This window comes from Durio zibethinus, chromosome 26, assembly GCF_047325235.1.
Source record: "Durio zibethinus cultivar Kanyao isolate XHJ-2024 chromosome 26, ASM4732523v1, whole genome shotgun sequence".
In the NCBI taxonomy this organism is placed as follows: Eukaryota; Viridiplantae; Streptophyta; class Magnoliopsida; order Malvales; family Malvaceae; genus Durio; species Durio zibethinus.
In genome coordinates this window covers 7,811,738-7,883,826 of record NC_143187.1, presented here as the reverse complement: position 1 = coordinate 7,883,826, position 72,089 = coordinate 7,811,738, and the positions used below count along the sequence as shown (strand labels likewise).

The window sequence follows — 72,089 nt, the reverse complement described above, 5'->3', positions numbered from 1 at the left end:
AATTTTAAATCATTAAAATAATAAAATTATTGTTTAAGAGGATGATTTGATTCTAAACTAAAAAATAAAAAAAAATTATCAATATAAAAAATAATTTTTAATATTATTTTTGACTATTTTATTCTCACAAAAATCATAATTAACATTACTTTAAGAAGCAAGTCATTAATTTTTTTTAAAATTTTTTTTAAATAAAATTTTTAATTACTTATTCTAAAAAATTTTTTATGTTATAAATTTATATTGATTAAAAAAATAAATTTATTTAATAGTTTTTTTAAAAATTATTTTTATCAAAATTGATTTATATTTTGTAATTTTTTATAATATAATATTTAATTATTTTATAAATTATTGATTCAATAAATATTAAATATTTTATTTTTTTAAAATTATTTTTGATATTTTATACTATATGATTTATTTTTTTATAATAGTACTAATTTAAAAATATTATATTAAATATGATAATTAGATCATTACAGTAATTTTAAAAATGGTATCAATAGCTACCTAAGAGTGTCTAAAAGTTTTTCTCCTTTTAGGTTCTATTTGTTTTGTAAAAAATAAATTTTACATTTTTTTATACTGGTTTGACAGAAAACAAGATGAAAATTCACTTAAGTTCAACTTAAATTTTTTTTGTCAAACACCTGAAAATAACTTGAAAACTTGAAAAAAAAGATTTTTTTTTAAGAAAAAACAATTTTCAAACCAACTCAAACATAAAACCAACCTTCTTTCAAACTAGATTTATTTTACAAGATGAGCCTTTGATAAAATTTATTAGATTAAGGCAGTATTATCATAATCTCATTTGATCGAGTAATTGAATCAATAATAAATTGTTAATAAGATTTTAAAATTTGAAAAAATAAATGAATATTAAATCGATCACGAATGGATCACAATTTGATCAATTCAAATTTGATCTATTTTATTATTTAAACTATTAATTATTCTTTGAAAATATTTTGTAAGAGATAAGATTTGAATTTAATCACTTTAAAGTTGCATTAACCTAATAACCATTAAATCAAATGTATTTATTTATCAAATGTTTGTCATATTTAATAATAAATAATGTATTTAAAGTATAATTAATGTCCCAATTAAATTGATTGAATCGAGAATGAACATCCAATCAGTTCAACCTTCAATCCGAACATTAAAACATTAGGTTTAGACTTAGCTTGAAATATTATTATATTTACAAATAACTATTTTGGTTAATTTTAAGTAAAAGTATATGGTTAGAAATATTAAAATATTAATAATATTGAAATAATTTTATATTTTAAATATTAAAATAATTTTTTAACATTTTTATAGTAACTATTCTATTTCTATTGAAATAAATCCTCATTATTTATAGTAAATCACTTTTTTGGATGATTTTCATATAACTTAAAATTTTTTTGTTAACCCTTTTGGACTTTTCTAGTTCACTCATGTTGCTACCTACTAAACAGAAAAGTGTCCAGCTCAGAAGAATTGATGTCAAATTTGAAGGACAAGATTTAAAGCATATGAATTATGAAATCGCTTGCTGGCCACAAAGTCCTGGAGTGGAGGACAGGGTCTCCACGTTTTACTTCAAAGTTCAAAAGTCTTGCTAAGTTCTCTCACCTTGGCCTAAGAGTGTAATAGAATTAAGTCGAAATGATATAATGAAAAGTTTAAATTTATACTTGATTTTTAATTTGTGATTTAATATTTAATTTAAATTCGATTAAATTTTATTTTTTTAGTTTGAATTCAATTTATAATCAAAATCGAATTGTTCAAATTTATTCGAATTGACTTATTTATCAATAAAAAATAAGTTTGATTTTATATTCAATTTTAAATTTGATTATTGGTGCTTGAATTTGAACTCAAATTAAGATTTTTTAATACAAATATTTTATATCAATTAAATCTAATATATTTTAAAATAATATCATAAAAATAAATAAATAACTCAATACAACAATCAATCCAACTTGAATATGCAAATGAAAGATAAAATGACAAAGTTCAAAGCAGTCGAAATTAATGAAATTGAAAGTTCATAAATTTTTATGAGGTAATTATTTAAGGTATTTTTAGACAAAAATGACTCTAATAATCCATAAAAAAAATGTAATAAGGTTATTGAAGGCGTTTATAGTCAAAAACACATTCAATAATACTTTCATAAATTTTTATAAGGTGATCACTTACGGTATTTTTGGTAAAAAAAGCCTTTAATAATCTCTTTTATTTTTGTATTAGGGATTCTTAAAGGTATTTTTTCTTAGAAAACGCCTTGAGTAATCTCTTACAAAAATAAAAATAAAGTTATTCAAGGTATTTCTAGTTAAAAATACCTTTAATAATCACATAGTAAAAAAATTTAATGGGATTATTAAAGACATTTTTTGTTAGATTTGCCTTCAATAACCTCATTTAATTTGTTGTGTAAGATTATTTAAGGCATTTTCTAATAAAAAATACATTCAATAATCCATAAAAAAATTATGAGAAGATTATTGAAGATGTTTTTGGCCAAAAACGCCTTGAATAATCTCATTCAATTTTTTTAATAGAATATTCAAGGCGTTTTTGGCTAATGCCTTAAATAATCCACTTAAAAAAATTGACGGAGATTATTCAAGGCATATTTGGCTAGAAAATACCTTTAATAACTCTATTCAATTTTTTTAAAGGATTATTCAAGATGTTTTTTACTCAAAACGCCTTAAATAATTCATATAAAAAATACGAAGGGATTATTCAAGGTATTTTTTGTCAAAAACACCTTGAATAATGTAATTCAATTTTTTAAGAGAATACTCAAGATATTTTTTTGTCAAAAATGCCTTGAATAATCCACTCATAAAAATTGACGGGGGTTATTTTCAAGGTATTTTTTGTTAGAAACATCTTGAATAACCCCGTTCAAGTTTTTGTAAGAGATTTTTCAAGGTATTTTTTGGATTAAAAATGTCTTGAATATTCTCTTACAAAAAATTGAATGGGGGTTATTCAAGGTATTTTTTGTCAAAAATCTCTTGATTAATTCCTTAGTAAAATAAAATTAGAATGGATTATTGAAGGCATTTTTTGTCAAAAACACCTTCAATAATCCCTTCATAAAAATTTTTTGTAAAAATTATTCAAAATGTTTTCAAGTTTAAAACGCTATGAATAATCCCCTTCAATTAAAAATTGAATTATTTAAGTTTCCATCATATATGTCAATGAGATTATAGTAATTATTTAGGATTTAATATATGTAGATTCTCTCCAATCAAACGAGTGAATCTAAACACAGGATGCCTTGAAAATAAATGAAAACCTCGAGTATCGTATTTTCTAAGGGATCACACTTTTTCTCAGAATCTATATTTCTGTGAACCAAACGTCTTTTAGGGTTTTTAAGTATGCATATATATATATATATTCAAGGGTAAAAAAGTAAATTAGTAATAAAATATTTTAAAAATATATTTTAAAAAAAGCTCGATTAGGATCGCGAATCACTCGAGTCAGATATTAAAATACTCGAATTTAGCTCGTTCAATAACTTGAGCTACTCAAGCTCGAGCTCGACTAAACAACAATCAAATTGAATATGAATTTATTTTTGAATCGAGTCTGAATAACTTGCAAGTACATATATCTCATTTACACCCCTAAGCCTAGTCCAATTTCATTGATTTTTACTTTTTTTTTAAATTTTCTTACACCATTTAATATGAAGGATAAAAATTAGCTATAACATTGCTTTATTTTTTTTCTCTTAGGAGATTGTCATCTCTTTGACAAATTTTGTAGTTTAAGGGACAGCTATATACATGTGTAAAAGATTTTAATAAATCAAAGTTTGTACCAAACTGATGAGAATTTATTTTGAATGCATGAAGTAACTGTTTGTGTCATGGTCCACAAACTGGTTTAAGCTTAAGGGTTCTTTTTGAATTGAATAGCAATTCAAGTTCTAATAGGATAAAGTCTGACAGCCAAGGGAACCGGGCTTAGAGGTGCACGAGAGGTCTAGGTCACGGGGAACAAGCCTAGAACAATGGTGTGGATAGTGATCAAGGCTTTAGAGACTCAGGGAAAATGTTTAGATTCGGTAAGATTAAGCTAAGCCCAAGAGCAAGTACTGGTGAACGATGTGTGAGCACCCAATCAGACCCAGGCATGAGCACTGATGACAGAGGTGCAGGCACATGGTCGGGCCCAGGTGCGAGCATGCTTGAACACAGACCTTAGATAATCAAAGTTGGTAACACCGAGTTAGGCTAGCCAAAGTATGGGTAAGGGCATAAGCCCAGGCGTGAACGATGTTGAGTATGAGCTTAGAATTGTTCATGATGAATTTTCACTCAGATTGGATCAAAGATGCTGAGAATATGCTGCAACATCAAATCTTTTAGAATCAAAGACTGTATCATATCTCTTAAAATTATTGAGATTTAAACTAATATAATCTCTAGAGTTTAGACATGTATCTTGGCACTAATTGTAAGAGGGACTCAGCTATAAATAAAAAGTCCCCTACCCTCATATGCATAAAGGGAAAAGACCAAAATCTTTGAGTAATAACATCCTTACTCTTGTCTTAAATCTTTCTATTTTCTTTTGTTAACTTTTCTTCAGGCACTTATTGTGGCCTTTCGTTTTACAATGTGCTAGGCAACCAAGCCCTGTAGTCTAAAGTGTCTGTGCATCATTTCTTGTGTTAGGTTGATTTGGGACACAAAAGAGTCCATCATCGTGTCTTAAAGTGGTGCGAGCTTGGAGCTTGAGTCTCGACTTATGATAAATGGTATCAAAGCCTAATTTGGAGAAGTTAGAAATAGGCCACATAGTCTGATATCAAGTGGCATCAAAGCTTAGTTCGAGAAAGGTAAGAGTAGGCCATAGAGTCTAATATCAAGTGGTATCAGAGCTTGATTCAAGAGAGTTAGAAGTAGGTGGTAGAACTAAATACCAGGGATATTAGAGCCTGTATTAGACAAGAAGTGATGACTAGAGCCTTGGTTTAGAGTGTGTAACATATCCCTGATCGTGATAAGAGGAGCCAAAGTTGCCATGAGAGCTAAAATTGGTTGGAGAGCAAGAGTTGGCAACAATGCAGGTTGGGGGACTTACGTGCAGGCATCATGTTGTGGGTGCAAGCATTGTGGTGAGTTATACAGGTATCTTACTGTGTGTGCAGACATCTTACTGTGTGTGAGGATATTTTACTATATGGTACAGATGATTTGTTACGTGTTACGGGTATCCTAAAAGGGCTATTATGCTCATATATTGGTAAAATGCTAATAGTGTGCTAGGTGCAAGCATGCTAAAATACAGAACAAGTGCTTGACAACTCGTTGCTGTGTGCTATAGTGTGCTAGGCGCATTATGCGAGTATGTTGGTTTACGGGGACCAAAATTGAATCGCTGGAGTGCCTATTAGAGTTGAAGTAATCCTTTGGTTTGTGTATTTATGGTCTAACAATTTGTGTGCTTTTAGATTCTGACAGCTAGGAAAAACTAAACAAAGGGCCAAAGTGCAATGCTCGAGGAGTGCCTACCTACAGATAAGTGAGGAAAGCTTTTTCAGATAACAAATCGATTTAGAGACATTAAAAGATCCTTAATAAGGTAATGGAGAAGCTCATGAAGCGTAATGAGGCATTGGAGTTCGTGGTGTCAACCTTGCAAGAGGAGCTAGCCAGGTTCAACATTGACCATACTGTATTACGAGCTGTCTGGCTATTAGTGTAGGCTTGAGACCTAGAATAAAAGTGCCTAAGCATTTCATTGATGAAGTAAAACCTTAGGTAAAGGCTAAGCAACAACAAATAGGCATGTAAGAGTCGAGTTAGGCCAGAGTTATTGCAAAATCACTGACTCAAGATGAGTGTACCAAGTCTCCAAGGTAAAAAAAAAAAGGTTAGAGTGGGCGAGACACTAGTGTTTATTCCTCAAGGAAAGAAAAGGCCATGGGGAAGCCCATATTTTGTAAGATTAATAGAGTCACCAGCAAAGACAAGGGGTCTTTGAGTTATTATTTTTGTACTGATCCATATCAGGTCATGAAATGCCTGAAGCTTTCGTCTATCAAATTGACAGATAGGCTGTCTGAATATGAGAATGGTGAGGTAAACAATGCCGAAAAGAGCCTAAAAAGGAACGATTGGGTGCTAGTCGAGATTGTCAAGGGGTTGGGATCTTTCGAAGAGTTGATAAGGGGAAACTAGTTGTAGACACCCATTTATGTTCGAAGTCTATTGAACCGATTTTTATTGCTATTATTTTTATTATTGATTTATATGTTATATCATATTATTATACTATAATATATCATGTTTTATTATTATTATTATTATTATTATTATTATTATTATTATTATTATTATTATTATTTTTTATTTTATTTTATTTATTTTCTCTTCAATTTTTTTTCCTAACTTGTGTAATTGAAACTGAAACTTAGAATTCAATGAAGTCAAAAGGAAGATTTTTGGGATCAATAAAAAAATCAACAAGAAACTTAGACTTAATTTTGGGTTTGGACAAAATCTAATCCTAGGATTCAAGCCTGAGATTGATTTTATCAATTTCTTAAAATCTATTTTAAGGCTGCCTATAAATTGAACTAACATTACAGAAGAACACACAAGAGGGATTTTATGATTATACAAGGAAAAGTTTGGTGGAAATCTAGTCATTATCTTGGAAATAGTTTTTGGGCAGAAAATAGGTTTATGAGATTTTGGTTTTTGAAAATTTTGGGTTTAGTTTGAAATTTTTGGGAAAGATTTGGGTTCTGAATTTTTATTCTAGAGTGCAGGGATTAGAATTCTAGGATTTTTGGGTAAGAGTTTAGGTTTTTTTTTCTAAAAAATTTGGGGTTTCCTAGTTTTTTTTGTTTTTTATTTTTTTTTTTGGGTTTTTAGGAAGAACATAAAGTTTTCGATTGAATTTTTTGATGAAAGTAGAAGTTTTCAGCGGGATTCTGACAAAATTCCAAAAATCAGTGAGTTTTTTCTAGTTTTCGGTTAAAGCTCTGGGCTTTTCTAGAGAAAGGTCAGAGCGTTTTTTGGTTTAGAGAGAGAGTGAGCAAAGGGGCTTCTAAAGGAGAAATGGGCAGATTAGCTTATATAATATTCCAAAACGATTGCATTTTGGAACACCAAGATCTATGCTTAGACTCGCTAGCCCGCGTGTTGACCTGCATGTTGACCCGACCTGAATCGCAGGTTTTTTTTCTTTTTTATTTTGTTTTTCGATTTTTTTTGATTTTTTTTATTTTTTGCTGGTTTTATTTTTTTAATTTATTTTAAGTAGTTTAGTATTTATTAAATATTTTGCAAAATAAAAATTTATTTTTGAAAAAATAAGAAAAATGGTAACAAAAGTAAAAAAAAAAAAATCTTTTTTAAATAAATTCATGAATCTCACCAAACTATTAGAGAATTTTTTAAATTTAAATATTATGGAATCCATTAAATTGTTGGAAAATTTTATAAATAAATTACAAAAAAATAAATAAATAAAAAATAAGAATAATTTTTATCTTTTAAACTGTTGGATGATTGCTTTCTAAATTAAGTCCTACCAAACAATTGGAAGACTTAATGAAATTTTGAAAAATTTTTTACAAATCTGTTTACAATAAATTTTCACTAAAATATTGAGAGATTTGCTTCAAAGTATGTCCTACCAAATTATTGAGAGATTTTACTAATTTTTTTAAAATAAAATAAATTAATGAATCCGACGACAGAGCCTCTTCAGAGTAGGAAACTAATCTTTATGAATACTCCTAAAGTGGGTGAACTATCTTAAATTGCTACAAACTATTGAAACAATTTTAAGACTAATTTTTAATATTAAATAATTTGATAAATTATAAATATGATCAAGGTTTGGATAATCTGAAATCAAACTGGTACCATCTTTTAGATGAGCATTGTAGGGGTGCTATAACCTTTTTCATATGTAATCGTATTCCTAAACCTAAACTCTAGTTTCATAGATCAGAATCTACCTAAGTCAATTTTGAGACTCCTCCTTAAATATGACAGATTCAATTAGGTGATCAATCGCACTTAAACAAAAAAGATTGATAATGACTCCTCTAATTCATGTCTAGCAGGAGGTCCATGAATCTATACGTTATGACAGCTTGACGACTCCACTAGAGACATTGAGAGTCAGGCTAGTAAATGATTTATTATTATCCAAGCCTTGATTAATAAATTCGAGATTATTTTCTTTTTTTTCTATTTTTTTCTTTATATTGTTTATATTATGTTTAGTTATTCACTTATATATATATATATCTATCATTCATTTGCATGTGCATAAGCTCTCCACCTGAGCTTTATCCTTAGGAGGGAGTAAAGTACCTATGCCTTCATGAGATTTCATGTTTTCGCATAGACTTACGAAACACTCCCACTCAAATTGAATCATTTTTGTTTGTAGCTTATAATGGGTGAGGATCGAAATGCTTTACTAGTCTGTGATGGGCTATGATGTAAAAAATAATTTGAAAACCTTTTAGAGGTAATCCAAATCGCATATAATTAACTTTCAGAGCCTAACCATAGATAGAGCCATATCTTTTCACCCTTTATAGTTAACCTAAAATTTAGGGTCATGTTGTTATTTTACTTATTTTATAGTGTTTATTTTTTATTTTTTATTAAGGTAATTAACCAATTTTCTTATCTTTTTATTTCTTTTCATATTGTGTGTATTCATAAACATACATGCAGCTTGTATATTATGCTTACTAACCCTTTTTTTGTCGTGTATACATGCATTCATGCATCACTACATTCATTCTCATGCATAATCTAAAAGTTTTATAAACATCATTCTAAATTTATACCATAATTGTGAGAAATTAAGGTTTAAAGATAGTTCAATACCAGTACTACACTGAGCTAGAGCCAAAAAAATAGAGTAAGATAATGCAAGTTGTCTCGAAAGGATAAAAAAAACCCATGAGATACTTAAAAAAAATTAAGCAAGATTTTAAAAGCTTTAAAAAAGATAAATAAAAGGAAAGTATAGAAAAAGACATCTTACATGATGATACTGAATCACTGTATCCTTCAGGTTTTGATCCACATCAGGCCTAAACTATTCTAAGCTTTTAGCAACAACAAATCACATTTTCAAATTACAATCAAGAAAATGTTTAGAGCTATACCAATCTTATTTTTGCTGAAAAGACAGATGAGCCCATCTAAATTTTTAAAATGGATAAGACTAAAGAAAAATGAAGTTATAGATGGTTGTGTCCCCAAAAGACTTTAAAACTAATTAAACTATGAGTATGATTGAGAAAAGATTACGAGCTATGAAAGACATTGATTTTTATGGCTCATGGATGTTATCAACCTTTGCTTAGTCTCAGATGTTGTAATCCTTATGAAATTTAAGATACCAAAATTTGATAACTATGATGGTACTAAGTACCTCATTACACATATCACAATATATTATCATAAAATGATAGCTCACGCAAGCAATGAGAAGCTGCTCATGAATGTATTTTAAGAGAGCCTGATCGGGTCTACTGTAAGATAGTATGTCTAGTTGGATAAGACTCGCATTAAGTTATAAAAAGATTTGACTCGATCTTTCATCAACCAATACTGTCACATCATAGACATAGCTTATGATCACCTCTCATTGTAAGAAATGGAGAAAAAAATTTGAATCTTTTAAGAAGTATGCCTAAAGGTGGTGAGATATCGCTACTCAAGTACAATCTCTCTTAACAGAAAAAGAAATGATGTGCTATTTGTAAGCACCCTAACGTCATCATACTATAAAAAAATGATAAGGAATGCGACTAAAAATTTTGTCGACATGAAGATTTCAACGAAGATCATAGAAAATGCAATAAAAAATGATAAACTGGAAGAAGAAAAATCATTTGTTACTAAAAAGATACCCAAAAAAAAGAAAAGTGAGACTCAAGCTATGAGTTTTGACAAGTAGCAATTCAGAAACTACTCTCAACCAATCTATCCCACATATCATTCTCTTGCAAATCATGCTTTTGCTGTACTCTACCAATCAACTCTATAACTTTTTTAATCATTTATACTTAGGTTTTCTGTTCGTCTAACTTTCCTAACATGTGGAGTACAAAAATCATAAAATCAAGAAAAACCTACATTGAACTTTATTCCTATGAGCTACATAAATTTGTACCAAGAGTTTTATAAAAACCATTTGATTGCTCCCATTCCTGCAAAACAACCTGAACCTTCTTATCCCAAATAGTATGACTTCATTGTTCATTGTGACTATCATTTTGGGGTGGCGAGCTATTCCACTAAAAATGATATTCTTTTGAAACATATGGTGTAAAGATTAATAAAAAAAAGGCTGATAAATTTTAATACTGGTAGAAACACGGCATCTAATATCAATGATAACCCATCACCTAATCATCTAGGGACATAATTTTGAGAGATTGATTAGAACTGCTTATTATCTTCAACTTTTTGAGAATGTGACTCTTTTTTTATATACTTGAATTTCATCTCATTTTTCATCATTTTAATAAAATGACATGTTTGGTACATTTTTATGATATTTTTTTGTGTGAATTACCATTATCTACATTGGCCCCTTCATACCTTTTCTCATACCCATTTTTTTTATTTTGAATAATGATGTTCCGACAATCATGATGATAATTTAGGATTCAATACCATTCATGATGGTTTGATTGCTAAGTTTGAAATTGTTGGGACTGCTAAATAAAATGACAAATTTAGAGAAAAATTTAAAAAATAATATAACACATGATCTTTGTAATTATTCATAAGTCTGCTCTTAGTCAGTGAATGTTCGTTACTGAAAGTATTCATGTTCAAAATGAAGAATGATAATTTTTTTCTATCATTAAAAAAATAAAAAAAGTAAAATTATCTTTTATAACCCCATTTGAGCCTATTGAAAATTCTTTTGGAAAATCCTAATCAAGGATCACCTTCACACTTGGGGGGACAAAGTCAAAAAGTTTGTAATTTCAGGGGCAAAGCCCTTTATGCTCAAATCTTCTTGAAAAAAGAAAAAAAAAGAAAATTTTTGGGGCAAAATGCCAATATGCTACATATGAAAAAATGATTCATGGTTTGATTACCCTACAAATACATTTAGGCCTGTTTTTATCATTTTCTTTGGCACCTTTCACTTTAGCCTACATTACATCCCTTAAAAGTTCATTTTGATCAAATATGAATACTCGATTTGAAGAATCATGAGTTGAATTAAAGAAGATTTGTTATTGGATTAAGCTTCAATTAAAGTATCATTGATGAATAAAGGAGAAAGAGAAATGAAAAGAAAAATGAGAAAAAATGTACAATAAAAAAAGTAAAAAAAAAAGAGAAAAAAAGAAGACTTAGACTGAAAACCCAAAAGAGTAGTTCAAGCAAAAATGAAAACTTAAAAAAATAACTTCATGTGAAGATCCCAAGAATAAGGATGATGATTGTTTCAAAGATTGAAGATATGTGTTTTTGAAGGATGATTCTAAATTTGAGTTCAAAATTGTCTGAACAATCATTATTTTAAATGTTAATATCCTATTTGAATAAATCATAACATTTTACCCTTGTTCATCCATGAGTTGTTCTTGACCCTATCTTTTATTTTCTCAATAATAAAGACCTATCTTTGTCATTTTAACAAATATTACCCTAAATGAACCAAGAAAATATATCATATTTATCACTGATTTGAATGATGGCAAGTAAATGAATGATATTTTTCATAAAGAGTTTTTCACTTTTTGAAAGAAATCCAAGATGAGATAATTAAAAGCAGCATGAGAAAATGATTTACAAATGTGCAAACAAGGTGACTCAGTGATGAATTCAGTAATAGATTGGTTGACATGGACTACGAGTTATGACCAAATGAAAAAAATGACATGGATTGGTTGACAGAATTTGTTTTAAAATGCTAATAAATTGATAAGAAATACACGAGATGGTGGAGTTTTGAAAATCTTACTACTATAATTAAAGTTTCATGGCATTGATCTAGTAGCATTTGCATCACATATGTTATGTTTACATTGACATCCAAGATAATATATGCATTTGCATTGTCACATTATCATTTATCACTCATCCGATCTTGACTCAATCTAGATCATTTTTTGATTAACGGTTTCATCCTGATCATTCATTTTTATCTCGACTAGGTCTTAGTCACTTCATTTCTTGACTTATGATTCACTCTCGATCATTCATTTCAATCTCGACTCGATCCAGATCATTTTTTTTACCTTTGTGAAACTTAGAATCTTGTAAATCTTTCTTTCTTGCAAATCTAAAAGTTCTTACATCTTTGTGAATCTAGAATCTCTGTGAAACTTAAAATTTTGTAAGTCTTTCATTCTTGTGAATTTAAAAACCTTTGCAAATATTAGATCTTTATGATTTTGTTAAACTTACAATATTGAGATCTTTTAACTTTTGTTATAGAATCTTACAAATTTTTGAATGTCCAAATTATGAATATTTGGATTTATAGTGAAATTTTGAGCTTTATTTTTCCTGACTCATGGCATTGTTCTGGTCATTCATCTTCAACCTCGACTCGGTCTTGATCATTTTTAGACTGGTGGCGTCATCCTAGTCTAGATCATTTTCTTGACTCATGGCATTATTCCAATCATTCATTTTTTACCCCAACTTAGTCTTGGTCGCTTTCAAACTTATGGTATCATCCTGATCATTCATCTTTGACCTTGTCTCGATCTTGATCGCTTTTAGACTCGTGCATCATCCCAGTCATTCATCTTCGACTTCAACTCGATCTTAGTCACTTTTGGACTCATGATATCGTTCGATCATTTATCTTCGATCTTGACTTGGTCATGGTCACTTTTAGACTCGTAGCATCATCCTAGTCATCCGATCTTGGCTCAGTCTAGATCATTCATCTTCGACCTCGATTCAATCGTGGTCACTTTCAAACTCGTGGCATCATCCCGATCATTCAATCTTGGCTTAGTCCAGATCATTTTTTTGACTTGTGACATCATCTCGATCATTTGTTTTTCACCTCGACTTGATTATGGTCTCTTTCAAACTCGTAACATTATCTCGATCATTCGATCTTGGCTCGGTTTAGATCATTTTTTTAACTTGCGACATTATCCTAGTAATTCATCTTCGACCTTGACTTGATCTTAGTCGCTTTCAGACTCGTGACCTTATCTCAGTCATTTGATCTTGACTCAATTCTAATCATTTTTTTTTTTTTACTTATGGCTCAGTCTTAGTCATTTTTGCTTATTAAGTTGACTTTTAGAATAGAGTGGGTCTCTAGGTCTTTGCATCATCCTTGTCTAACAAGAATGTGCAAAGAGGGACAGCTATAGATACCCATTTTTATCCAAAGTTTATTGAATCAATTTTTATTGATATTATTTTTATTATCATTATTATTTTTATTATTGATTTATATGTTATATCATATTATTAATTATTATTATTATTATTATTATTATTATTATTATTATTATTATTATGGAATCCACCAAGCTATTAGAAAATTTCATAAACAAATTACCAAAAGAAAGAAATACATAAAAAATAAGAATAATTTTTATCCTTTAAACTATTAGAGGATTGCTTTCCAAATTAAGTTTTACCAAACAATTAGGAGACTTAATGAAATTCTCAAAAAAATTTTACAAATATGTTTACAATAAAATCTCACCAAAATATTAGGAGATTTGTTTCAAAGTAAATCATACCAAACTATTATGAGAGTTTAATAATTTTTTTGAAATAAAATAAAATAATAAATCTGACGACAAAATCTTTTCAGAGTGGGAAACTAGTTTTTATGAATACTCATGAGGTGAGAGAATTATCTTAAATTGCTACCAAACTATCGGGATAGTTTTAAGACTAATTTTTAATATTAAATAATTTGATAAATTACAAATATGATCAAGGCTTGAATAATCTGAAATTAAATTGGTAACATCCTTTGGATGGACACTGTGGTGGTGCTATAACTTTTCTCACACGTAATCGTACTCCATAACCTAAACTTTAGTTTCGTAGATTAGAATATACTATTTAAAGATACCTAAGTCAATATTGAGACTCCTATTTAAATATGATAGATTCAATCTGGTGGTCAATCGTACACAAATAAAAAAGATTGGTGGTAACTCTTCTAATCTATGTCTAGCGATAGGTTTACGAATTTATACGTTATGACACTAGTAGTAGTAAAGTGCCACAGCATGAGTCTTACAGTGCAGCCAGATTTCTCACAAAAGAATGTGTTGTTGGTAATTCAGAAGAAGCACATGAAGTATCGACAGCATGGGCAGAAAAGACCATTGTAGCAGAGTGTTGAGAAATTTTGGATCAAGAGCAGTGGAAGCCTCCAAAGTACATGTTCGGGTATGGGACCGAAATGTTGAAAAACTATTTCGTGGGACAAGAGTTAGAATTAACGTGCAAGGCAAGCGTATTATCCCCCTAACAACGAAAGTGTTGCTAGAATAAGTGTAGGAGAATGTCACGATCTACAAACTAGTCCAAGCTCAGTGGTTCTTTCTGAATCGAGTCACAGTTCAAGTTCTAATGGGACAGAATCTAACAGCCAAAGGGACCAAGCTCTTAGGTGCACTGAAGGTTCAAGTCACAAGAAACAGGCCCAAAATAATGATGCAAGCAGTGATCAAAGCTCCAAAGGCTCAAGGAAGGCATTCAAGTTCGACAATGTCGAGCCAAGCTGAAGAACGGGCACTGGTGAGCGATATACGGGCACCTAGTCAGACTCAGGTGAGAGCACTGATAACCGAGGTGCGAGCACTGATAACCGAGGTGCGAGCACATGGTTGGGCCTAGAAATGGGTACGTTTGAACACAAACTTAAGATAATCAAAGTTGGTAACATTAAGTCGAGCCCAAGTGTGGGCACGAGTACAAGCTTAGGTGCAGGCGGTGTTGAGCACAGGTTTGGAATTAGCGAAGATAGATTCTTCCTTAGATTGGATCAAAAATGCTAATAATACACTGAGCATCATATCCCTTAGAATCAAGGAATGTATCATATCTTTTCGAATCATAAAATTTAAACTATTGTAATCCTGAGAGTTTAGGCACGTATATTGACACTAATTGTAAAAGTGACTCAACTATAAATAAAGAGTCTCTTACCCTCATGTACACAAGGGGAAGAGACTAGAATCATTGAGTAATAATATCCTTACTTTTGCCTTAAACCTTTTCTATTGTTTTTTTGTTAGCCTTTCTTCAAGCACTTATTGTGCCCTTTTGTTTTGTAGTGTACTGAGTGACTAAGCCCCACATTCTAGAGTGTTCATGCACCATTTCTTGTGTTAGCTTATCTGAGATGTGAACGAGTTCATTTTCATATCCTAAAGTTACGTGAGGTTGGAGCTTAAATCTGAACCTGTGATACTTGTATGCCTTAACAATGATAACATTTAAGTACATGGATCTCACGAGTTAATTATATTCGTATTGAATTATTCTTTACATATATGCAATTAAAACAAAAGGTTTTGCCTTAATCAGAGTCCTAAATATATAAAAAAATTATATGATTTATTGATAAAATATTAAAATTTTATTTTGAATAATAAAAATTAATCTCAAGTATATTAAAAAGCCAGGCTTTAAAAACATTTTTTAAAAAGTTATTACATTAGATAATATCCTTCTATCAATACATTAGAACTTATTACAGTTTCGTAGAAAATACGATTAAAAATATAGCAAAATTATTATTGTCAGATTTGTCATTTAATTCATTATCCTAAGTAAATATCGATGTTTTCCTCTATAAAAATTTGACATGAAAATTTGAATGGTGGAAATGCATTTAACTTCATTATTGGTTGTGGAAAAAGTCATGGAAACTATAAGGGTTTGTTAGAAATAATGGATGGTATATATGAATATGGAGATCACGTTGGGGGGCGGGTCCTTTGCCTTTATAAAATGAAGCCAATAGAAATTCTGAGAACTATATGACTCTGGAAAACCATATATAACCACCAAACGTGCCCTTCCCTTTCTTTTACGGTTATTGGGCGATACTGTTCCTAAGTATTAGTGACAATTGGATTCAATGGTTCCTTGTCATTAAAGGTAAGACAATATAGCCTCGTAATAAAATTTTTATTTAAAAAAAAAATCAATTGTTGAATAGTGTAATTATTACACGACGAAAGATCTTCAAAGTGTGGTTTTATAGTTCTTGAATTAAGTACAAAAATCAATAAAATCGAAGTTTTTTAACGTATCCAAAGATATTTCTTTTAAGTTGTGGGCTTTGTTTGTTTTACGACAAATAATTTCTATATTTTTAGATATTTATTTGATAAAAAATTAATTGATCAATAAAAAATAATTTTTTATTAATGTAAAATGAGATTATTTTTTTAAAAAAACTGTTTATGAATATATTTTAAAAAAAACTGTTTATGAATATAATTATTTATTAATATTTTTTAGTATAATTTTACTTATAAATAATATTATATAAATAATATACTATTTAATATAATATATTAATAAATAATATTAACAAATAACGTTAACAAATAATATTATAATATATGAATAAAAAATATAAAAAATAATAAATAGTTTTATTTTAAGTTCTTTTATATTAACATAATATTTTAATATTAAATATTATTATTAAAATATAATTATTTTTTAATATTAATAATTTTAACAATAAATTATTTTAATATATTTTAATAATAAATAATTTTTAATATTTTAATAATTATTTGAATATTATTTGAAAAAAAATTAATTTCTCAAAAAATAATCAAAAATATTTTTCATTAATTTATTCAAACATAAAAAAAAATTTTAAAAATATAAATATTTTTTAAAAATTATTTTTTTCAAACAATAAGATAGGTAAAACTTGGCTGCCGTAACTTCATTGTCAAGCAAACAAAAGTCTCATCCCATGTCGGCTACCTCAGCTGTAGTGTCGAGTTCATACGTTAGTCAAAACTCAGCCGCATTTCGATGGAAAAGTTGAACCAAAATTTTGAATAAATTTGCGCCACAAATACAATAGTTTTATGTTATATATATATTTATAACAGAAAACTTGGCTGCCAGAGATTTTTTGAGTGTAACTTCATTGTCAATCAAACAAAAGTCTCATCCCGTGTCGACTACCTTAGCCTTAGTGTCGAGTTCATGCATTGGTCAAATACTCAGCCTCATTTCGATGGAAAAGTCGAACCAAAATTTTGAATAAATTTGCGCCACAAATTTTGAATATATATATATATATATATGTATTACTTCAGAAACACGTGGACATCAATATAAAAACTCATGTGCGTGGCAAATAAAAGTAAAAAATTTTGTTGTTGAAATTTACGCCATGTAAATGCTCATATTTATACTCTATAATTAAAAAAATTTCCTGAAAATTAGTATTTTATCTTTTTAATTGTTTGATCATTATTTGACACATATTCAAAAGCACAATAATTTCTCTTCCCCCATAATCAATTAAAATTATTATAATATTTTTAATTATAATTATGAAAATATTTTTTATTATAATTAATCAAAGTTAATATAATATCTTCTTGTTATAGTTATGAAAATGTTTTTCCTACTATACTTTGATCAATTATAACTTCTTAAAAATTTTATATTATCCCTTCAATTATTTGATAATTGTTTGACACATCCAAAAGTACAATAATACCCCTAATCTCATAATCCATAAAATTCTTATAATACTCTTCTTATAATAATTTTAGAAATACCTCATCTACTATAATTGACTAAAACTATTATAATGACTCACCAATCATAATTATAGAATGACAAGTGATATTTTATTTGAAATTTACTATAATATCTTATTAAATTACATATTTATACTTTGATATAAAATTAATTACATATTAAATTACTAAATATCTTTGCAAATATTTCATGAAAATTACATAAAATTTAACTATATATTAAATTACTATAATAAAATAAATCTATATAATATAGTAAAAGTAATCTCACAGAAAAATTACTATAATACCCCTCTATTTATTTGATTAGTAGCTAGCACATGTTCAAATTTACTATAATAGTTATCCTTCTATAATTAGTCAAAATTATTATAATACTTTTTTATATAATTACGACAATAACCCTTATAATATAATTGATTAAAATTACTATAATATTTTTTTTTATCATAATTATGAAAATATCTTCCTACCACAATTCTCCATAATTACTATAATATCCCTTCTACTATAATTATAAAAATGTTACTCTTATCATAATTAGTCAAAATTATTATAATGTCTTACTAAATTACATATTAAATTTTAACAAAATATAAAATTAACTACATTTGAAATTACTAAAGTACTCTTACCATTACTTTAGGAAACTTTGACATGTGGTGTTTGATAAAAATTACTATAATATTCCTATTAAATTACATATTTTTTTATTTACATAAAATTTAATTACATATTAAATTACTATAAATCTATACAATATATTGAAAGTAATCTCATAAAATTACTTTAAAAATATATTTATTATTTTAACAAATAATAAATATATTGAAAATAAATTTTGATAAAAAAATTATAAGCTCCATCGTCATAGGGGCAAAAATCTAGTTGGTGTAATATATTTGTTTGAATTTTAAAGATATAATTGAAAGAATGAATGAATTTATAATATTTTTAAAAAATTATGAATCTAAAATTTAAATTTTAAAAAATTTATGAAAGAATGAATTTTTCTCAAAATTCTTTCTTTTTCTTCTTCTTCTCAGGATTTAATTGGTGCGAATCTAAGAGTTTTAATTAAGGGTTTGACTGATTCAATTTACGTAGTTTTCTATAATGGGGGTTGTAATGTATTTATCAACATGCATCATCGTTACTAAAACAGTTTTCTTTTTCTTGAAAGATCATTACTAAAACAGTTGAGATTATTATGTCAGCTTCTTGGGTAACTTTGCTAACAAAATGGGCAAGGGATAATGATGATTCGGAAATTGTTGTATATACTCAGTAGTCAAAATCTTTATCTTTCTTTCTTATATTTGTTTAAGCGCCGTTTCGTGAACGCTAGCTTCTTTTTGTTACATATTTCTAGGATTTTAATTGTTCAAACTTTAATTTTGTCTTTATTTATTTTTTATTTTTTGTAAAAAAAAGCAAAAAGCTCACCAAATAAAGTCTTATTGAATTTTCATTTGATAGATTTGGTCTCGTGAGAATTATGGTGGAACTTTGATGTGAATTAATCATATATAATCTTAACTCAAAATATATAAATATATAGATAGATAGATTTTGTTTTAAATATTTTAATTGAATAAATTTGATTTCAATTTAAAATTGAAAATTATAATTAAACTACATTAAAGTTTCACAATAATTCTCACATAACTTAATTCTTTGTATCAAAAGTTCAAAGCTCTAGTTTCTTCACTATGTTTTGTTGTTTTTTGCACAACTTTCTTCGCATGCCGACTTGTCATACATTAATTTTGTGGGTTCTATTTAAAATTTATTTATTTTTTCTTGATCAATAGAAACAAATTTGTTAAAGTCATGCATGTCGATTGAAATAGAATTTTCTTTCATTTTTAAAAGAATCTCGGAACCATATTTCAGTCAATTCAAAGCTTGATATATTTTGAGATATAGGCATTTAAGGAGGGACCCTTCCACTTATTTGGAGGGCCAAGTCAGTTGAAAATTTTCCATGACATTAGGATCATGTGATTGATTAAGAAAATAGTGGAAAATTAATTAAATTATTTGATTTCTGCAAAAGTATAATTATAATATTTATAAAGAACTATAATAAACTAAAACTTTTTTTTTAAATTATTTCTAGTAAAATAAGCTTTGCTGATCTGCCTACCAGATTCTAAGTTGAAATATATGCAATTCCCCCAATCAAATCTATCACGAAAAATAATTTAAAATTCATAAGAGTTCCACTTGCAATTATACTAGTTTTCAAAGTGGGATTGCTTGAACTTGAGCCAAGTCCACATGTTTCATAAATCTTCTTGTTTGCTGCCAGGCCAAGAGGTTGTTGGCAAGCCTCTCCACTTGTTAAAAAAATCTAACAGCAAATATAATGGCTTACAATTTCACCTAACAAATTTTCTATGCCGGTATACACGGATCAACATTTCCCATTATTGCTGAATATATCACACTTCACACCATCCCCAACTTTCAAAGTCAATTGTTTCCAAGTAATTGACAATGCAATTTATCTTGTTCATGTATGTGCAATTTTCCAATTAACATAAAGTTGCATTAATGATTTAAAAATTATTATATGCTTTTTCATGTTCAAAGAACGTTGTTTTCATGAGTTCGATGGATTTAAAATTAAAAATTATAACATGAGAAAATATGATTTCAAGACATGTTGTAAATGTTATTTTATTTTAGGCTTATTTTGCCATCACCATATATAATATGCAATGGAATGAATCATATAATCATAGTTTGCAATGAAACCTGTACTTAATTTTACTTTGCATTAATGAAATCAAATCGCTAAACGAATAGTAAAATTATCTTTTTTATATATTATTTTTGGCATGAAATAATAGATAAGAGACTTGATCTATTTTAAAAACTGAGTGAGATATAACTTAAAATCCTAATTGTGTTATCATATATGTTGGGGTAATCTCTCACTTATCAAATTATAGAGAATGTTATCATAAGTTGTAATTCTTCAAATTGTACTGTTTACTCAACCAATTTTTTTGTTTTCATTAACATATTTTGAAACTCATGCAATTATCAACTCCTTATAAGTTAAAGAACACATTTTTTAAAAGATTTAAGCAAACTTGTAAAATCATATTTACACAAGTTTCATATTGAATTGATTTTCTTTCATATCTTTTCACTTATTTTGAAAATATTTCAACAAGAAATTAAGTTAATGGGTACTAATTCTTTCATTCCCAGTATAAAAAATAGTTTCATAAATGGCATTAATAAAATATATTAGACATTAGGAAGAAAAAGAGGCAAATAAAAATAATGACCATAAATTTATAATTAATATTTTAATTGTCAAAAATTGAATACTGATTATCAAAATTTAATAATCTAAACCAACAAAATGTTGAATTCATTTTATTTTATTTTATGTTAAAAAAATAAATATTCCGTTTGAGATAATAATGAAAATTGAACTAAATATAATATTCTACAAATGCTATCCTTACATCTCATCCATATTCCAACTCTATTTTTTAATTTTTCATTTATTTATTACATCAATAACAAAATACTTACTTTAAACAGACAAATTAGTACCCTTTCTTATTAATATTATCATATGATTATGAGGACTAATTTTTAGATCTTTTTTTTTTAAATGCTTATCTAATTCTCTCTCTTACGGCATCTCGTCACCAATTCTCATAAACTTACAAAATATAAAAACAAAACTTGAAACAGCAATGATTTTCCTTTGTTAGATTATTTGTAAGAGTGAGAGTAGGTTTTACATAAAGTGATGGATGATGCAGTACGTATTAATGGAAGCTTCACTTTCTCGTTGTTTTAATCATAAGGGAATCTTTTTGATCAATCATTCAAGAATTAAGAAGATAAATATATGTCATTTTATTTTATTTTTTTTTCTCAAAAATTGTTTTACTAACTCCTATGTGCCTAATCTTATTACTATATATAAAGGGATCATTCCTCGCATTTATTTTATTTTATTTTTTTTTTGGCAGGCCGATCAGCCTTTTTTTTTTTTTTCAACTAGGAACTATAATATATAATGATATAATAAAAAATAATAAAATATTATCATAAATGACCCATCCAACCTGACCATTTTTGTTGGACCTGATAAATTTTGAATTACAAACAGGTTATGGTTTAGTTAAGAAAAAGGTAGGAGGAACAATTTAATCAGTGACAAAAATGAGTAAAAGTTGGTGAAATTATGTGATTAAAATTTTAGACCATAATTGAATGGACTAAAATGAAAATAGTAAGTCACGTTGTAATTTACGATAAATAATATATATTCGATCTTCAACTTGTACAATTTTTTATTATTATTTTTTAAAATTTAGGCTTCCACCTAAAAGAAAATACTATGATCATCAATAACAATTTCTTTAGGTGAAATTATAAATAATTTTTTATTATTAAACAATATCAATCGATTTATATGAAATTTTTTTAGGTGAAATTCATAAAATTTTTAATTAAAAATGATTAAATTGAAATAAAAAATTTAAATCGATTGATAGTATTTAATGTAAAAGTTATTAATATGTAAAAAAAATTATTAAAAAAATTATTTATAATTTAAATTTGATCGAATTTATTCAATAAAAATTTTGTTAATATTTTTACTAAAAATATCTATATAAAATATATATTAAAATTTATTAATTTTTTTAAATTTTACACAATATATATAACAAACCTTTTAATTTATCAATTTTAATTTTAATTTAATTATTTTAATTGATAATTTCACGAACTTTATCTAAAGAATTTTATATAAATCTTTCTAAAGGTATCATGGGTTCAAGTTATTATAGTAGTATTTTTTTAATTATTACAAGGAAAAATAAAAACTGTTTGCTAGAGAAAGAGTAGCAATTGGACGTAGGAGGCAGCTAGGATTAATGGCACATTTATTACCGTCAATGTCATGTCACTGATATCAGATATGAGAACTAGCCCAGTATTTAAATTCACATGCTTGTTTCTAATTTGGCTGCAAAATCGTCTCCGATCTTTTTGTATCCTTGGCTTGAATTTTCAGCATTAATCCCATTTAGCTTAGCTTGCTAGAAATGGCAGAAGTTCAGTTAGAACTCGAAATCACTGGTAAGTTGGCTGGTTTTCTAGAATGCTTACAAAAAGTCGATAACATGACAGATAGCTTGTATTAGTTCTTCTGTTGTACTAAAAAATGATCTACGGGCTGGTGTTTCTGGGTTAATCCTAGTTTTATAAACTTTGTAGCAGATGTTTGTGCTTTCTTTGGATATTGGAATAAAATTTTCGATTATCCAAATGAAAAGCAAGTCAATGGTAACGTGTTTCTCTGCACTTCTCTTCTCAAGTCAATGGTAACATGTTTCTCTGCACTTCTCTTCTCTTCTCCCAAGAAAAATGTGCAACTGAGAGAGTTGGGTAATTGCAGACATTTGATATTGTTCATTGCTCTCCTTGACCAAACATTTTCTACTGAAATGGTAAGATCAAATCTTCAACTACCTCGAAACATGTCTTCCCTCCAAACAACTCCAAGTTTGTTTCTATCCATGGAATATAGGATTCATGTTTTCAGTTGCCACCGTATATAATTTCTGTTTTCTACAATTATGTGTAAGCTGCAGGCATGACTGTAATGTGACTCTGATAAAGAAGTAATAATCGTTTTACATTTTGCAGATCAAGAAGCTAATAAAGAAAATTCAACCGAGCAAACAAATGGTATCAACCACATGAGAGGATCTCGATCTAAGAACTACAGATGGTGGCTCCGGATAGTTCTCTACACAATCTTTCTCCTCTGTGGCCAGTCTGTAGCTACAATTCTCGGAAGACTTTACTTCGACAAAGGTGGAAGTAGCAAGTGGCTTGCAACACTTGCCCAACTTGGTGGTTTCCCAATTCTAATTCCTTGCTACTTCATTTTTCTACGCAAATCTTCCATTGCTAACAACATTATCGACTCAAATCCACCATCTTTCCTGAAACTGTTAACATTGGTCTATGTACCCCTCGGGCTACTTGTAGCTGGAAGCTCCTTTCTTTATTCAGTTGGCTTACAGTACCTTCCTGTATCTACAGTTACTCTAATTACAGCATCCCAGCTGGCCTTTAATGCTTTATTCTCTTATTTCCTTAATTCACAAAAGTTCACTCCATGCATCATCAATTCTCTAGTTCTCCTTATTATTTCCTCTGTTCTCCTAGTAGCAAATAATCATACTGAAAAGCCTGCTGGCGTCTCTAAAGGACAGTATGCAGCCGGGTTCATATGCACCATTGGTGGAGCTGCAGTGTACGGCTTGGCGCTTGCTTCACAGCAGCTCGCCTTCAGAAAGCTACTAAAGAGGGAAACATTTAAAGTTATCCTTGATGTTATAGTATTTCAGTCACTGGTTGCATCATGCACTATAGCGGTGGGACTATTTGCTAGCGGAGATTGGAAGGGATTGAAGAGGGAAATGGAGGGATATGCTCTAGGGAAGATTTCCTATGTCATGACTGTGGTTTGGACTGCTATAAGTTGGCAGGTTTTTGCTATTGGTACGGTAGGATTAATTTTTGAGGTGTCTTCCCTCTACAGCATTGCCATAGGTACAGTTGGTTTGCCTATTGTTCCAGTACTTGCTGTGTTCGTTTTCCATGATAAAATGGACGGAATAAAGGGAATGTCCCTGGTGCTGGCTATTTGGGGCTTCATTTCCTATGTTTATCAGCACTATCTTGACCATCAAAAGTCGAAGATCGAAAACAGAATAGCCACTGAAATTTCTGAAGATTGCACCCTCGGAGAGGTTATTCATTCAGATAACAGAGCCTAGCTTCTATGAATGAATGGTAAGATTGCTCACTCAACTGCCTCTATGTTTTTTCTCTAGAAGCCTCTGTTAATTAAAGGTTATAGCTGGGCAAACAAATTCCTATCAAGTTAATCAATCCTCTAGGATAATCTGTTGGTTAATAATTGTGATGGAGATTGGAGCTTAGGTTCACAATTTCCAGCTGTTAGAAGGCCTGAATGCTTGCTTGATACACGTTGCTGAGGGGGTTACAGCATATTGTATCTGCCATAGCCTTCCAGCAGAACAGTATGTATGAAGTATCATGCTTCTTTTGTATCTGCCATCCAAATGTGTAAATTATGGAAAAAGCAAAGTTTAATTCCTTTCACCTAATATCTCCTTCCTGTATTTTTATTTTATTTTATTTTCCTTTTCCGAAGGGTCAAGGTTTTCTTTTGCTATATGCTAACATCTTGCAACACACACATATGTGTGTGTGTGTATATATATATATATATATATATATATAATATTTCAATCATACGCTCGAATCCAACACGTAAATAGTCCATGAATATATTGAAATTTAAGTTTTGTTCAGATTTTCTTCGCATAACAAATTGAATCACTAAATATGCACTAATTTATTGTGTTAGATATACGTTTATATTAAAAAAAAAAAGCTCCTTGCTGGATTAGTAAAATGAAGGCGGTAAGGGCTGATAATCTCAATATTGAATTTTGTCCATTTACTTTAATTTAATTTAATTTTGTCGCTAAATTTGGATTTTTTATTTAATTTGGCCACTAAACTTTGATGAATAAAATAGGTGAAACCTGATCTTCAAGAAAAAAAAAAACGTAATCAAAGTAGACAAATGAAGATTACGCTATCACAGAAAATTATTGATGAATTGTTGTGAATGACCGAAGCTGAAGGAAGTGCGCACTTGGTTGAATTTTCATATCAGCCGAAAGAAAAATTTTCTTGTAAGATTCGGATTTGAAACTTCCAAATAATAAGTTTTGAACTCCAAACGTTGAGCCGTCGCCCCTGTAATTAAAAGAATGTTTAACTCCTCTTTCCTGAGGCTGAAATCATCATAATATGACTATAATAATGCATGTGCATTATCTTAAGGGAATCTCACCTAGGGCCATCTTATCGGGAACCAATTCCTTGGGCTTATTAGCTAGCCCAAAGGGAAAAGAAAAGAGATACGGTGCTGTTTTCTGCTTTGATCTTTAGGCTCTGCGGGTGCAACAAGGGATGGTATTAAACCAACGGAAAGCAGACCGTGAGGCTTCATTTCGATACAAACGGAGCCTCAATGCGCCGTAACTGGGTCTCCAATTGCGCCACACACCCCATTTTGTGAGCAAAGACAGCACGGTGGAGACCATTCTGATTTCTAACTGTGCTGCACCTTCAGTGGAGGATGGGTCCAGTGAAAAATTGAGTGAGGTCCTTTTGGGTTGATTCCCCATTTTTGTTCGAAAAGGCAAGCCATGCATTTACATGGCTCATTGTCATTCGAGTACAAGTCTATATCATCTCTTCCACTCTTCTTTCCTCATAACTTGATCTTGAAGAATATTCATTGTCTTTGACATGGGAGAAGCTGAGCTACTGCAACACTCGATCCCAGGTTAGCCAGCGTTATAAGTGTCATTTCTTCCTTCCTTTTTTTTCCTTTTTGTCTGAGATATGACTTCTTATTCGCTTCTTTAGTTCTACACCTGAACTAGGCTACAGGAAGTGAGTAGTGACTATAACTTTTGATTCCCTCTCAGTAAGTACAAATAGCAAAGAAATCCATCTCTAGGAGTTACTATTACTGTAAATATAAACCTAAAGATGTCCTAAGAACATGATCAAGTTGCAATAGCAAACTACATCATTTGTTACTCAGAATTCCAGAAACTTTTCTGGAATACATACAATTTATCTGCAAGAGCTTACTGCTTTGGGTGCTCTGACATCTGATCTGTTACAAAAAGAAAAATATAGAAACTTCTGCTATCCAAAATAAAGATCTGACAGCCTAAAAGCTAAAAAGCATGACAAAATATGAGAACTTACAAAGCACCCACGTACTCTTTTAGCACAAAAAGAGAAAGAACCAAATAACATATTACAGATTCGAGTGTTTAGCTAAAATCAAGTTCATCACAAGTACGGATCAATGCTCCCTAAGTCGATACTTTCTTTGTTTTTTACCAGTTCAGGAGACTGGAGGCGAAATCGGAGGAACATATGGAGCTTTCAAATCAATCGATAGAGCCTAGACCCAAAAACTATAAGCGATGGCTACGTATAGGTTTGTATACACTCTTTGTGGTTTCTGGTCAGTCAATTACTACAATGTTGGGAAGACTGTACTTTGACAAAGGTGGAAAGAGCCAATGGTTGGCAACACTTATGCAACTGGCAGGCTTCCCAATTATCATTCTTTACTATTTCTTCACTAAAAATTCAACTGCAACGAGTACTAACGCAAGACCACCATCAACCCTGATTCTTGCATCAGTTTATGTCTGCCTTGGCCTGCTTGTAGCTATATACTGCTTGCTGTTCTCAACTGGATTGCGATACCTTCCAGTGTCTACATATTCCCTCATTTCTGTATCCCAGTTAGCTTTCAATGCTTTCTTCTCCTATTTTCTCAATTCACAAAAGTTAACTCCTTTCATAGTCAATTCTCTGATCCTTCTCACCATCTCTTCCATCCTCCTGGTGTCTCATGAAGACTCTTCAACTCCCAAGGGAGTCTCGAGACGAAAGCATGTAATCGGATTCATATGCACCATTCTTGCATCTGCGGTGAATGGATTTGAACTCTCTTTGGCACAGTTCTGCTTTCGGAAGGTCATAAAAAGGGATGCATTTTCAGCAGTCATGGATATGATAGTCTATCAGTCAATAGTAGCAGCAAGTGCAATACTGGTGGGACTTTTTGTTAGTGGAGAATGGAAAGGTCTAAAGGGAGAAATGGAAGAATTTGAACTAGGAAAGTTATCATATATCATGGTTTTAGTTTGGATATGTGTATTCTGGCAAGGTTTTGCTATTGGAAGCACAGCACTGATTTTTGAGGTGTCTTCTTTATTCGCCAACTCCGTAACTGTTTTCGCGTTGCCTGTGGTTCCGATTCTTGCTGTTATCTTTTTTCGTGACAAAATGGATTGTATAAAGGTAGTTGCCATGTTTTTGGCTCTCTGGGGCTTTCTTTCATATGCCTACCAGCATTATCTAGATAGCCATGAGTCTGAAAGTGAACAGAAAAACATAGATGTCAATAATCAAGCTTTAAGAGCTTCCTCTGGTTGAAGACATGAGCTTCATGGCGTATCAAAGATTTGTAGCAAAGAAAACAATGATACTAATTTACTGCCATTTCTTAGCAGAGTGTAAGATATCAAGATGTACCGAATAAAATAAAATGGTCAAATCAATCCACTAATTGCATGATCTTGACTGATGCCTTTGATAATGCTTATGATTTTCCTGTTGTCTGAAGCTGTAAATATTGCAAATAATGTAGTAATTATTGATTGCAAACTAATTGACCTTGATAAAGCCATGCCTGGATCAGCCATATTCTTCAAAATTGCCTGTAATTCCAGTAATATCAGTCACCGCGGACCCATCAAATTCAAACATGCACATGATTCATGTCTGCACAAATCCTATGGACATATACCCATCATCATCATCATCATCAGCCACATCCAATTTGTGTCGTTACAAACAATCGTGCTTCATATGGATGGAAGGATTCTTTTCTTTCAGGGCAATGAAGAGAACTTGCATTGCCATCCACAATTAGCTGGTATATATATTTACATTCTTTTTTCGTTATAAACTCTCCTCCCTCTCTCCTCCTTCCTCCCTGCCTGGCTGGCTGCTTTTGAAACTTCCTCGACTTTGATGTGGGAAAACCTCAAGAACTGCTACTCCACATCATTGGTAAGTCAGCTCGCTACAACACAGATGAAGATCAGGGAAGCAAACTACAAAATTTATTTTATGGTTTTATCATTTTTTTTCTCTTTTCTGTACTATTTTTTAGTAAGACATTTTTCTTATTCATTTTCTTTGTCAAATTGCAGCAACTAAGCCATGTCTCTGGTATCATCTCTAGCCCTATTGTTTTAGGTCCCAAAATCAAAGCCATAATCTCCTGCCCTTATAATTCATCGTAGATAATTTGTACATGGTCACGCAGAAATAAAACCATTTTCTTATTATTATCCATCAAAGTTAAATGCTTAATTTGCAGATCATCAAAATTTTTTCTTGGCCTTTTGTTTTCCAATCAAGATTAAACAGCCAAATTAAAACCTAAAAAATTTGCACTATCCCAAATTTAATTGCTCTTTACAGTTTAACTGTTTTTTATACCTCCTCAATTTCCACTTCACAATCATGAATATAAAACCATGGCTCCTCTTTCACTTTTAAGCTAGGAGGGAAACTCAGTGGCAGAGATTCTTATTCTTTGTAGTGTAATACAGCACATTGAGTTTGTAGAAGATTCCAAATTAAAGAAAAAAAAAAAACCTCATTTGACAAATCAGTTAAGATTCCTTGGATTTGGCAACTTCTCGTACTATTATATTAGAAAGGACTTTAGGCTAGCACGTTTCACCCCAGGTGATACTCTCTCTCTGGGCTGTAATGCCATATCAGCATTCCAGTTATGTATTTCTTTATTTTTTTATTCATATCGATAAAACTGAGGTGCCTGTATAACTTCAATTTAATGCAGATGATGTGGCGACTAAACTTCTTTGTGGCATTTTGCTGCATTGTTCTCAACAATGATTATATGCTTTACTACATCTGCCCAATGCACACCTTCTTCACCCTAATGGTGTATGGAGCTCTTGGCATTTTCAACAAGTATAATGAGATACCATCAGTGATGGCTGTGAAAATTCTTGCATGCTTTCTAATTGCTTATATTTATATGGGAAATTCCTTGAGTTTTTGAAATATTCTGGAGTCCATTAGCTTTCCTATTAGGTTAGCAACCTACCAACTTCCTTCTACTTTTATTTTAATTTATAAACTTACCAGTAATTTACAGGTTAGAAAGTTCATTTCCTTATATTCTGCTCCCTTGAATGTCTTGCTTTCAATTATGCGTACCCCACATGTGAATGAACTCTGTTGACTTTTATTTTCATATTTATCTCAAAACAAGTTCATTCTTCTTGGGTTGGATATGTTATAGTTGTTTGCTTATATCACTTTTTTCTCCCTTCAAATGCAGGGTACACTGATCCTGCAAAACCTGATCTCCCTCAACTGCATGAGTGGCAGTTTAGATCTGGCCTTGATCGCTCTATATGGATAATTGGATTGATACATGCCTACTATCATCCCAATGTAAGTTAAATTTTTTAATCACCGGAAAGTCTTGGTCCCTTGGTGCACAACAATCTCTTTGAAATGTTTTAAATCTTAGGTTGAGAAATGGATGGAAAAATTGGAGGAATGTCAAACCAAGAGAAGATTCTCAATCAAAGCAAGCATTGTTGCAGTTTCTGTATTTGTAAGTTGGCTGATCTTTTGATCACTATTTTACTTTTATGCTTCTTGGTTTTTGATGGATGCTTTTATGTATTTTCTTAAATTCTTCAGGTTGGATATATGTGGTATGAATGTATTTACAAGATGGACAAGGTTACTTACAACAAATACCATCCCTACACATCTTGGATTCCCATAACGTGCGTATTTAAGGATTTCTTTGCCTAGTTTACTTAGAACACTTGAGGAACTTTATGTGAAGGCACATGGAATACCTTGTAAAACAAATCACTTTAGTTCAATTTCCAGGATCTGACAATCATCTCTGCTTTCTTGTGATTCTAGTGTCTATATTTGCTTGCGGAATTGTACTCAACAGCTTCGAAGTTACTCTGACTCTTTTTGCGTATGCTTCTGGACTATTACTAATTCATTAATTGTGCTCTCCTGACTAGATTATGGATTACTGATTTGCATTTTGTGGAGTCTTTGGAGCTATTTTGCACTTGCTCTAATTATGATACATTTTTGTGCTACCTAGGTGGCTTGGCAAGATTACTCTGGAGACTTACATTTCTCAATTTCATATCTGGTTGAGGTTTGTCAACCAATTAAACTTTTCTATTTTTAATTTTTCCTCAAACTGATATTTATAAAATAGCCTGGTAGTGAAATAGTTTGACCTTCAATCATATCTAGTTCTTCCTCTACGTCCTTTTTATGCTTGATAATTCTACAAAACACTGAAGCTGTGCAAGAGTAACAAATTTAAAGGTCTATAAAATTCTTATAATTGCATTTCCTACATGCAGATCAGACATGCCTAATGGACAACCCAAGTGGCTTCTTTGTTTTATCCCAGAATATCCCCAGCTCAACTTGATGCTCACAACTGCCATTTATATCTTGGTAAGCAAAATTTTCTCCACTCTTATATTTCGCCAACAGTTTTGGCTGTATTCGTTTTGTTCATTTTCCTGCCATCTTACCTTCCTTCTGCAGATATCTCATCGCCTGTATGAATTAACAAATACACTCAAGTCAGTTTTCATACCCACAAAAGACAACCGACGGCTGCTATATAACCTCATAGCTGGCGTAGCCGCTTCATTGTGTTTGTACTTTAACTCATTTATTCTTCTTCAGATTCCACGTTCAACTGTAAGCTCCTAATTTCAATGAAGCATTAACTAGTTTTCTGAACTATGAACGATGCTTGGGGTTCCTGGTTTATATACCGTGGCCTCTTCCAAACTAAAGATTATCAGAATTTGTTATGTTCTTATCCTTCACATATTGATTCCATAACTACAGGCCTCAGAAAGCATGACTCAGAGGGGTTAGTTAGAGCTTTTACGTTGGACATACGAAAAATTATATATAGTTGGAGCAATATAAGAGAACTTGGAAGATGTCTAAAGGATCTAGCTACTGACTCGAATGTTTCGAACGATTTTGAGTAAAAGTGCCCTCTATTCTCGTCTTTGAGCTGAAACTACAAATCTTGCCGTTGCCTTGGGACTATTGTCATAACATTTAGATCCGGGATCTATCGCTAGATTTAACAAATGAATGGAATTACCACTAATTTTTTATTAGGTGTGATTGGTCACCTAGGGAATCTATCATTTTAAAGAACTCCTAAGCTTGATTAAGGGTCCATAAAAGAATAAGTTCGGGTTTATTAACCAGAATAGGGTTCGAGAATTCGGTTACATATGGGGAAGGTTATAGAACCCCCATATGCCCATCCAAGGGATGATACCATATTATTTCAAATTTATCCTAAGGTTCGAAGTCTAATGGTTTCAAATATTGGAAATAATTTTTAAGATTCTCCATCAATCTGGTAGAACTCTTAAAAAATACTTCATCATTTCAAGAGTATTCAAGAATCCCATTTGATTTTTTGAAGAGGCTTTGTCGTTGAAAAAAGATTTATTTATTATTATTTATTATTATCAATTTTCGTCAAAAATAAATCTAATTATTCCACAATTTGGGTCAAATTAAAAATATTTTTTCTTTTTGAATTTCTAAAATTTTCACCATTTAGGTCAAATTTAGAGAAAACTAGTTTAGGTATGTACTCACCAAAAGATGTATTATACATATAAGTAGAGGTATAATAATCTGAAAACTTTTCAACCAACAGTTTTTCTGTTGACTGAGAAATAGAAAAATTAATTTGCTAAAATAATTCTTGGGTTAAGAATACCGCAGCTTTTTCGAAGAGAAGAATTCTTTTAAGCTTGTTTAGCTTAGAAGAAATAAAATTGTCTTTCTCAAAATATTCACATAAATTCAAAAAATTGTTTATCTCAAAATTATCATCTGCTATATCACTATTTGCTTCTTCACTATTGGCACTGGTTGTGTCATAGTTGAGCATATAATGATATTTATATTTAAGAAAGAGGTCTTTATGTTCTTCATAAAGAGTCTCAATAGCATTAAGGTAATCAATCCGTTGTTGCGGATCATTACTTTGCTACATTTTTAATTTAAAATTTTCAATAATATACTTATAAGAGTCGAAATCAAGTTGTTCTTGTTTCGCCTTTGCAAAGGTAGAAGATGAGGGTTTGTCATCGTTCATCATAATATTGCCATAGTAAAGTGGTCCAAAATCCTTAGATGTTTTAGGGGGAACATGCTTTTGGTCCATCTTTTCTACAAGCATATCTACTTTATCTTCAATATTATCCATTTTTACAAAAAGTTTTTGAAAGAAAGAAGAAGTTAAATCTATTAAACCATTTACAGTTCTATTTATGCTAATATTACTATATTCATACTTAGGATCTATATGCAAGTCATGATTATAAGACTTATCTTGACAAATACAAGAATTTTCTTCATAAGTTTCCATGTTTTTGGTGCTTAAAATCGGTGTGCTGTTCTGAAACGCTAGCAACAAAAGGCAACTCAGGCCATAAAAGCCAACTATCCATTCAGATATACACGTATGCGCTTTGAAACAAGGAGCTTATGCAGAAGATGCAAGTAAGAGTAAAGAAAATCTTACAAGATGAATAACAAGTAGATCTTTATTGTAGAACCAATAATACAAGCTTTAGCAAACTTTTATACAAAACTGAGCTCTGATACCATTTACAAAGGGGGGTGTGAAAAGGATCTATGTATAAAAGATTACAAAAGCTATATCTATATATCTATATATGGCTTGGAGGACAATAGAGATAGAGAGAGAAAGTGTAAGAGAGAGAGGGTGTGAAGAATTTGCCTCCCCGAGTTAAGTTACAATGAGGCTTTAAATAGAAAAATTTTAATCTATGAATAGTAACTCTGTACAGTTACCCGTTACAGTGTACAATAGAAGTTTTATCTACAGTACCCGCTATAGTAACTTGCTACAGTGTTTTCCGTGGTAGGTCTCTATCTTTTTCTACTACAGTGACTGCTACAGTGACATCTTATCTTCTGCTACAGTTGACTGCTATAGTGTTTTCTGTCTGCTAGTCGTTAGCACCGAATAGAGTTTGTCTTTTTGTGTCGACTGTTTGTTTTGGTTTATCCTGAATTAGAATATGCATATTTTTATCCTTCTATAGCATTGTTTAAGTTATGAAATTCTTCATCCAGTGCGTTGAGTGACTGGGGAAATGAGGAAGATCCTGAATATGATTTGTTCCATATCTACCATCCTTCTTGATACTAGTATAGTAGATTAGTTGGATGATCCAGATCTTTCATTTTAGATAATTTATCCAAAAGCTCAATTGCTTCTGGTGCATTTTCGATGTCAAAATCTTCATGTGGTTCAATGAATTTTTTAACAAAAATACGTCTGCCATCTATCCAACAAGCTATTTTTGGATAGTCTTGTTTGGTGGCTAAATGGAGAAAGAATTTTACTTTGTCCATAAGGTCTGTTCCTGTTTGGAAGTGATAGGAGTTTGGGTTAGTATATTTAGAGATGATTTTGTTTAAATCATCAGAGAATTCGATGTGGTCTGTAGGTGGATCAAGTATATCATAGGGTTGAAGAAAGTGTCCACCGGATACGGTATCAAATTCCCATATTTGGTAGGGTTGGTAAAATCTTTCTCGTTGAAAGGTACCCAAAAAACTATTCATGCTGCAAATCCTAGTATAGAACTATATGATACTCTTGGATGTAGAATACACTACGTTCAAACTCAGGTAACAGAATACTGTTTAAAGCAAAAAGCTGCAAAACAGGTAAAATCCAAACTTTCGTATAAACAATGTACAAAGATTTTGGAAAATGAATTTGAATTTGGTTGTAATAAACAATCCTTTTCAAAGAAATCTCGTTTTAAGAAAAAACGAAAATATTTTTGAAAAAAATGGAAACCTACAACAACTTTTAAACTTAAAAAAGGTAAATTTATTGTTAAAAGAAAGAAAAACTCTTCTAAAACTAAAACTAATTGTAAATATTTTCTTTGTGATCAAGATGGTCACTATGCAAACGCTTGTCCTAACAAAAGAAAAAGTGCGAAGAAAATGATCAAAAAACTTGATGAAATTGTTTTTCAAATTTGTTTTGCTGAAGAATTATCTGATGAAGAAATTTGTTATGAAGTTTTTTCTGAAACTGATTATAGTTCTTCTGACGATGAATCTCACTTTATTTTTATGTTGAATATAGAATCTAACACGGATAATGTTTCAGTTTCCTCTTCTACAGGTACAACAACTAACAACGAAGAAGGTATGGTAAAACTCAAAAATATTATGAGAAAAACTCATTTTATTTCTGATGATAAAATTAAAGAATTACAACTCATCAAACCAGATGAGATTTATAAGATAAGTTGGTTTAAAAAATTTCAACCTTGGTCTAAACACCATATAGAAAAACTATCTGGTGATACAGATGCTACTGACACTAAACAAGGCTTAGTAGAAATTTCTCTTTTTACTAAAAAAAAATACACAATTTTCTTTCTAAATATCCAAAGGTCAAATATATCCATATCGGAATGATTTTGATCACTATTAAGCCACTATTTTTATCCACAAAGGATATTCTCATAATAGCTGTTTTAATGGACCATCGTTTTCAAAACCCTGCAAATGCTGTAGTCGGAGGAATCCAATCCAATTTAACAGCAGGAATAGTTTTATTTAAAGTTAAACCAAACTATTTTATTTCTATTTTTGATGAAAACATTGAAAAATATTTATGTCTTCGAATCAAAATACTCAATTTTGATTTCGAATCGACATCGCATGATCTTTCAATCAACTGGTCAGCGGTATATGAATTTACAAATACTACTAATACCTCTATCAAACCGATAGATTCTAATATTATTGAAAATTTTGAACCAAATATTTTTGATTCAGAAATTAAACCTAGATTAGTAAATCTCGCAGACTTATCAATCCCAAAAGGATGGTGTCTCGAAGATCTTTCAAGTACTTCTGAAAAACAGAAAGTTCCAAGTTTAGAATTTTTCTCATCAGGAAAAAACCTTTACTTAAAAAATCCAAATGAAACAACCAATTTCAATCCAAATCTGGTTTTACCCCCAGTAAATATTTTTGAACATCAAACAGATGATGATATCGAGAGTATAACTAGTAATAAATCTTTTTGTACTCCATATCGAAGTTTTTTTTTAGGATTTCAAGGTACCAACAGTACAAAAACCCTTAGACGAGCAAATAGTATGTGCCAATCAGGTACTACTGATACTGCTCAAATTCTTATTTTTACCAGAGATAATCCATTTCAATAAGGTACAGTTGATAATCAAACTCATTATCATTATGTTAATTCTGTAATTAACTCACATACTTCTTCTTTTAGAAAAACTAGAAATGAAGATATTAAAATGATTCATTCTATAAATAATTTTCGTATTTCCCAAGAAATAATATCATTTACCAACAAGGTACGATATTATATTTATGTTGAAGGTTATTTTTATTTTCAAAACTATAAACCCTATAGTTTGAATATTTTGATTGACACAGGAGCAACAATCTCTAGCTGTTGACCTAATGCTTTACCATCAACCAAATGGCAACCCATGAAGCATCCTATAATAATAGTAGGTATCGATGGTAAAGAAACCATTGTTAACCTAAAGGCAAAAAATATACCTGTTGCCTTAAACGATATAAAATTTGTTATACCTAAAATATTATGTTTTCCCAATATGCATGGAGACATGTTATTAGGAAATAATTTTATACATAAATATTTACCCTTTTCAGTTTTTTCTGATTATCTTGTTTTTACTATTGATAAAAAATCAATAGATGTTCCTTTATTATCCAAGCACAATCATGTTTGTGATAATGGTTTTCAACCAGAAATAACCCATATTTTTGAACTTAAAGCTATTAATGAAAAATATTGGCTTTATAGAATTTTACATGAAAACTTCAGTGAAGACCCATTGAAGCTTTGGAAGCGCAGTCCAAGATACTGTGAACTTACTCTTCAGTCTCCAAAAAAGATTATTTGAGTAAAGCCAATGATCTATACCAAATAGGATATAGATGAATTTGAAGTTCAAATTTCAGAATTGCTTGACAAAGGTCTGATAGAACCAACTACCAGTCCACATTTCAGTCCAGCATTCATGGTAAGAAATCATTTTGAGATTAAACGAGGTAAACCCCGTATGGTTATTAATTACAAGAAATTAAACCAAAATATTGTTTTTGATGGCTATTTTATCCCTCGAAAAGATGTTTTAATTAATTTAGTAAAAAATGCTAAATATTTTTCTAAGTTTGATTGTAAGTCAGGTTTTTGGCAAATCATGCTAAATGAAACCTCTAAACCCCTTACTGTTTTTAGTGCACCAGCAGGCCATTACCAATGGACTGTTATGCCTTTCGCTCTATGCAACGCACCTCAAATCTTTCAGCGTTGGATGTACAGTATTTTCTGCAAACATAAACAATTTTACTGTGTATACATTGATGATATTTTAATATTTTCTAATACTTTAGATGAGCACAGGAAACACCTGAATTTTATTGCTCAAGAATTTATTTTTCACGGTATTATTTTAAGTCCCAAAAAGGTTGAACTTGATCAAACCGAAATTGAATTTCTTGGTCTTAATCCTTCTGCAAACGGACTAACCCTGCAGGATCACATTATCTCCAATATCAGAGACTTTCTAGAAGAACTGAAAAATGTCAAACAGCTACAACAGCTGTTAGGTATACTTAATTATGGCAGACAATTTTTCAAAAGCCTTTCCAAAAAAGAAAGCTATCTTTTGCGTAAATTGCGTAAAAATAATGATTTTGTCTGGACACCTAACGATTTTGATATTGTCAAACAGATCAAATCAAAATTAACTACTATACCTAAGGTCTATTTACCTAAACAAGGTGACCTATTAATTTTAGAGACAGATGCTAGTGATGAACATTAGGGATGTATCTTAAAAGCTAAAAATCTTCATCAAAGAGATGAATTGATTTGTGGATATAATTATGGTAAACAGGGTAATTTTGAGAACTTAATTCATCCCATAGTGAGGGAAGTTTAAGAAAATATTGTTGTAACCAAAATTTGGAATGTTTTTCATCGAATTTTTGATATTCAGAAAGATATTTTTTAGAAAAATCATTTAAAAACTTTATATCAAATAATTTTAATTTTGATAAAATAAATTAAGCTTCTTGAGTAGGATCCAGGGATTCTGTACTACCGTAAAACTCATTTTTCAAGATTTGGGTTAAATCTTTCAAAAGTTGAGGGATATTACCGATAGCTAACAGTGAGGATTTCTGCTGTTCTCTAAGGGTTGTCTTCTCCCATTTCTTGAGGAATTAAAGGACATCACCTTGCCATGTGCCACAAAAATAGTTGAGAAATCTTTCTTTACCCCATGTCTCCTTATAATTTGTAACTACAATAGACATAGATTGTGCCCAATCATCTATGGTTTTTTCATAATTTTGAAGAGGGACTTTGGTTAAGTCTAAATATGTACCTCCTTGAGAAACCGTTCGTTTGTTTAACAAATCGATTATAGGGATTTCTGTTTGAACCTGACTTGTTTGGCCAGAATCAGAAGTTTGTTTGATCTCATCTTTAGATAATTATCAAATATTTTCAATTCAAATTTTATTTAGAAAAGAATACAATTACTTGTATTGAAATTTTATTTAAATCATTTCACAATTTGGGTCAAATTTAGAGAAAATTTCTCACCTAGAGATTTCTTAAAAATTTATCATTTGAAATTTTTAAGAATATCATTATTGGGTAATTTGTATTTAATTTCAAAAATTTTATATTTTTATGTTTTTTATTATTTTTAATTTTTTAATTTTTTTGGTTTGAAAATAAATATTAGTTATTGTTATTGAAATTTTATCTAAATTATTCCACCATTTTGGATAAATTTAAACAAAATTTCTCACCTAGGAATTTCATAAAAATTTACCGTTTGAAATTTTTATAAATTTTATCATTGGATGATTAATATTTATTCTCAAAATTTTTATTTTTTTATTATTTTATTAAATTTAATATCAAATAATGAAAACCATAAAACAAAGTGAATAAATAAACAATTATGCAAAAAACAAAACAAATTAATAAACAATCAAATAAAGAGAAAAAAAAATAAGTACCAAACAATTAAAAATTTTGAAAAAATAAAAATAAAAGCAAGTAAAAGTACCAAAGTTGACGTGAGCCTTTGGGATGAAATTCTACCAAATCAATGTGCGCCTATCACATGACACTAAGGCATCAAAGCACACTAAGGCACTTACTCCACACGCATGTGGTTCCCATCCACTATTGCCTTCTACTATTTTTTGGTTCCTGCTAGCTTCTTCTGTTCTTGCTGCCCCTTTTTTTTTTGTTCCTCTTCTTTTTTTCTTTTGGTGCCAGCAGCTTCACGTTCCCTTGCCTGTTGTCAATTTTTTTCCCCTCTTCTTGTGTGTTCTAGCGTTTATTTATAAGGATTGATCAGAAAAATTTTTGATCAATCTCAATTTCTTCTTATGATTGAGATTCAATCTTTGAATCAAATCCAAACTCTACCAGCCCAGTTTTATGCAAACTCAAACAACTTTTTTTGTTTTTTCATTTTTATTATTTTTTAATTTTTTAATTGTCAAAGTTGATCTTGTAGACCCCCAGACAGATTGGAATGTCTATAGCTGCCCCTCTTTACGTATTTTCTGTGAAACAGAAATTCTGTAAAGATGTAGACAACCTAATCAATTTGACACTTTTTTTTAAAAAAAAAAATAACAAAGCTTCTCTAAATAGATGCTCAATGACTTTTGAAAATAAACAAAGTTCTTCTAAATAAAGGCTCAATGACTTTGAAAATAACTAAAGCTCCTCTAAACAGAGGCTCAACGACTTTGAAAATAAACAAAGCTCCTCTAAACAAAGGTTCAATGACTTTGGAAAGCAAATTACTCCTCTAAATGAAGGCACCACAACTTTGAAAGTAAATTGCTCCTCCAAACAGAGGCACCACAACTTTTGAAGGTAAATTGCTCCTCTAAATAGAGGTACCGTAGCTTTTGAAAAGTAAATTACTCCTCTAAACAGAGGCACCGTAACTTTTGAAAAGTAAATTGCTCCTCTAAATAGAGGCATCACAACTTTGAAAAGTAAATTGCTCCTCTAAATAGAGGCACCACAACTTTGAAAAGTAAATTACTGCTTAACAATCATGTCCAAAAGAGTTATAGATCGTGATTGAAGGAATTTTGTAATGGGAACTCAAGGATTCACAATTTGAGTTCAACATTCAGAGGTTTAGATTCACAAGAATCTTTTAACTTTGTAAGAATTTACTGAAATTTGATTCTCAAAATTTCAGTTTCATTCAAATTTGTAATATCTCGAGATTTACATTTGCAACTTGCAAGACTCGCATCCAATATTTAAAGATCCTTATTTGAATTTTGGAGATTCACATCCAAAAGTTCAAGGCTTTTCAAAGGTTCTCATTTGGCAAACTTGGAATTCATATCCAAAAATCTAAAGCTTTTCATTTGAATTTTGGAGATTCACATCCAAAAATTCAAAGCTTCTCATTTGAGTTTAAAGGCTCACATGTAATAAAACTTAGAATTTCACATCTAAGTTCAAAGGTTCTCATTTAAAACATTAGAAATTCATATCAAAAAAGTTGAAGCTTTGTATTTTGGAGATTTACATCCAAAAATTCAAAACTTTTCATTTGTTCAAAGATTCACATTCGATGAACTTTAGGGTTTCACTCCTCAAAGATTCTCATTTTAAAACTCAAAGATTCTCATTTGAGTTCTCAAAAATTCTCATCAAAATATTCACAATTTATTTTTCAAGTGACTTAAAATTTTGCATGAATGAATGTTATGACCAAAAATGCAAATGCCTTCTTAATTATGCAAATGCAACAACCTAGATTCTCATAGTACCATACATGTCCAAACAAAGTTTAATTCATCAAATTATATGCATGTACTATTCAAGCAATGATGCCAACATGATACTTATAATGCGGATATTAATAATGTCATGAAATTCTAAATAATTATGGTAATATGGCTCTTAAAACTCCACCATTTCGTATTCTTCCTTGTTTAGTTTCTCAATACTTTGGGATAAGTTTCATTAATCAATTATCACTTGACCATCATTCATGGGCTTTTCAGCACTAATAAATTTCAAAACAAGTTTCATCCACCATCACTGGATCACTACTCATAAGTGTCTCAACATTAACCATTTCGAACAAACTTTATTGTCCGTCACTAGGTTACACTCATAAGCTTTTCAACCCTAACCACTTTATCCACTGATCCATATTATTTTCATCATTTAATCATAACTCGCAAGTCATGTCGATCAATTCATCACTTGGTTATATCACCTCTTTAAGTTTTTGCATTTTCTTCATTTGTTGGCCAACCCATCACCATTTTCATCATTTGAACATACCACGTGTTATCTCAAATCATCATTCTCAGGCTTCTACGATCTCTTCATTTTTTTTATCATCTTGGATTTCTTTTCAAATGAATGCAAGACTCTTTTAAGCACATATTCATTCATTCATTATCATTTCAATTCTTGATAAATACAATGCAATCAAGTATTTTCTTAATTCATTTTAGAGATGTGAGAATAAAAGAGTGAAAAGTGTATTGAAAGAATGAAAAGTGAGTTTTGGTACCAAAGCAAATGGGGAAAGAAACAAGTTAGATGTATGACATTGAGACAAATGAATATTCAAACAATTTTGAACATTAATTCAAGATTTTTTTTAAGAACTCATTTCATTGATTGTCAAAATCATTTTGAGCTCCTCAAATTTTATCCCAACTTTGGAGGATTTTTAGATGCATTGATCTTCTATATATTTGAACTATTCATCTCTTTCAGCTCAGAGATTTGGTCTATCCAAATTGTCTTTTCGAATTTTTAATTTGAGTATTCCTTTTTCCTCCTTTCATTTTTTTTAATTTTTTTTCTTTTTCTTTTTTCCACCTTTCACCTTTCACCATTTTTTTTTCTCATCTTTTATCCATTATTGATATCTCTCACACATTAATCTTTAGGGCAATAACATGATTCTATCATGAGCACACCTTTGCCCAACATATGATTATTCAATTCGAGCATTCATACTTGATCCAAATGAACTTTTTAAGGTTGTAATGTAGGCCCTGGTATGGGGTAATGAAAGAAATGGATAAAATAGGCTCAATATGTATGTTTAAAGGGTTCAAAACCAAAGGATCATCGCTTGATGCAGCTTGGTATTTTATCTCACTCTATATCATTTTACTATTTTTCCTCTTTTCTATCTCATTCTTCATAAAAAGATTCTCATTTTTTTACCCCAAATCATTTGTGACATTTTTCTTTATTTTTTTTAGATCTTTTAGACTATTTTTTCTCAAAAAAATTACCCCTTAGTATGGAGAGTGATCTTTGGTCAAGGTTTTTTAGAAAAAAAAATTATAATAGGCTCAAAGGGGTAGCAATGAATGGTTTTTCAAATGGTAAAAGAAAGATGACCATTTTTCATCTCAATGTGGATACTTTTCTTGAACTTTATCTATTGAGCAAAAACAAGCTCATGGATTTGTAAAAAAAAACTGTCCATCTTCAAGATATATTAATCTCACATCTGTTAGTAGCTGATTTTTTTTTTTTTGCTCTAATAATCTCCTTAAATCAATGTGAATGAGTTCTCAAAATTATGAAAGGTGACAAAGCATAGAACAGTAGTTGAATGAAGAAGAAAATGTAATGAAATACATTAAATTGTCTTTTATTGAAATGATAAAAAATGAAATCCTACTGCCTAAAAGAAACCTAACATTACTTTAAAAAAAATCTTAAAATGACAAGAAACTTTCAATCAGCCTTATCTCTATTCTCCAAAATTATCCCTATATGCGATCAGGTGAAGAATCTTTATTGAATTCTTACCCTTCAATTTATTGTGACTCTCCGGACCCTTTTTAACCAATGTGTTCTTGATTTTCACTCAGAGCATTATAATTTGATAATGAGTTACCACTAACATTAGGTGTTGTTGCTCTTTCTTGATCAAAACTTATCATTCCATCATTGATTAACCGTTGCACTTTATGCTTTAAAGCAGTGTAATTTTTAGTAGAATGGCCAGTAATTCCATAGTGGTAATCGCAGTGGGCTGTAGGATCATATTACTTAGGATAGGGTGGCTTGAGCGACTCCACACGACTAGAGACAATCAAGTGGCTATTATAGAGTTCTCGATATAACTTCCTATAAGTCATAGGGATTGGATCAAATATAAGTTTTTCTCGAGTAATTCGTTGTTCTTGTGAACCATTTGCTAGGTTAGTAGGACAAATTTGAGCTCTTACAGAAGTTTGAATGTTAAGGCTATATGTAAAATCTTGAGGGCTAAATTGATCAGTATATGGATGAATAAGGTGGTTGTAGAGCTAGCTGGTATAGGTAGGATGAGGCATTATCCACAGTAGGATAGTATGAAGGGTAACCTTGGGGTGGATAGGGTTGATAACCTTGAATTATTGTCTATCAAAGCTTACAGTTTGAGCTTCAATTTCTTTTTTTTTTATGCCTTCTTGGTTTCTCTTTCTTTCAACTTGTCATTCTTGATGGCATTTTTAATAATTTCTTCAGAGATCATCATGTCGATGAAATTTTTTGTTGCATTTCCTATCATTTTTTCATAATAAGGAGATTTCAAAGTGTTAATAAAAAATACTGTAATTTTTTCTTAGTCAGAGGAGGCTGTACTTGAGAAGCAATATTCCTCCACCTTTGGGCATATTTTTTAAAAGTCTCATTGGCCTTTTTCTTCAAGTTTTGTAAAGATAAATGATCAGGGGTCAGATCCATGATATATCGATATTGACTAATAAAATCATGGGCCATGTCACTCCAAGAATGGATACGAGTTTTGTCTAACTGGATATACCACCTAATAGTAGAACCAGTAAGACTGTCTTGAAAAATATACATTAGTAGCTTTTCGTCATGAGCGTGGGCTGCTATCTTTTGACAATACGTGATAATATGAGTTTTTGGGTACTTTGTGCCATCATATTTTTCAAATTCTGATATTTTAAACTTATGAAGAATGATCATATCAGGGACTAAGTAAAGTCCAGCAGCATCAACTGAACCATAGAAACCAATTCCTTTCATAACCCGTAGCTTTTGTTCTAGCATACTAATTTTAAAATTTTCCTGAGCTTTTACTTTTATTTTTTTCTTGTCTTTTCCTTTTAGTTCATTCAAATAAGGGATTTGAATTAGTTCAACTGCCTTTGCAATAAAAATAGGGTTTACATAGCTATGGTAATGCCTTGGATTAGAGGCTGATGGCATTTCAAGATATGTAGGATATGTGAAGTGTTGTAGTGGAACCTCTTGTGTAGACTGAGCTTGAGGTGGACCAAAACCAGATGGATATAAGGGGTCAGTCACTTCTTGCAATGCAGGGTCTTGTTGGCTTATGTTCTCTTCTTTTCTTTTTCTCTTATTTAATTTGTTGAAAGCATCTAAAATTTTACTTAACTCATTCTCAATCTTTTCATGAGCTTTTTCTAATTTTTCAAATCGATGAGAATTTTTTTGCTCCATTTTTCTAACCCTGACTCTTGTATTATATCGATGGATGAGGTTTCTACTAGATGGAACTATCTTTAAACCTTTAACATCACAATTACAATTAAAAACTGTATGATATGCAAATGTATGCATGAAATGTACTAATGTTTGTCATATCATCGATATTGATAAAAGAAATCTCCATTTGAAACTTTATTAAATAAAATTTCAAAATTACATCCTAATAAAGTCAAAGCAATATTCTAAAGTCCTAAATATCATTCTTTATTTCTAATGCCTCTTTATAAACTTCCTAGCTTGTTGGTAATGATTTTGTGCTTCGTCTAAGAAATCAAGTAAATATCGTCCATGCACTCCCACTGGTTGCACCATAGCCTTCAAACTTTCCATTTTTTCTTCCATTTCTGATGATGTGTCTGCAACAATGCATATCTGATCAAACAAATACCTTAGATGCCTTTATTTTTTTATACACATGTTTTTCCATAACTCACTCTGTTGAGCTTGTTTTCTGCATTCATCAGACAAAGTTTCTACTTGTGCTATGCACTGATCCACTATCTCTTGTAGCATTTAGTTATGTCTATGTGCCATAGCAGTAACCTTTTGTTCTTCTTCCACCCTCACTTTTAACAATTTATTTTCTTTTAAAAGTCGGGTAAACTCGAGTGTGACTAACGAATGTGTCATATCTAAATCATTAAATAAGGCTCTCCATTGATCTTTTTACTCTGTAAGGCTCTGGATTTTTAGTTCTTGAAGTCGTGAACACTCTCTCGTTTCTATCTTCAATCGCTTGTTTTCTTGTTCTAACTCATCTTTTTCAGACTGAAGTTTTCTCTTAGCTATTTCCATTTTAAGCAAAGGATCTTGAAGAATGGGTTTTGGGGAATACCCTAACTATTCACTGAGAATCACAATGTCTTTTCCCCTCCTCGTATGCCATACACTATATTCTGAAATGATGTCATAAGTAAACCTCTCTTGGTTAACCCTGTGGTTTGCTTTCATGCTTTTTTGATCTTTTCAACAATTTCATATGCCTCTTTATTAGTGAATGGGAACTCTCTTTGGTTAAGTCCATAGGTTTCTGGAATGAATTGCTCACACCTGGATTATCTTCTTACTAAAGCTGGAGCATAAGTAATAGCACCCTATAGGCCTAATAAAAACACCCATGGCTCATTTTTGTAACTGTATAACATCGTATTATGACACATCCAAGTTGCTTTCCAAACTATCTTTTGACTATCAAGAGCTCGAAAATAAAAAACCCATTCCTCTTTTGACTTTGCTTGAGGTTATGTGCTATAATAGAATTCTTTGATGGGGATACTAGAACGAAGGTATGGCTTACGAAATTGACTTTCTTTACATTCCATGTGACTCTTGATCCATACATAAAGCAACTGTAAACATCCATTAAATCGACCTTTACCATTTCTACGACAAAAGTTTAAAGATCGAATGGTTTTTGCCAAAATGGTTGGTACTGCATTAACCTGATATGCTAACTGATCAACAAAATTCACCACTGTAACATCAACATATTCGATGACTTTCGAAAAGATCACCAATCCATATAAAGCTATAGCTATAGCTACTAATCCGTGATCATCATCTATGTGCCCCTGGATGAAATCTCGTAAAAAACTTCATAGAATAGCCTTACTTTCACCTTTTATCTTGACACATAAATCAATTTGAGGCAAACTAAGTCCAAGCATTTGCACTAGTTTTTTACGATAACCTACCTTGTTGGCCCAGTAAATCTTGTCTGGGTTTGTTAGATCGAAACGAAGTAAGACCATATACTCTTTAATTACGGGCACTATGTCTGTTTTATTAAAAATAAAACATCTATATGAAAGATCCCAAAACTGAATGATAGCCCTAATCAAATTATTATCCCCTTGCACCTGTAGCAGTGAAGCTATGTCTCCATATCTATTCTCAAATTCCTTCTGTCTTATTCTATTCATGCATCGCCATATACTGCTTAATTCGGATAAATCATTTTGCTATAGCTCTAAATGAACTTTTTCAGGTAATGATGAAATAAAATCCTTAGGCAAGCAATCTCCTTATTTTTTTTTGACCCGCTTCTAACTTAATTTTCAATTGATGAGTAGACTTATAGTGGACTGATATAGACTTTGATTGCATTTGACTTTCCATGGATGTAAGTGTGAGATTTGATTTATCAATAACTGATATGCGACAAATATTTTCTATATGAAAATGATGCAAACGATAGTGTTAAATATGATCATGATATGATAATGTTAGAACATGAGAATGAAATGACAAATAAATGCACAAAATCAAGTAGACAAAATGGTTAGATAACAAATTGTTCCTTCTTGTGCCCTAATTTTGGGTTGTATCTATTGATGGATAGGAAAGGCTTAAGTTGGTTTCTTAGGGTTGAACTATATGCAAGGTTAGAAAATTTTGACCACTAAAAGGTTCCCAAATTGTTTCTTACATTATTGTCCATCACAAACTAGTAAGGCAGTCTAATCCTCACTCATCACAGGCTACCAACGAAAATGATTCAATTTGAGTAGGAGTATTTCGCTAGCCATTACGAAGATTATCATCTCATGAGAGCGTAGGTACTTTACTTTCTCCTAAAAGAGACTGAACCTGGGTATAGAGCCCATGTAATACAAATGCATGTGGTAGTGTGTGTGAAGGAACACAAAATTATCAATCCCATAAATCAAATAAGAAACCAAAAAAGCAAAAATGTTAGTAAACAAATAACTTAAAGCCATTAGTTCAAAGGATAGGATAAATTCAGAAATTATGGCTTAACTCTCTAATGTCCCTAGTGGAGTCATCAAACTGTCATAACATTTAGATTCGGGGATCTATCGTTAGATTTAATAAATGAATGGAGTCGCTACCAATCTTTTATTAGGTGTGATTAGTCACCTAAGAAATCTATCATTTTAAAGAACTCCTAAGCTTGACTAAGGTTCCCTAAAAGAATAGGTTCGGGTCTATTAACCAGAATAGGGTTCGATAATTCGATTACATATGGAGAAGGTTATAGCACCTCCACATGCCCATCCAACGGATGGTACCATATTATTTCAAATTTATCCTAAGGTTCGAAGTCTAATGGTTTCAAATATTAGAAACAATTTTTAAGATTCTCTATCAATCTAGTAGAACTCTTAAAAAATACTTCCTCACCTCAAGAGTATTCAAGAAATCCCATTTGATTTTTTGAAGAGGCTCTATTGTCGGAAAAAGATTTATTTATTATTATTTATTATTATCAATTTTCGTCGAAAAAAAATCTAACTATTCCACCATTTGGCCAAATTAGAAATATTTTTTCTTTTTGAATTTCTAAAATTTTCACTATTTGGGCCTATTTAGAAATTTTTTTTCTTGGAAAGAAAAAAAAATATGACAATTATTTTTATTGAAATTTCATCTAAATTATTCCACCATTTGGGTCAAATTTAGAAAAAATTTCTCACATAGATATTTATTAAAAATTTACCATTTGAAATTTCTAAGAATATCATCTTTAGATAATTATCAAATATTTTCAATCCAAATTTTTATTTAGAAAAGAATACAATTACTTGTATTGAAATTTCATCTAAATCATTCCATAATTTGGGTCAAATTTAGAGAAAATTTTTTACCTAGAGATTTTTTTAAAATAAATTATTTGAAATTTCTAAGAATCTCATCATTGGATAATTTGTATTTAATTCTAAAAATCTTATATTTTTATGTTTTTTATTATTTTTAATTTTTTTGGTTTGAAAATAAATATTAATTATTGTTATTGAAATTTTATCTAAATTATTCCACGATTTGGAATAAATTTAAACAAAATTTCTCACCTAGGAATTTCATAAAAATTTACCATTTGAAATTTTTATAAATTCCATCATTAGATGATTAATATTTATTCTCAAAATTTTTATTTTTTTATTATTTTATTAAATTTAATATCAAATAATGAAAACCATAAAACAAAGTGAATAAATAAATAATTATGCATAAAACAAAACAAATGAATAAACAATCAAATAAAGAGAAAAAAAGTACCAAACAATTAAAAAATTTGAAAAAAAAAATTAAAAGTAAGTAAAAGTACCAAAATTGACGTGAGCCTTTGGGATGAAATTCTACCAAATCAATGTGCTAGCCTATCACATGACACTAAGGCATCAAAGCACACTAAGGCACTTGCTCCACACGCATGTGATTCTCCTCCACTATTGCCTTCCACTGTTTTTTGGTTCCTGCTAGCTTCTTCTATTCTTGTTACCCCGTCTTTTTTTTAGTTCCTCTTTTTTTTTTTTTCTTTTGGTGCCAGCAGCTTCATGTTCCCTTGTCTGCTGTCAATTTTTCTCCCCTTCTTATGTGTTCTAGCATTTATTTATAAGTATTGATCAAAGAAATTTTTGATCAATCTTAATTTTTTCTTGTGATTGAGATTTAATTTTTAAATTTAATTCAAACTCTACTAACCCAATTTTATGTAAACTCAAACGCTTTTTTTATTTTTTTAATTTTTTAATTATCAAAATTGATCTTATAGATTCAGATTGAAATATCTACAACTATGATGGGGGCAGGCAATCGACGGGAAGGAAATCGCTTTTTTTCTTACATTTTGTTGTAATGGTGGAAAATGGCATATATTGTTTCCTTTGTCATTTTTTGGTGATTCATTGAAAAATGTAGATTCATCATCTGACATTAGATGTGTTGTCCCCAGCACCAAGCAAATTCGAGATCCAATGCTAATGCAAATTTTCCTATTGTGTACTTCTCTTGTCTATATATGAATCATTTGCAAGCCTTTACACATACGGAGAACCGAAATGATTTTGACATTTGAAATTATTAAAAATTAAATTTTAAGTATTAAAGTAATTGAAAAAATCAACCAATATTAATATGAATTTAACATAAAATTAGATTAAATTCACGAGTAATTAGACTTAAACTTGAAATTTAAAAATTTCAAAACTACTAAGACAAGACTATTAGATATGGGCTGTTAGTTGTGGACACGTTAATTTTATGAATTTAACATAAAATTAGATTAAATCCGGTAGTAATGATTGTTGAATGGCAATGTTTTTTTCGAGTTCATTTTTAGCCATGGAATCTGTTTTCCTGTACTACTAGTTTTTCACAGAGGCCAAATTGTTTCCAAAAAGATAAGAATTAGTTTTAAAGCTTCTGTGTCAATGACAGCTTACGTGCCAAATGAAAAACTGTGCAATCATTTTTAAAGTATGAATAATTGAATTTACCCTTTGCATTGTTATGAAACGTCTTTATATATACTTTATGCGCATGATCAATGGAAGCTTTCAACTGACTTAGCCCTCAAAATGAATGGAAGGTCCATCTTCTTGAATGTCTATATATATATATCCATAAATTCATTGAAAAACATATGGTTGCAGAAATAAATTATTCTTTAAACGATATGATGACTATAAATTTAATATAAGTTTCTTTTAAAATGTTTGAACTTGAAATGAAATAATTTCCTGCCACCCACAAAATTTAATGTTTGACAAGTCAGTAGAAAGAGAGCTGTGTGAAAACAACAGGAAGTAAGAAGCTGTACATCATCATTAAATAAGATTTTGACTGTTGACTACTGAGTAAACATGGTAATACCGGAATCATCACAAAAGATATTTTTTCAGAGAAAAGTCGGCCAAAAATCTTAAAGAAAAAGAGTATCAGCTGTTTTAATAATGATGATACGTAATGATTATAAACACGTTTCGGCCCTCCGTCTATCGTTTTCTCCCTATCAAACCAAAGTTAGATTTGAATTTTTTCGTATTTTTTTAATCATGTAATTAAATTTATTATATTATTATTTAAATTTAAATATTAATTTTAATAAAATTTCTTTAATAAATTTTTTTATTTTTTATTATAATTATAATATTTTTTCAATATTAATTATATTAATTATTATTATTATTTTTAATTTTTAAATTAATCTCATCATTTATTCAAATGAAATTTAAATAAATTGAAACAATTAGCCCTGTTTAAACATTTACAAAGCTAAGTAATTAAATTAATATCTTGTCTAAGAAGGGTGAGTAACGCAAAGTCGACAAGGGGCACTGGAGTAGAGTCATATAAGAAGCATATATCTCAGGGCAAAGGCCTAGATAATTTTTTTTTTTATCCGAAAAGAAAAACCCATGCATAAATTAAACCTTAGTTCGGTGTATAACAACCCCTCAAGAGGGTCTGTCTAAATTGGAAGAGGGTCACCTGGAATATAATGTGATCAAAAGAGTGTGATTTTTTAAATTTTTTTGTATAGAGAAGAATCGTAAACGACTCTTCATGATCTTTCTTCTTGTAATAATTATATTATTCAATAATTGATGTTTAAAATAAAAAATTTATTACAAATGTAAAAGTTAGAATGTCTCATTGAATATTTACAAAAACTTAAAAAAATAAATTGAATTTGTTAATTACATATTGATTAGATTTTAGAAAATTACAAGTTTGGAAGGATTTAGTGTAAAGTCCTTGTTTTTTTTAATTAAGTAGTTTAAAATTAAAAAAATAATAATAAAAAAAGAAATATGGTTTTCAAATGTGGCCTAAATAAAATTGGAATAGAGTCCCCAAAGGACTATATTATCTTTGCCTTTAATGAAGACGTACCATTTTATCAAAACTAGTCGTCGTCAATACTAACTTGGGACAGTATCGTCCACTGACAGACTATTAATGCAGTGTCATAAAGTTCTCAGAATTTCTGGCAAATGAAGCAAACTCTTGCCAATTCCAACTTTAATCTTCATGTCTCATTTTTATAGATAAAGGAAACATTGATATTTAATTAGGATAATGAATTAAATGGCAAAACCTGCCATAATTTTGCTCTACTATAAATAGTCATCAATTTTTTTACTCTCTTTGGTAATGAATTTTTGCTGATTTATCTTGATTACATATGTAAAAGAATAATCCAAAAATTAATATAATTAATTCATGGGATCCACGTAGTTGAATGTTCTTGTTAAGGTAAGCATTCAAAATAAATGCTCAGCCGGTCTCTTAAGAGAAGAGATAATGTTTCTTTCATGTGATTTTTGTTTTTGTCTTAATTTGTCTTTAGTATAACAAGCAATGAATTTGTAATAAACTTCGACAAGGACGGTGATTGAGAGGTTTTGAAGCTGTTGAATGGTGTAAAAATGAAAAAAAAAAAATCTATGAAATTGGACCCATGAATACTGCTCGAGCTAGGTAGGAAAAAGCCATTTGCTTTCATTTATAACACTTTCTTTCTCTATTTCACCTTCTGCGTTTTTTTGCTCTTGATTGATGTACTCAATACACCTTTGACATGGGGGAAGCTGAACCGTAAACACAACTCCAGATCATGAGTAAGCCATAACTCTCTCTTTCATATCCGAAAGCAAACCATTAAGATAACTAGAAACACACAATTCTCATTCTTTTTCTTCTATTTTAATTAGATTATTATGGTGATGTTTTATGAGTTGAAAGATTTGATATCCTTGTGCTACTATATACAGAGATGCTTCTAATTTCTTTCCTGTTTCTTTTTTTAACTAGTTTAATGCTTGCTTCTTATTGACAATTAAGATGTGGAATTGAAGTACCCCCCTGAATTCTGAAGTCAATATTGCAGAATGGTCCTCCTAGGTAGGGGAATTCTTTTTCCTTGGATTCTCTTAGTGGCATTATCGATCTATATCATGCTTGGAAACATGCATTTAGTGAACTATATATGTGTATATATATGATTTGTATTTTCCTATTGTCTCTGCTCCAAACTTGAAAAATTTTAGCTTTAAGAAACCAACTCCCTCTAGTACCAGTCATAGAGTACTGCTCCAAAATTAACATTTCTCTTCCTATTTAGAATAAGCTACAAAACCAATTTTTTCCTTTTCCGTTCGGTGGCCTTTCATACTAACTTTCTCTAGACAGTAGTATTCTTGAAGACAATCCATCATTAATTTTCATTCAATGTCACGCTCCTGTTCTCTTCTTGCTTCAATTTGTTGAAAACGTTATTGCATAATTTGTAACTTCTTCTTCAATATCGAAATGTCAAGCGAAGACTGACTTATTGAGAATGTAAATTGCTGAGAGCTATGTTCATAGTAGGTAGATGGTGTTGGATCCAACCCAAGGCCTCGAACCCGTCCACACCTTTCTTTTCCATCAACTTCTATGAATATCTGATTTTTCAATTCTTGCATGTTGAGAGAACCATCAAATGCTACTTCAATCTCAACAGTCATTTTCTATTTTGCTTTCTCCTATAAATTAGTCATATACAACTATCAAGTTTAATGATTAATTGATAATATGTTAAAAAGAGTAAATATTTATTTTGTATTAAAATATATGTTACAAATTATCATAATTTCTTGTGTTTTGATATTTATGTAAGATCCGTCTTTTTTGTACGTGTTAAGCGAAAAAGTTTTACATGTCCAATTTTACTGTCCATATAAAAATGCTATACCAAAACATATGTTATTTGATAGGATATATATCAACTGCAACTTATTCATGCATATCAAGCATGTCAATCTAGTTAAAAAATTTTGAATAATTTTAATATCATGTATTTATATTTTTGCCCTTTAACAATATAATAATCTTAAATAGACACGAACAATAAAAACATTTTGGCCTTTCACACATATAGATCATGGCAACCAAATTTAATTATTTGGACAAGTTTAATATCATGGATTGAAGCCATTCAAACTATTAAAAGCCAGCCAAAAGTTTAATTTGTATTTTTATCTTTTAAAGGCAAAAATAGTCCCAAATAGATATAAACGACAACTTTTTCACCCATATCAACCGTAGAAACCAAATTCAATCAATCGAACAAGTTTAATATCAAGTATTGAAACTATTCAAATTGTTTAAATAGAACAATAACAACAATTTTGTATTTTTACCTAAATAGACGTAAACAATAACTTTTTCATATATATCATCTGTGTCAACTAAGTTCAAAACTTTCGATATGTTTAATATCATATATTGAAACTATCAAAACAATTAAACAAAATAATAACTGTTAATTTGCATATTTACCTTTTAATGGCACAAAAAGTTCATTCATTGAAATAAGTTTAAAATCGTAAACTTACTATTTCTTTTTGCTTTCTTGCAAAACTTTTTGATCCACTTGTATGGTTATATTTCTGTTGCTTTCTGCTACCAATCCCAATCTATTCTTTTTTTTATCATAAAAAATAATTGCTTATATGGTAGAAATACAAATATTACCAACTTAAAGTATAAAACACTTTCATTATTTCATTCTACTATACAAAGTTATAAATTAGTACCCTCTTTTTCTTGAGAATTAAAATCTAACTAATTGTTCATATTACCACTAATCACATTACGGGATAGATTTTTCATCGTCGCCTCTACAGTAGTATTTCGATCGAAATACTTATTATTCAAATTATGCTTATAATCTTTTCATTTCTTTCCCAATGACTTAAGCACAAATAAATTTGGCATTTCAAATACAAATCTTAACTGTAATAATACAAAAAGAAAAGTTTTAATCAATAAACTAAATTTAAAATAATTAATTTTTTTTATATGTAATTAATTATACTAATAGCTCAATAAAGTTTAAAGCATCGACCTAGAAATTTATGCCATGTTTCATAATGAATAGGCAATTTCATTCTATTACAAGCAAGCATGCCTAGAAATCCAGCCAACAGTTAAGTCTCTTCACTAATTGGTTGTCTATCAGAGTTACAGACACTACAATACACTCGTTCGAAGGTAGTGCAAACAATTCCTTCAAAGTTATCCAGCCTCTAGTCCTCTGTTGATCATTGTTATCAACTACAAAAAATAAAAAATAAATTTATAAAATGGCAATACTTTTATCATTATAATCGAATTTTGAATATGGGGTATATGATACCTACATCAAATTTAAAGCATAATCAATTGACGGGATACTATCTAAACCTGAACCTCTCGTATTGCCAGATCCAATATTAGTTGAATGGTTAAAAGTGATTGAATTAGATCTAACAGTACGTTTATTCCCCTCCAAAAGATTCAGTCTATAACCAATATCAATAGGTACCACAGATAGTTCTGAACTAATATTTTTTATGTGTATTCCTTTCAATTTACTCATCTACATTGTAATTTACCTACATCATAAAAACGAATATATAAAAGATATTAGTTTAGAACATATATAAAGACATTGAAAAGTTAAGAAATCATAACCTACGATATATAAAAAACATATCAATTTAATTAATTCAAAAGATAATGTATGATTTACAATACAATAAATATACAATAGCGAATGCGACATTAATTACATACAATCATTTACTACATTATATCTTAAACACTCGAATTATAAAATATAAATGATCCATTATGATTCATAAATGTCTTCATTAACATTTTCGCGAACCCAGTAAGCGTAGGTATTTGAGATATTTTCATCCAAGTTTTGTTCAGCAAAAGGATAACATTTAGTTTCATATTCAACATCATTTTTTGTATCTAACCTCATATCAAATAAATCTCTAGGTGTGTTTCGAAGAACAACAAACCAACCCAATTCTTTGGGATCTTCAGAATAAAAAACTTGTTTTATTTGAGATAAAAAAACATAATGTTCATCGATGAGTTCTTGTCCAGTGTGAATTAATCGAGAAAAATTCACAAATATAAATCCATACTGATCTTTTTTAATACCTCTCGCACTATTTACATCAACCCAATCACACCGAAATAAGATAACTTTCCACTTGCCATAATAATCTAACTCAATGATGTCATTAATCATGCCATAATAGTCAATATTTCCCTCTAAATGGTTTGTGTCCCTAGCACTAGCATAGCTAGTAGTTGATGAAGTAACAACAACTCTTGAATTTTGTGTACTTTTAAATCTCTCACAAAATTTAGTGTGAAATATAAATTTATTGATGATGAAACCTTTATATCATTTCACAATCCTATTCGAACATTGTGAGAGACACATCACCTCTTTACTAACAAGCTTTCCACTCCAAACCTATAAAAGTGAAATAAATATATATATGTTATTAATGTTAGTTATACCATTGTCAGTATGCTGCATACCAACATTTCTTGATGGTTTATTAAATCTCGTTTTAACATCTTCCAATAATGAGAACAAAATGTCATACACTCTTCTGCTAAATATCTTTCAGTAATAGAACCTTTCGAATAGTGTTTATTGTGACAATAAGACTTTAACCTCCCTAAAAACCTATTGCATAAAACATTAGTCATATATCTTTTTAACTAAAGTGACATAATCATCAATAAAAACCTAATCAATCTATTAAACAATAATATATTTTGATAGGATACATCAATCGATAATAAATCAATCCACTAACTTTTGCTTCATATGAAAGGTGGATAATCAAATACATCATAAGGTGAAGAAGTTTAAAAGGAAAATCTTTTCTAAATGACATAAAGTAATTGTGGCTCGATCTTAAAGTTTGTCAAGCTCTTTCACATTCATATATTTCTCACATAAAGATTTAAATATGTTACTCAATTTAATTACCATAAAAGTGACTTACTTTGACATTGATAAATGTAAAGTAATTGAAAGTAAGTCTTGCATCAAAATATGATAATTATATGACTTCAATGAAGAAAGTTTTTACTCTTTCAAATTCACATATCTCGATATATTTGACGTATAGCCATCTGAAACTTTGATATTTTTCAAAACCTTACAAAACACATCTTTTTTAACTTTAAAAATCCCAAAACAAGCAACAGACAATCGATATTTTCCATTAGGAAGCAACTTCGGATGAAGGTCAGGGTAAATTCCTATATCAACTAGTTCAAGCTAACTTTTAAAGTCATCATTTGATTTTCTATTCACATTGAAAATTATCTCGATAAAATTTTGGCAAACATTTTTTTCTATGTACATCAAATTAAGGATATGACGTAATAAATTATATTCTCAATAAGGCAACTCAAACAAGATACTTTTTTTTCACAACTCAGACTCATTGGGGTCATCTTCTTCATCGTTCTCTTCATTATTTTGAATATCAAGATCACCAACTTCAATATCAATATCACCAACTTGTGTAATATGAGGCCAAACACCTTCAAAGATGTCTCTCACCTTTTTTTTTATGGAGTCATTTTTTCATAAGTGAAATTGATATTTTTTAGCTTTGACAAGATATTAGACCCACTAATGGATAAAAACGATATCTTAACTCTTTAGTTTCATCAAAGAGATATTTTCGAAATCTAAATTAATGATTATTATCTAACCATCGATGATATCCCATATAACAGAACTTCTTATCATTAGGTAACTACTTCGAACATATATATGCGGCATAACATGGACAAGCATAACAATCTTTTGTACTCTAACCAGATAAATTCACATAAATAAAAAAATCACTGATAGTTCATAATAAAGCAGCACGCATATTGAAGTTTTTTTTTTTTTTTATGTTTATAGGTCTCAACTCCTTCCCATAATTACTTTAACTCTTTAATAAGAGGTTGTAAGTAGATGTCTATATCATTACCCAAATTTTTTTCTCAAAAAATTATCATAAACAATATAAATGACTGTTGCTTCATAGTAATCCATGGTGACAAATTATAAGAAATCAATATAATTGGCCAAGGACTATAAGAAATACTCATCATTTTGAACGTATTGAACCATCAAATGCTAGTCCAAGCATAACATTTCGAGGATCAGATGTAAAGTTTGAAAACCTAGAATGAAATGATTTTCAAGCCAAAAAATTTATAGAATACCTCAATGATTCATTATCTGCCCGCTTATCATGATAACACTTCATTGAATCTGTAGTTTTAGAAGACATGAAGAGTCGTTGAAATCTTGGTATTAATGGAAAATAATGTAAAACCTTAACAGATTTTTTTTTGACACAAACCTTATCACCATCCTCATTTAACCTTTTATCGGGGTTTTCATCCACCCAATGAGAAATACTATATAAATGACAACATTCTTGATTTTTACTATCACCCTAATACAATATGCAATCATTAGGATAACTATGAATTTTCTCATAACTAAGACCTAAATCCTTGATCATCTTATTTGATTTCTTACAAGATTCAGAGATTTTTGTAAAAGAAAATATTTCTTTCATAAACTCTAATAATAAAGTTAGAGAATTTTTCGTCCATCCACATGAGCATTTCAAGTGAAAAAGATGAACATAGAAAGATAACCTTGAATGCTTTAATCCATCATTCATATCCTCAAGCAACTTATAAAACTTTGATACTTCTCCTCTAGGTTGTTGGTCACATACACCTATTCTAGGTTCACCAAATTTATTCATTTCATCATTGGACTGATTAAATCCTTCATTTTAGAGAGAAAGATTATGAAAATATTGGTTATGAATATTAAAAGTATCACGCAACATACCCTCAATATCATCTACTATAAAATGATCATGTTGGTGTTGGAGAGCCCTTGAAGTTGAAAAAACTTTAGTGAAAAACCTTGATGGTACAGACTCTTTATAAAAATACCAATTAACATATCCTGAGAGAAATTCAATATAAATTAAATGTTCAAAAATAACTTGACGCATTTGTCAATCGATATTAGCACACTTCACACATTGGCATAATATCATATTATCTTCACTTGTATTCTCAAATGCAAAATTAAAAAAAAATTTCACTCTATCTCTGTACTCTTGACTTAATCTTGACTTTTGCATCCAACTCTTATCTATTTAGTACTTGCTACATTATCAGACCAAATGTATATAAATAATTTATATGAAAACAAACATGTAAAATACTTAACTTTAATATATTTTAAACAAAAGATAATAACAAGACCAGTACTTATAAAAAATGAGAACTCCTTGTTATGAAATATTTTCTTAGCTACTTGATATTATGAATGTTAAAACTCTGCTACTAACGTAGATAGTACCTAAGAGTATTTGTAGTTGTGATTGAAATAAAGTAAAACAGGTGTAGAGAAAACCTAGAGAATGAAGAAAATGAAAAGGAAAGGGAAGTGGATGATGGGCTACAAATTGGTATTTGAGAAAGTGGGTTTTTGAGAAAATTGTTTAAACCAAAAAGAAAATCGCGAATTGCAAAAGCTGAAAGAATAGTCGAATGAAGTAAAAGCTAAAGTAAATAACTAATGAATAGTCAAAATAGGGTTTTAAAAGATAATGCTCGAATACTAAAAACTAAAGGAAAGGGAAAGTAAATTATAATCAACCTGAAAAGAGAAATAATAAAATAATAAAGATAAAACTTGAAGTTGGTGATTGGATGTGCTAAGTTTGGGAACAATTTTATTAGACCAGATTATTGAAGGCATTTACTAAGAAAAATACCTTCAATAATTTTCTCATAAATATTTTTTGAATATATTATAGACGCCTTCAACAGAGTCATAGTAGAATTATTTGAGATGATTAAAAGCGTTTAAGCCCTAAAAACACCTTTACTAATTTCATCCAATTTTTATGGTGTATTTATTGAAGGTATTTTTTGCATAATACGCCTTCAATAATTTTCTCATTTTTATTTATGAATATCAGTGAAGGTAATTTTTTACTAAAATATCGCATTTAATAATTTTCTTTAAAAATTGTTTGAGATTATTAAATGTATCTTCTCTACAAAACACCTTTAATATTACACTACTAAAATTTTAAAGGGTTATTGAAGGTATTTATTTCATAAAAAACACCTTGATTAATTCATTTTATTTTTTAAAAGAATTTATTGAAGGTGTCTTCTAGTACAAAATGCCTTTAAATATTTCACTACTTAAATTTTAAAACGGTTAGTAAAGGTGTTTATTCTAGAAAAACACCTTCACTAATTCCTTTTAATTTATGTACATAATTATTGAAGGTATTTTTTTAAGAACAAACGCCTTTAATAATTTTTTTTTAAAATTTTTGAGATTATTAAAGGCTTCTTTAAGTGAAAAACACCTTCAATATTCTACTACTTAAATTTTAATACGGTTAGTGAAAACATTTATTCTAGAAAAATGCCTTCACTAATTCATTTTAATTTTTGTACATAATTATTTAAGGTATTTTTTGAGAATAAACGCCTTCAATAATTTTTTTTTAAAATTTTTGATATTATTAAAGGCATCTTTTAGTATAAAACGCCTTCAATAATATTAAGGAGATTTTTGAAGATGTTTTTATTTTCTAGAAAAACGCATTCAGTAATTTGTTATAATTTTTTGAATGAATTTATTGAAGGCGTTTTCTGCATGATACGCCTTTAATAAGTCGCTCTATTCTTATCATGGGAATATCAATTAATGAGATTTTCTACTAAAAATACCTTTAATAATTTTTGTTCAGAATTATCAAAGGTATTTTTTGAGAAAAAAAGGCTTTAATAATTTTCTTTTAAAATTATTTTTTGGATTACTAAAGGCTTTTTTCAGTAAAAAACACCTTCAATAATCTCCAACTAAAATTTTAAAAGAATTAATGACGACAGTTTTTGAGGAAAAATGCCTTTAATAATAATTTTTATATTCATTCCCTTGTCTTGAATATCAAAATCGTAAACTATTAGTACAAAAAACGATTAAAAACTACATTAATTAACCAAACCAAACCCATAAAAACATTTATATTAGACTTTTGGTTTCTTTATCCTTATCATCACCACTGATCTTTAACAAATCAACGGCGCATACCTTTCTATTTATCAGTATGTCTTTTTTTTGTTTACTGTATTATTTATACTATTCGATAAAGTAATTTTTTTTATTCCTTACTATTTACATATTCATAAATGTTTTTATTAATTTCACCGTAAGCATAGTCATCTCAGCACTTTTCACTGCATGTATGATGTTTCTGTGTAGTTTTCTTTAAATATTGTGATTTGCTAAACCTTGTTGTATGATATTATTTTGCTGAATGGTATTATGTGATATTGGTATGCTAAATTATATGCTAAATTGTATGTTGAATGATTTGCTGAATGGTGTTTTTGAAAGGTTTGTTGAAGGGTGTGTCTAAGCATATTGTTGATTGGTTTTCTAAATGGTATTTCTGTACGTAATGATATTGGTTATATTTAATTACGTACAGTGTTAAATTTAGACGGTTATTTTGTATAATTCTTATAATTATGATCAAAATCATATGTATTATGAACTCCGAACAATATCATTCTCCTTCTATTGAACATGTACAAAACACACATGTAGGCTAAAAAAGAAGGGAAAGGGCCCAAATAAACAAATTAAAGTAAGTGGCACAAAAATTCATGTTGACTTCAATCAAAGTGGACAACCTGTGTCTGAATGAGTTGTCAAGTTGGCTATTCATATTGGAGCCGTCGTCCATAGTAGGATTTCAATTACGTACACCAATTGGCGATGAGTTTCTGATGATCTAAAGGATGATATATGATAGTCAATTGTAGTATATTTATTCAACTATTTCATAAATTTTGTTAAATAATCATTTAATTGAAATTCAATGTATTCATACTAATTGTGTTAAATTATTTAAGAATGGTTTGACTTCTTAATTGACTATAAAAAGATTATGTTGAATCTATTGGAAAAGTATTCAAAGACTTTAAAAATAGATTGACAACCCAATATATTTTATCGCTGGCTAATCAAGGTGATGTATTGGCTGTTTCACTTACTTCATATGCAGATGTAATAAATGTTAAAGATTGGATAAATTTTGTTCGATATCAACTTTCAGAAGATTTTTTAGTACGTAAACCCATTACCAATAAAATTGTTTATAAGTCTTTATATAATATATCCTTTGATCTTCATATGTAATTGACGTAATTTTTTTCTTTTGTAGAAAATCAAAGAAAACCAACAGAGCATTCGGGCCAAACAACAATATCACCATCAGACAACGAGAAAGGGATATGCAAATGTGAAGTACGAGCTTTGTATGTATTTGCACACTTGTTTTATACTCATTAATGAATATTTATGAACATTCATTTCATATATTCTGATTCTTATATTACGGTAATTTAATAAGAATTAATAAGCTCTGGCACCAAAGTTTTCAGATAGGATGTCTGGAAACAAGAACATCTAAGGAAGGATAAATCATTTGTAGATGAAGCAACCGAAGAAATGACAAAAAAGATTGTATGTATAACTATTTTTTTAATATCATGTATGATTGGCATTGTGGTTATATGCATAACTGTATACTAGTTTGTATAGATTTGTTGTTACAGCCCATCTTATTATTGTCTTTTAGGATGATTATGCTGTTAAAGTCAAATATGGTAAACTGATAACTTGGTATGGCGAAGATCTATTGTCTTTAGCATTAGGCACTAAAGAAATGCCTGGTCGGATTCGTGGGGTTGGTAAATTTATCTTACCATTAAAGTTTTTTAGTAATAAATCCAAAACCCCACGAATAAGAAATGTATAATATGAAGCAATCATTGAGCAACAACAGCAACAGATTAATGACTAGGAGCAACTCCTCAATAAGTAACAACAAAGACTCGCTGCTTTAGAGGCCATGTTGGTAGTAATGCAGCATAGCATGTAGTAAGTTAATCTGATAGAATCGTCCACGTAGGACAAGCTTCTGTTGCAAGTCAGACAACGAACCCAACCTCCGTTACCACGTATAAAGTATGATTTTATTTATTATATTTATTTATTTAGTTTTAATACTTATATTTCATTAAATATTGTAGCAAGATGTTGGGACTCAGAGTATGACCCTTGGTCAAGCTACCATGGATGAGTTATCTAATTATTCACTAGAGCATTTATCCAGAGGAAACTTCATAACCATTGAGTCTGAGGAAGGATTATTTGATAAACCATCATTTTTTTTTCATTGATGTGGAGGAGATTAAAGAATTTTATGAACTGGATGAATTATTAGCTATTGATACTATTGCTTATATGAGATTAGCTTATAAATACAAATATGCACATTCAATATGTATTAATCTATATTACAGTGTAATACTAACTAGCATTGTTGATTGTTATCGTGCAGCTTCCTATATAGAGAGCTCAAGGGAAGATAGTTGACCAACAGATTTAGATTTGTTGATCCCAACTTCATTAGTGAGCAGAGTGACATAGCCGTTTATCGTGCTAATCATGTGATTGAATGCATGAAAAGATCGGTTGATTATTATTTACTTTTGTATAATGCGTAGTAAGTTATATTCCAAACTTAATTATTTTGATCTTATCCAAATCTGATCTGATACGTAATCTAAGTATATCATTGTTATTATTTTACAATCGTTATTGGGTGCTTATTGTGATTGACACCAAATCCTTAACGTCATACTTACTTAATTCAATTAATCTAATGGCGATGCCTAACCCTGATATTCAAACTTTTATAAATAGGTATTACACTTTATTATATTATATATCTTATATTTCTTCATAAGTAATTTTATTTATGTATTAAGTAATTTTTTTTCAATTCAGGGTAATATCTGCATTCGATAAGAAGACAAAGAAATTGAAATGGGTGTCATTATCGGTAAATGTGAAATTTTTTCTTTTATGTTGAGTTTGTGTAGATAAATATTTCTTAAACCCATTTAATTTAATTTTCAGGTACCTCGTCAACCCGGTAATATTGAATGTGGATATTATATCTTTCATTTTATGCGAGAGATAGTTTTACATTATTTTATGACCACACCATTCAAGGTTAGTATAAATTTCATAAACTCCTTATATCTTCAAAAAAAATAAAAAGCTAAATTATGTTCTCATTTATTAACATTTACTTCTAATTTTTTTTTAGTGGGAGAGTAAAGAAAGCTTCACGGTAGAGGAACTAGATGAAGTCTGTAAAGAATGGTGTGAATATGTATTATCATTTACCAATGTTGATAAACCTTGAGGTTAGACATTATTGGTTGAATGTAAATATATAAGGAATAAATTGTTATAATGTTTTTAACATGCTTGTTAAATGGAAAATTTAAGTTTGTAGATTTGGGTATTGGTTTAATATTATTGGTATACTTAATATGAATACACTATGTGTATTTAATATATTATTACTGAGTATGATTATTTCAAAAAAGTATATTAATATGGCAACGTTATCAGCTTTAAATTCGGATGTGTGATTAATTTATTGAAATACAACAATGTTAATTATGTAAATTTCAAAATGTAATTCGTAGTATCACATATATAAACCAAATGTTTTCTGAGCATAAATATACAACTGACTTCAAATATTTTTTAGGCATAAACCTATGACTGACTTGACATATACAATATCAAAAATATATTTTTAATGGGATTAATGAAGAAAACGCCTTGAATTATCCTCAACAAAATGTTATTGAAGGCATTTTTAACCAAAATTGTCTTCAATAATCTCACCTAAAAATATATCTCACCTTCAAGAATCTGTTCCAAATATTGTGTATGAATTATTGAAGGCATTTTTGACAAAAATCACCTTCAATAATTTATGTTAAAATTTTATTGATTGGATCATTGAAGGCGTTTTCACCTAAAAATGCCTTCAAGAATTTGTTTCATATTTTTCCTATGGATTATTAAAGGGATATTTAGCAAGAAAATACCTTGAATAATCTCTAACAAAATGTTATTGAAAGTATTTTTTATCAAAATTACCTTCAATAATCCTACTTAAAAATTTATTGTGTAAAATATTAAAGTCATTTTGGGCAAAAAAACACATTCAAGAATTCGTTTCAACTTTTTTATATGGATTATTGAAGGCGTTTAAAAAAAATCACCTTCAATAATACCAACTAAAAATTAATTGAATGGATTATTGAAGGCATTTTTGACTAAAAATGCTTTCAATAATTCATTTTATATTTTTTGTATATTAAGGGCGTTTTTCTACCTAAAACGCCTTGAATAATCCCTAACAAAATGTTATTGAATGAGTTTTTGAAAAAAATACCTTCAATAATTTGACCATTCAAATTTATCTTGTGAAATATTAAAGGCGTTTTGAGCCAAAAACGCTTTCAAAAAACCATTTCAACTTTTTGTGTATAGATTATTGAAGGTATTTTTGACAAAAATCACCTTTAATAATCCAAATTAAAAATTTATTGATTGGATTATTGAAGGTGAGTTCGGCTAAAAATGCCTTCAAGAATTGGTTCAATATTTTTTTTATAGATTATTAAAGGCGTTTCTCTACCAAAAACACCTTCAATATTCTCTCTAAATTTTTTTAAAGCAATTGTTGAAGGCATTTTTACCTAGAAAATACTTAAAATAATCAATTACAAATAATTTTTACAAAAACCTAAAAAAAGCTAAAGGGAGGGATCAAACCTACTATTTTATGGTTAACATCTATACGATCTTAAAATTTTGATATGATATTTATTGAAGACGTTTTTAACCAAAAACGCTTTCAATAAGCTTGTAAAATTTTTTTTGTAGAAAACACATTCAATAATCGCATACATTTTTTTTATGAAGAGATTATTGAAGGCGTTGTCTGTCAAAAATACCTTCATTAATTCTCTATCAATTTTTTTATCGAAATTATTCAAGCCATTTTTTACCAAAAATACCTTTAATATTCACTTAAATTTTTAAGACAAAATTATTCAAGGTGTTTTAATCGATAAACACCACTAATATCAAGTCTTGAGTTACATTTATAAATAATAACGTCACTATTTGAATATTTAATGGTGTTTTAATAATAAACATCTTAAATTTTATAAAAACATAAAAACTAACGGCATTTGTAAATAAAATGTCTTTACAGAACTGTCATTAATATTTCATTTTCTTATAGTGTTAATAGAATTGCCCGCTTCCAAAGGCTGCCAAATTCCTATATCAAATCATGTATAAAAACCAAAAAAAAGAGAATTGCTATTTCACAATGAAAGAGTACTTTGCACGTAGCAAATTCGGTTTTTCATTTTTTATTATAAAAAAGTTAGATGATTTTTATTAATTAATACTAGCTTTTTTTTGTCATTTTTAATAAATTAATGTTTTTAATGCTGTTCAGTTTTAAATGATACGCTGCAAACTCAATATTGATTTTTTAAAAAAATTATTTTATAAACTAATTGATGTTTATCAAAATTTAATCTTAATAAGTAGTAGAAAAAATATTAATCTTAAAATTGAGTCGTAAATTATTTGAAAGAGATACGTAGGTTTAAACTGGTTTAGGCTTTTGTATGTCATAAAAAGTTATATTATAAATAAAAAAGTTATATTAATTAATTTAGTTTTGAAAATACAACTTATTCGTGAATTTAAAATAAATAAAATAAATAGTCCACTTTATCATTTATAATTACTTCATTTGTTAATTCATTTACACTTTTGGAATTTATTGAATCACCAAGCAAAATAATACTTACATCAGATATAATAAAAAAAACATTTAAAAATCAATTGCAACTTTTTTCATCAAAACAAGTTATAAAATAATCTCCCTTGAAAAGAATTTGTACATGAGATTGATTTTAAATGGAGTAAGTTTCAGGAATAAAACATTTTTGGGCTTTGCTTAAACATCCTATTAATGGATGGGATATGATAGAAAAGTATCTTTCTTATATTTTGTTACAGGTATATATTAATTTTTAATAATATTTTTTTATTTATTTACATTAAAATTTTAATTCTTATATAACATTTATTAATTATATTATAACTAAAGATATTTACATATATATATATATATATAATTGCATACCAATGCATGTATCACACTAGCTTAAAACTAGATTTTCCAAGCTCAATTTCACACGCCACCAAGAAGTCAACAACTTTCAATTATCAATGAGAATTTGTAAAGTAAACAGTGCATTGTAGTTCTTTCTTCTGAACACGTGATTTTTATATTTAAAACACATGAGTCATGACATGTAGTTATTTTCATTTTTTATATTCTAATGGCATTATTACGATGTTATGTATATATAATTTTTATTATTTTTGTTCTACTACTCACTTAAATTGTGTGAATATAATTAATTATCTTAATCCCCTGCCCCTAATCAAATAAAAAAAAATTAAACATTACTACTAGTAACTATTAACAACTTTTTTTTAATTTAAAAAAATTATGAACTTTAATCTTTGCATTAATCAAGACATCAATTATTGAATTAAATGTTTATGGAGGACAGCTCAGTTTTCTCATTAGAGACAAAAGTATTAGTAGTACTACCTACTAGAAAAAAGAAAATTTAATCTTTAATCTTAGGAGATTCAATTATTAACCCATACTCTAAAAGTAAAACTACTAAACAAACTTTATATCATATAGTATTTAATTAGTAGTTCTATACACACAACAACTACATGAATATAAAATATTTTTTGTTAGCTTAAATAAAATTTACAAGATAAAGAAAAAATCTATGCTAGTAAGTAGTCCAGTTATATAGAGGATATAAATATTTATTTTATTTTTTTCTTTCTTAAGAAACATATCCTACTATTGCTATATTATACTCGTAGGAATTAAATTCTGGAACATGGTATTTCCAAATTTACCAGTTGCTAAAACCAAAGACATATACTGAATTACTGATACGCATATGACATGCATATAGTATTTGGGCAAATTAAGGACGATGATTTGACTGTCCTAACAATAAAAGTAAGGAGCCGTTGCCAAATATCACATGTATATGATCGGTTTGTAGGACAACGCATGCACTAAACGAGAAAAATTTAGATAAAGGTTTTTAAGTGAAATTTGTAAATTTTTTTATTATAAATGATTAAATAAAAATTAAAAATTAAAATTGATAAGTTAAAAGATTTTGTTACATAAATTAAGTATGCAAAATTTTAAAAAATTTTGGTATGTTTTTTTAAATAGACATTATTAATAAAAATATTGATATAATTTTTACCGTTGAATAAATATTAATAAAATTTAAATTATAAATAATTTTTTTAATATTATTGATTTTCCTGTTAAATTTTATTAGTTTATTGCTTTGAAATTTTTATTAAATCATATTTTTTTTAAAAATTCATAAATTTTACCTAAAAAAATCATATAAGTTTTGTCGTGCATTAATAATAGCATTCATCAATAACTTTCTTTTTCTTTTTTTTCATTTGATTACAATCTCTTCTAATGCATCATTTTTCTTTTCTTTGTCACATTATGCTGGATGATAATCCTGATAAACGTACATACAGTTAGCTAGAAAATGGTATAAACTCAGCATTTACAACTATCAATAAATTATATAATATCTACTCATCAATAAATAAATATAAACTCTAAAAATAAATATATAAAAATTAATTTTTAAAAAAAAAATTATTTGTTAATAATATGATATTATCTAATTTATTTTATTAATAAGATAATATTATTTAATTTATTAATAATATACAAAATTTATATACTAATAATATATCAAATATAAATTCATAAATAACTAATCACCTTAATTACAACTGAAGCTTGCTCTTCTGAAAGAGGGGTTAACCAAAGATTCAGCCCCGAAGAATGCATATCATTGACTCTAGCTTTTTATGAAAAAATGTGCACCTCCTCCACTGTAAAAATATAATTCAAGTTTCTTTTCTACTATGAATTATGCTTCCCTACATTAGCACGTGCAGCGGTTACGGATTGTGATATCCAGCTGTTAATCCATATTGCAGAAGTATGGTGACTTTGGATGCGCCATCACCTTCATCTTTGTCGCAGAGTGAGAAGCTAACAAGTCAGTTGAATTTGTCGTACCATGGCTGAGTAACTCTATCTCAAGAAAGTCAGGATAATGATGAGTTGTTTCTGTCTTATATTCTTTTTCGATATGATCATATGAAAGAGAGCTTGAGGTTGAGTGGATCAGCTTCCATCATACAGCAAGACCGAAAAACCATGCGCTGAAACAGAGAAAACAAGTGCTTTAATTTTACAGAGTCAAACCACCTGGCTCTATTGGCTGTGTGTCATATGAAATGTCTGCCAACTATGCTACTGCAAACTATTATTCGTGGGCACCTTGCGCTCCTTTCATTGAGGGAATTATAAAAAGCAGCAATTAAGAAAAAAAATTTTTTATTATTAATGTTTCGACAAAAAATATTAAAAAATTACTAATTTATATTACTTCACTGTTCACGGATCTGCTATTGGCCAGGTTTACGGTCTGGTGCAGTCGGTTCGTGGTGTTATTCTGTAAATAAATAAATAATTATTTTATTTTATTTTTTAAATATAAAATATTAATATAAAAATATGCTAATAATAAATAAATTTTAAATGAGTTAATCAACTAAACTTATAAAAATAAATTAGATTTTAAATGTATCAATTGATCAATAAACATCTTTGGACCATCAATCAAAACACTTTTTTTTTTTTCTTTTTTACCCGTAAACATCCATCAATCAGAACTTTTTTTTTTCAAGTTTAGACCATCAATCAAAACAAATTTTTTCTTTTCGCCCATGAACATGTCTAGACCATTAATCAAAACTTTTTTTTCTTTTTTATCTTTATTAAGTTTAATCTACTGTTTGTGATTTTTTTTTTTTGCTCAAGAATTTATTATAATTTAAAAAAAGTATTTAGCATGATATGATCTATTTAAAAGTTATGATGATTTATATTCAATAATTATATCATTTTTTATAATAATTTAAAATTTTTATGTGGTAATAATTTTAAATCATTGAAGTGATAAAATTATTGTCTAAGAGAGTGATTTGATTCTCAACTAAAAGATAAAAAAAATTTTATTATCATAAAAAAATAATTTTCAATATTATTTTTTGATTAGTTTATTCTCACAAAAAAGATAATTAACATTACTATGAGAAGCAAGTCATTAAAATTTTTTTAAAAAATAAGGTTTTGAATTACTTATTCTAAAAAATTTTTTATGTTATAAATTTATATTGATTAAAAAATAATAAAATTATTTAATAATTTTGAAAAAAATTATTTTTATCAAAATTGATTTATATTTTATAATTTTTTATAATATAATATTTAATTATTTTATAAATTGTTGATTCAATAAGTATTAAATATTTTATTTTTTTCAAATTTTTTTTTATATTTTGTACTAAATGATTTATTTTTTTCATAATAATACTAAATATAATGATTTAAAAATATTATACCAAATATGGTAATTAGATCACTGCAGTAATTTTAAAAATGACCTAAGAGTGTCCAAAATTTTTTTTCTCCCTTTAGGTGCTATTTGTTTAGTAAAAAATAAATTTTACATTTTTTTATATTGGTTTGACAAAAAACACGATTAAAATTCACTTAAGTTCAACTTAAATTTTTTTTTTCAAACACATGAAAATAAGTTGAAAACTTGAATTTTTTTTTTTTTAAGGAAAAGATTATTTTCAAACCAACTCGAACACAACCAACCTTCTCTCAAACTAGACTTATTTTACAAGATGAGTCTTGGATAAAATTTATTAGGTTTAGGCAGCATTACAGAATCTGATTTGATCAAGTAGTTGAATCAATAATAGATTATTAATAAGATTCTAAATTTTGAAAAAATGGATGAATACTGAACCGATCACGAATGAATCACAATCTGATTAATCCGAATTTGACCTGTTTTATTATTTAAATTATTATTATTTTTTTTAAATATTTTAGAAGTGATAAGATTTGAATCTAATCACTTTAAAGTTGCATTAACCTATTAACCATTAAATCAAATGTATTTATTTATAAAATGTTTTGTCATATTTAATAATAAATAATGTATTTAAAGTATAATTAATGCCCCAGAGAATGAACATCCAATCAGTTCAACCAAGTTTTTTCCCAAACAAAGGTACTTTGATATCTTATTTCTTTAAGTGAGATACTTTTAAACTTTATTTTTAAAAACAGATAGTATTATACAATTCAATTCCATGTTAGCATGAAATTCCACGTCACTTTCTTTTTTTATCTTCTCTCCCTTTTTTCATTGTAACTATTCATCCCTTAAAAAATACAGAAAGTTTATCAGATAGAAAATAATCATTGCAACACTGTAACATGCCCTAACAACAAGTATAAACTTACCTGGCTATTTGATAATATTTATCAAAATCAAAAACCATTAATTGAAAAGGTGCAGGGCTTTAAGGCCAAGCATAGAATGTTCCTGGATTCTTGAGGGCACCAAATAACTTCAAGCACTTTCTGGAATAGATATAAGGAGTATTGGAGTTTTAATTTACGTCCAAATAATCTCTCTTTTTTGCGCCAACAAAAACCTATTCATCAATTTCTTTTTTTTTTTTTTAAATAACTAATCATCTCTTTTTAAATCTTTATCTTTTGGGCAAGAGTTAGGATCTCCTTCATAAATTTTTTTGAATGATTCTAAAAATATAAAACCATCACACCATGATTATTCACTTCCCATCAAATAAATGCTCTTCAAATTTTATTTTATAGTTTTTTAAATTTTTTTTATTTCTTTCTTATTTTACATCTTTTGGTTTTGATCTTAGATTTTTCCCTTCTTTCTTTTTCTCTCTACCTAATTTGCAATAGTATTCGTTTATATTCTATGGAGTCTCTCTCTTTTTATTTTTCCATTTGCTTTCTTCACAGCCTTCTTGTTAAATTAAGTTCGAATCACTAGCCTTGTTGCTAAATTCAATTCCAATTTCAGAGAGCAAAGGTTCAGAAGTATTGTCAGTACAATGATATACTTTCAATGGGTTCCTTGCTAACAAAATTGTAAACAAAAAAGTTTATTATAGATATTTCATTGAACACCCTTTAAACATCAATAGTTTGTTTTTGGTAAATAACAATGCGTGGATATTCTAATTCAAATGAAAAGAAGATAAAAAAGAGGACGATCTAATGAAGGAGAAAGGAAAAGAATATGAGGCTTTTCAAGATATGTGTATTTTAAAATTTTTTGATTGAGTTAAAACTAATTAAATAATTTATCATTTATTTTATTTGTATATAATTTGTCATATATATCTGACATGAATTTCAAGTGTACAAAGTATTTTATTTTAAGAATTAAGTTTAAAACTATTCTAATTTGATAAATAAGATTGTAGGATGCCTTATCATAAGAAAAAACTCCAGTTCAACCTTCAATCCGAACATTAAAACATTATATTTAGACTTAGCTTGAAATTTTATTATATATACAAATAATTATTTTGGTTAATTTTAAGTAAAAGTATATGGTTAGAAATATTAAAATATTAATAATATTGAAATAATTTTATATTTTAAATACTAAAATAATTTTTTAAGCATTTTTTCAGTAACTATTCTATTTACTATTGAAACAAATCCTCATTATTTATAGTAAACCACTTTTTAGGATGATTTTCATATAATTTAAAATTTTTTTGTTAACCTTTTTTGACTATTGTATTTCACGCATGTTGCCACCCACTAAACAGAAATGTGTCCAGATCAGCAGAATTGATGTTGTCCGATTTGAAGGCCAAGATTTCAAGCATATGAATTATGAAATCGCATGCTGGCCACCAGGTCCTGGAGTGGAGCGACAGGGGCTCCACTTTTTTCTTCGAAAGAGAGCTTGAGGTTGAGTGGATCAGCTTCCATCATGTCAAACAGTCGAAGTGCTTGGATTATAACTTCAGTAAGACCGAAAACCAGGCGCTGAAACAGAGAAAACAAGTGTTTTAATTTATACAGTCAAACAACGTAGCTCTGTTGGCCGTGTATCATATGAAATATCTGCCAACTATGCTACTGCAAACTCTTATTCGTGGGCAACTTGCGCTCC

At 29.2% G+C, this 72,089-nt stretch overlaps 1 protein-coding gene, 1 long non-coding RNA gene and 2 pseudogenes across 6 annotated transcripts; all 4 read left to right on the top strand.

Annotated features, from left to right (window-relative positions):
• The first annotated feature begins 22,666 nt into the window (after positions 1–22,666).
• LOC111274887 (purine permease 21-like) lies at positions 22,667–24,990 on the top strand. 3 transcript variants are annotated; one of them, XM_022859884.2, is made up of 2 exons: positions 22,667–22,924; positions 23,495–24,990. In XM_022859884.2, the coding sequence occupies exons 1-2, from the start codon at positions 22,891–22,893 to the stop codon at positions 24,634–24,636; spliced, it is 1,176 nt and encodes a 391-aa protein (XP_022715619.2). In that variant the 5' UTR covers positions 22,667–22,890; the 3' UTR covers positions 24,637–24,990. The 3 variants fall into 3 exon arrangements, with proteins under 3 accessions (XP_022715619.2, XP_089611067.1, XP_089611068.1); XM_089754941.1 differs by having other exon boundaries at positions 22,669–22,924; positions 23,066–24,990; XM_089754942.1 differs by lacking the exon at positions 22,667–22,924 and adding an exon at positions 22,931–23,295.
• Positions 24,991–25,332: 342 nt separating this feature from the next.
• On the top strand, positions 25,333–29,323 carry LOC111274889 (putative purine permease 10 pseudogene; annotated as a pseudogene). Its single transcript, XR_016333926.1, has 2 exons — positions 25,333–26,246; positions 26,822–29,323. The product of XR_016333926.1 is annotated as a putative purine permease 10 pseudogene (transcript).
• Positions 29,324–29,339: 16 nt separating this feature from the next.
• On the top strand, positions 29,340–31,668 carry LOC111274218 (protein REDUCED WALL ACETYLATION 3-like; annotated as a pseudogene). The gene is made up of 8 exons (XR_016333927.1): positions 29,340–29,626; positions 29,877–29,992; positions 30,072–30,158; positions 30,248–30,336; positions 30,482–30,542; positions 30,678–30,734; positions 30,949–31,045; positions 31,139–31,668. The product of XR_016333927.1 is annotated as a protein REDUCED WALL ACETYLATION 3-like (transcript).
• A 19,874-nt stretch (positions 31,669–51,542) lies between these two features.
• On the top strand, positions 51,543–63,350 carry LOC149511299 (uncharacterized). Its single transcript, XR_016334228.1, has 7 exons — positions 51,543–51,649; positions 51,843–51,932; positions 61,007–61,068; positions 61,166–61,259; positions 61,386–62,512; positions 62,797–62,851; positions 62,929–63,350. It is a non-coding gene; the product is annotated as an uncharacterized LOC149511299 (long non-coding RNA).
• Positions 63,351–72,089: the final 8,739 nt, after the last annotated feature.

What these genes read in the sequence shown, in the direction of transcription:
- LOC111274887 (XM_022859884.2), top strand. Translation starts at nt 22,891, where the DNA reads ATGGCAGAAGTTCAGTTAGAACTCGAAATCACTG. An exon ending in GTTAGAACTCGAAATCACTG is followed by an intron (nt 22,925 to 23,494) that starts GTAAGTTGGCTG and finishes TACATTTTGCAG; the next exon opens with ATCAAGAAGCTAATAAAGAA.